This window comes from Lolium perenne, chromosome 7 (genome assembly GCF_019359855.2).
Source record: "Lolium perenne isolate Kyuss_39 chromosome 7, Kyuss_2.0, whole genome shotgun sequence".
NCBI lineage: Eukaryota > Viridiplantae > Streptophyta > Magnoliopsida > Poales > Poaceae > Lolium > Lolium perenne.
The window spans coordinates 186,639,338-186,711,426 of record NC_067250.2 but is presented as its reverse complement, the minus strand read 5'-3'; the positions used below and the strand labels follow the sequence as shown (position 1 = coordinate 186,711,426).

The following is a 72,089-nucleotide window of genomic DNA, read 5'->3' as shown; positions in this document are numbered from 1 at the left end:
CGGCCACTTCCTCCGCCTTCTGCTCTGCTTGATCTGCTCCGGAGGCTTTCTCCGGGTTAGCGGATGTTCCCTCGACGTTCTTGCCGGAATCCTTGGAAGGATCCAGCTGAACGGGGATGAAGGGTGGGGGGCGGAAGCAAGGGGTGTTGCCATGATCGGCTCAGATGTAGGGGGTGGAGTTGTAGAAGACATCTGAAGAAGAAAACATGGCGGAAAAGCTGGGTTAGTCGGATCCAATGTTGAAACCCTAAAACTCATCCCTACCAACTACGGCGCGAAGACGAAGCTCGAGGACTTACCGGAATGGTTTCCGCGGTGGTCGGAGTCTCCGGCGACGAGGTTTAGCCGCGGTGGCTCGCTGAATTTAAGAACACGAAGAACACTGCACGGCGGCGAAGCGACTCCGGCGAAATTCCGGCGAACTCCGGTACGGCGGAGGAAGAGCTCGGAGGCGGCGCTGCGCTGAAAGGTGAATAGGTGGCGAATGAGGTGATTAGGGTTAGACGGTGGATATTTATAGGCCAAGGGAAGAGATTCGTGCTCCACATCCTGTGGTCGGAACGCAAGCATCGCACCGTTGGATGAGCGACATGTGTCAAAAACCCTAAGCAGTAAAAACGGCTAAGGCTAATTTACCGCTCAAATCGCGCGAAAATGGCGCCAGGATTGGCGGAACCGTTTGAACCTTTTAAGGTTCCGGGTAGCAGCGTGAAGATAAGCAAACTCTTGTCCGCAAGCAGGGGAGTAACCCGGAGACATGTCGTATGCTGTCGATGGATGAAGTCCCGCAAGATGGGGGGATTTTCCGACCAAAAGTTGGGAAAGAAGAAAATGTGAAGTTGGAGTTCTTCAAGTTTCTCCGCGTTACCGAAATTGCCGGAAATCATGAAGCATTAGCAAGGCGGAAACAGGAGGGGTGAAACTCGAAGAACTCTGGGGGCTACTGTTGTGGGTATACTTCATGGGTGTACCATCGACAGTGCCTAGATCCGGCAAGCCCGGGTGGCCCATAGATGGTGGTGTGGCATGTGGCCCATCGGGCGGCCCAGTTGATGTTGATCCTGAAGGATGAAGTCCATCCCAGGATGGGGAAGCCGGATCCTAACCGACCTTCGGAGGAAGCTGGATCCGTGGAGGCCCATATGGAACCCGGATCCAGTACGACGTATAAGGGAAGGTGGATCCTTGACGTACACGGCAAGACATTGTACCGTAGTTAGGCAACCTGTTGACATAGGCATCCCTAATGGGCCTGCCGAAGATAGTACCCGGGGTTTACTGAAGGCCCACGACTCGAAGAATAAGAAGAATCGGAAGCCCAAATTGTTATTAAGGAAAGCTAGAGTTGTATTAGGAGATAATATTTGTAATCTTACGGGATGAGTTGGAAACCCTCCCGGACTCTGTAACTTGTACAATACGAATCCCTCGGCTCCACCTCCAATATAAGGGGGAGTCGAGGGACAAAGAAAGCATCGAATCACTGTCTCATAAACCCTAGTTTTCACATCGTCGAGTACTTTTCGGCTGAAACCTTTGAGATCTACTTGCCCTCTACTTCTAACTAAACCCTAGTCTACAACTCGTAGGCATTGACAAGTTAATCTCTTGTCAATTGGCGCCGTCTGTGGGAATTAGAGGCGTCAAGGATCTGATCTCGATGGCACGTTCAAGATCGTCGACTTCATCAACAGCAAGCAACGCGATGGATCGAGGTAAACAGATCGCAACTGGTCCTGTCGATTTTGTTCCTCACCCACCCTCCCGTTTGGATGCATATGCGTATCTGGAGGAGCCTATGGAGATGACGTTCGGAAGATTCCACTTTCGCGTCGAGAAAGAGGGAGCGTATCGTCTCGAAATTCCGATCTCGTCGGGATTATCGGTGGTCGATTCCGATTTTTCGAACTCAACATTGTCAATCAAGTCAGGCGAAGAGGAGACCTCATCGCCATGCTTCATCAACACCAGGGCAAGCGAAAAGCTCGCCAAGATCTTCAGCGACATGTCCTTCGAGTCATCCGCGGACTCCTATATAAGCGATGACTCGAGCAGTGTCGACAGCTTTAACTTCATCGACAAATCCACTACAGTGGGCAAGGTCTTCACCAATCTTTATGATGGTGTCACCAAACCCAGCAGAGATCTGAATACAAAATACCATCAGATTTATGCCATCGGAGAGCCAAGCCGCGATCAGGAGGAAACGTCTGAGGCTTTCGACGATTTGGGAAATCCATACGTTGATCCCTCTGATTTACGACGAGGCCTAGGCAACAAATATGTAGGACCTACACCTCGCGTTAGGGTTCAACTCCCACAAGCAGCATGGGATAGAGCCGCAAGAGCTATGGATGGCTCAGAACCAATGGCCACAACAGCCACGCCAGAAGAGTTGCAAGCATATCAATATAGGCTCGCGTGAGCTGCAAGGGAATTGGAAAAACAGACAGCTACTCTGAACAGAAGAAAGGAGGCAGCCTCCGCATCAAGCAGGCGAAGAGCGGAGTTAAGTCGACAATCTGGAACTTCGGGAGATAGCCACAGGGAAGCTCGGAACAGAGCAAGATCAAGGCTACAAAACATACCTGAAGGAGAAAGAGAGCACCTGGTTCAAAACCTCGACATGTCTTTTATGTCAATAGACACGAGAGGGAATATTATTCCCAAGACACCAGAAGCTGGGTATATGGCGACACAGGCCTTTATCCTTGCATCCAGGCCACCTCCAGGAGATCCAAGGGAGGCATTGTACAACATGGCAATGGCAGGAGTCGGAGCTATGGGAACGGCGTTTGCATCAACACCTCCCGAAGGAACATCAAGGCAAAATAGTCCACGACATGCGGCAGCAGCAGCGGTTCCCGAAGGAACAAGTGGAGCAAGAGACACGGCAGCGCAGGCAAGGGTGGACAGAGCACGGCAAAGTAGAAGGGAACATCGGCATTCCCCAGAACTAAACGACGAGGACATGTGCGGTTTGCCATGCTTCACGAGGAGAGTCCGAAAAACTCGAGTCCCTTCAGGGTTTAATCTGCCTGATAACTTCAAAAAATTCGACGGTCTGCAAGATCCAGAGGATTGGCTAGTTGATTACCTCGAGACGGTGAAGCTTACAGGAGGAATCAGAGCAACAGCTATGCAAAGCATCCAGGTGCATTTAAGTGGAGCCGCACGATCTTGGATAAAAAAGCTTCCCCCAGGATCTATCGACAGCTGGGATAGCTTCGAGGACGTGTTCGTCAAGAATTTACGGTCCACCTGCAAAAAACCTGCATCACTAGAAGAATTGAGGGCGTGTCGACAAAAGCCAGATGAATCAATGAGAAAATATATCCAAAGGTGGAATATCATTAAAAACTCGGCAGAGAATATATCTGCCGAGAGAGCGATAGATGCGTTTGTCGCAGGAATCAGGCGAGGAGATTTTGTTGAGGATTTGGGGAGAACCAATCCAAAGACAGTATCCGCATTAATGGAGATAGCAAACAGATGGGCAGATGGAGAAGATGATGTTCACAACAAACGGCATAGGTCACCAGAGGAGGACCGCGGCCGAAATTATCAAAATAGGCGACGATTTCCTCGGCAGTACTCGGGCTATGATGCTCCTGGGCAAATTTCGGCTGGCTTCCACGCAAGCGCAGGAGGAAACAATAGAGATGATTATCAGAGGAGCAACGAGCAGCGAGGCGACAATAGAGATGACTCTCGAAACAACAAGCAAAATACCGGGTCAAGGTTTCAGAGACCTTTCGTGTCTCCCGAGGAGATGATGAACGGGCCGTGTCAGATGCATTTTTATCTCGACAATAACGGAAAAAGACAGTCAGGTCACTTGCAAAAGGATTGCCGAAATTTCCAAGCAATGTTAAGGTGGGCAGGGCATGCCAATGCCCAGGCAGCACACAGAAATCCTCAAGGACCTAGGAGTGAGATTCACTTGCCACCTCCTCCCGCAATTACGGACGAAAATCGACATCAGCTCAGAATAGCGGCGGCACCTGCACCACCACCTTACGTTGATCCCAATTCCAACGGAGCGATCTCGATGATTCAGAAAGGCAGGCCATCCAATAGAGCTCAGAAAGTAATCTCGCGACAGGTGTTCATGGCAGAGAAGATGCCTCCTCCAACGGTTGAGTATCTTAACTGGTCAGGGCAAGACATTGGCTTCACAATAGCAGATCACCCACAGCAAGTCCCTCGACCAGGGAAATCAGCACTTATCTTACCAGCAGTAATCGCAGGATTCGACGTGTCTCGAGTGTTCATAGATGGCGGCAACAGTTTAAACCTTATGTATGCAGATACATTAAGGAAGATGAACATATCCCTAGCAAACCTGAAACCAACCGACACGCGATTCCACGGTATTACACCGGAGAAGCCAAGTTATCCGCTAGGAAAGATTAATCTCGACGTTCAGTTTGGGACCCGAGAAAACTACAGAATAGAGAGGCTGGAATTTGAAGTTGTCGATTTCCCATCACAATACCACGCTTTGTTGGGATGACCAGCATATGCCAGGTTTATGGCGGTACCACATTACACGTACCTGTTGTGGAGGATGCCTGGACCTAAGGGACCAATCACAGTCAAAGGAAGCTTTGCGCTAGCCGATAAATGTGATAAGGATTTTCATCGACTGTCAGAAACTTTCGGGATGCAAGCAGAGTACATGGCGTCAAGGCTCACAACTGACTATGATGTGTTGCCAGATGTAGGAAGGCCAAACAAAGAATCAACTTTCAACACTGAGAAAAATTCTAAGGAGGTGCAGATTCACCCGACAGACCCGAAAAAGACGACGTCCATCGCAAAAGACATGGACCCCGCATAGGAAAGCGCGCTCGTCGAGTTCCTCCGTGAGCACTGGAAAATCTTCGCATGGTGTCCAGCTGACATGCCAGGAGTACCCAGGGAACTTGCCGAGCACCACCTAAACTTGGATCCATTCGCGAGACCAATCAAACAACCTTTGCGGCGTTTTTCGGAGCCAAACCGCAAAGCTATGCTGTCAGAAATCGATCGATTAAGAGAAGCTGGTTTTATCAAAGAGCTGCATACAGAGGCCACATGGGTAGCAAATCCAGTGTTGGTGCCGAAGAAAAACACTAAAGTCCTTCGCATGTGCGTCGATTTTACGTGTCTCAATAAACATTGTCCAAAGGATCACTTTCCCCTCCCAACGATCGATCAAATTATCGACTCCACGGTAGGATGTGAACGTCTTTCCTTCCTGGATGCATATTCTGGTTATAACCAGATCCGATTGAAAGAAGAAGATGAGGTCAAAACAGCGTTCATCACACCTTATGGCGTGTTTTGCTATAGAACAATGCCTTTTGGTCTAAAAAACGCGGGAGCAACATACCAGAGGATAATGCAGAAGTGCTTAGCAACACAGATTGGGAAAAACGTACATGTGTACATCGACGATGTCGTCATAACATCAAAAAAGGGGATGACGCTAATCGAGGATCTGAAAGAAACCTTCGACAACCTCGACAAGTTCTGCCTCAAGTTGAACCCAACGAAGTGTTCCTTTGGTGTCCCCGCAGGAGAACTTCTTGGTTTTCTCGTTTCAGCAAGAGGGATTGAAGCAAATCCCGAAAAAATCCAAGCTATCGTAACAATGAGGAAGCCAACAAAGTTGAAAGAAATACAGCAGTTAACTGGGCGAGTCGCAGCTTTAAGCAGATTTGTCGCCAGACTGGGAGAAAAAGCGTTACCGTTCTATGCTTTAATCAAGCAAGGAGAGAAATTCCAGTGGAACGAAGAGGCCGATAGAGCCTTCGAGGATTTAAAATACACAATTTCGACACCACCAATCTTGATAGCGCCAAAAGAAAAGGAACCTCTCCTGTTATACATCGCAGCCACACCTCAGGTGGTTAGCACGGCGCTAGTCGTTGAAAGAGAGGAAGAAGGAAAACTCCACGGAGTGCAAAGGCCGGTATATTTCATCAGTGAAGTTTTATCGCCTTCCAAATAGCGGTACCCTCAGTACCAGAAGTTAGCATATGGAGTGTTCACAACAGCAAGAAAATTGCGCCATTATTTTTCGGCACACCCGATAATAGTGGTCAATGAAGCACCTCTATCAAATATACTGAACAATCCAGAAGCTACAGGACGTGTCTCCCTTTGGGGAATAGAACTTTCCCCTCGGGACATCACGTATGAAAAAAGAAAGGCAATCAAGTCGCAAATTCTGCCAGATTTCATTGCAGAGTGGATGGAGCTGCAAAACACAGGACCTCCAGATTTATCGAGAACTTGGACCATGAATTTCGACGGGTCCAAAAGGGTAGAAGGAGCTGGCGTAGGCGTGATACTTATATCACCTGAAGGCGATAAACTGAAGTATGTCCTACGGATGACATTCCCAAACGCATCTAACAATGAAGCAGAATACGAAGCTCTTATACACGGGATGAAGATGACGAAAGCTTGTGGCGCAACCCGATTAAAAATCTTTGGCGACTCACAATTGGTAGCCCAGCAGGTTATGAACCAATGTGATGCAGTCAATGACAGCATGGTGGCATACAAGGAAGTAGACAACGAGCTTGAGAAGCTGTTTGATGGATGCGAAGTAAATCACATCAGTAGGCTAATCAACGATGAAGCCAATATTCTCACAAACATCGGGTCGCAGTGCCTCGCAATTCCGCCAGGCGTATTTTGGTAAGAGATAGCTGAGAGATCCACAAAGCCAAAGAAGGTGCAGAAGAAGGAGAAGGAGGAGAAAACTTCGGCGCCTCTCAAAGAAGCTACAGACGAAGAAGAGGACCAGGAGCTGGTGATGATGGTGGAAGTCCCATGGATGCAAGCGTACATATCGTATATCCTAAAGAAAGAAATACCCGAAGATCCAGTCGAAGCAAGGCGAGTTATTCGACGATCCAAAGCATTTACAGTGGTCAAAGGGGAGTTATACAAGCGAAGTATTTCGGGCGTGTTGCAAAGGTGCGTCACACCCGAAGAAGGAAGGATAATCTTAAAGGACGTACACGAGGGCATATGTGGTCACCACGCGAGCAGTCGAGCTATTGCGGCCAAGGTTTTTCGGGCTGGATTTTACTGGTTGACAGCAATCGAGGATGCAAAAGAGATAGTAAGAACCTGCGACGCGTGCCAGAGATTCGCCGCAAAACCTCACTCTCCGGCAGCAGAGCTGATGCCAATACCATTTTCTTGGCCCTTTGCCCAATGGGGACTCGATATGGTGGGAAAATTACACAAGGCTTCGCCAGGAGGATACGAGTACATGTTGGTTGCTGTCAATAAATTCACCAAGTGGATAGAACCAAAGCCGATAAATTCACCAGATGCTGCATCAGCAATAAAATTCGTGAAGGGCATCGTTTTTCGATTCGGAATACCTCACAGCATCGTCACAGACAATGGTAGTAACTTTACGTCCAAGGAGTTCAAGGCATACTGCACAGAAGTAGGCATCAAATTGCACTTCGCGTCAGTTGGGCACCCGCAAACCAACGGCCAAGTCGAGAAAGCCAATTGTATCATCTGCAACGGTATTAAAAAGCGCCTGCTAGGACCGCTTGAAAAGGCTCGCCATACCTGGCCAGAAGAATTGCCAAGTGTCTTGTGGAGTATTCGAACAACACCAAACACGACGACACAAGAAACTCCGTTCTTCTTAGTCCATGGAGCTGAGGCAGTACTACCGATCGAAATAGAGCATGACTCCCCAAGAGTCACAGAGTATGATGAAGAAACCTCAAGAAGAGCTTTGGAGGATGATGTAGATGCACTCGACGAAGCTCGAGATGAAGTACTTTCACGAGTCACCAAGTACCAGCAAGACCTAAAAAACTACCACAGTCGGCGATTACGGCCAAGATCTTTTCAAGTCGGAGATTTAGTACTACGGCTCAATCAGCAAAGTACTGAAAAACTCGAGTCGCCATGGCTTGGCCCTTACATCGTCACAGAAGTAATTGAAGGAGGAGCATATAGGATCAAGGACAAGAACACAGGGGTTCCCGAGAAAAACCCCTGGAACGTGGCGCAACTCAGGCGGTTCTACGCTTAGAGCCAAAATATAGTCCTCCTTTGTAAAAATACAATGTACTGAAACGCCCGCGAGTTTTCAGACGCACTCTTTTCCTTTTCAGGGCACCGAGTGGGGCTGGAAAGGTTATTAATGGCGGGCTCGCGGTGCTGCAATATAATAAAAGATAGTGATGATATACATCTTTTTTCGTCGATGGGCTCGGGGGCTCATAACCCACGACAGCAAAATACATATATTCTCGCAAAACAGTAAATTCTTCGAGATGACAAAATACTATAAGCTCCAGCCAAAGGCTCGGGGGCTTCGCAATATAGATTACACTTTACAATATAGACAACTTCATCAATACAAAGAATTCGACAAAAAATATAGACATAACTTTTCGCAATATAGTACAGCTCAGTCAAGGCCTAATATACCATCTATGGATAAACCTTTGTTATTTGCAGCAGTTGTCTTGTGCTCAGCATAGCTCCCCTTGACGAAGAATTCAGAATCCATCCGAAGAAGTTCATCCATCATCGCTTCGGCCACAGGAGTCACCATGTCATTGATTTCATCGACGTTATTCTTTCGTCGCGATTTTTTGGCCAGGCAGTCAGAGACAATCTTCGTCAGATCTAATTTTGGATGGCAAATATGTATCATGATCATGGCGAATCTTGCTCCAGCAGTCAACTGAGCTCGTACAAAGTTATGAATACGAGGGGCATCTCGAAACTTTTCCATCAATCCAAGAAGAGTATCGGGAGCTTCATCTCGAGGGAACATAGTCTTGTAAACAAGGGTCAAGGTTCTCGTGCAGAAGTTAAGGAATTCGCGAACCTGACAGGCGCGGTCTTGGAACCTGACAATCTGTTGGGTCCGCTCGGGAGTGGCCCAGAACAGACAGCCGTGGTTAAGAGAAAGGTTAACGAGGAGGTTCGTTCTTAAATTCACCCTTTCATCTTCAGCAGCAGCATCGAGAACAGAACCTATTAATTAAGCGAAAGAACAAGAAATTCAAAAAAAAGGGGGTACAGCAAAAGACAGAAAAAGTTCGGGGTTGAAAAAGCATACCTAACATATCCACACTAGCTTCAGTCATTAGCTCGAGCATACTATTTTCTCGAGTAGTTGCTTTTTCAGCTTCCGAAATAGCAGCTTCCTTGGCAGTTATGGCTTCTTTAGCTTGTTGAAGGGCAATCTTCTCTCTTTCGGATGCCTTGCGAGATTGCTCCATCATCGCAAGAGTTTGCTTTTTCATGGACTGAAGTTGTTGGCGAAGTTCTTGCAAATCTTGCGAGGAGTGTTTAATTGAAGAACCTTCGATAAGGTCATCATCGACAAGTGTCTTCTTCGAGAAGGAGGAAGCAGGAAAAGTATCGGCAGGATGAGGATTTGCGGAGTAGTTATCAAATATCAACTGGAAAAGAAAATTTCAGTATCAATGATCACGCAAAATAGAATTCCATTGATCTTCAGGAAATTTACACAGATATTACAGAAGGAGTCTTCAAAAGAATTACTACGACAGTTGTCGCCAAAGCTACTGTGACGACAACATCAAAAGAAACAGCAAAAATAAAAACAGAAAAAGATAGGGCATTCTACTAGACCTCTGGCTTCGACTAGCTAGGAGCAGGAGTGGGCTTCCATCCAAGATAAGCAAGGATCTTCTTTGAGTTAGGCTTTGAAGCCCTGATCAGCGATTGCCACTTCGTGGTCTCCATCTCCTGCGTGTCGCCAACTTTGGTCCAGTCGATATTTTGCTGGCTGTCAGCAACCAGAGCAATAGTGCTTTCCACGGCGACCTTCATATTTTCTTGGCGAAGCTTAAGTCCAAGATCTTCTGGGGGATTGAAGCACTTGGCAAGAGCAAGGAAGGTCGCGGGTTCCTTTTTCTTCGGGTAGAAGTAAGGGTACAGCCGCGACAATCCTTCCCTAGCCACAGTAAGACCTTCGCGTGCTTCATCTCCGTGAAACTCCAGGAAAGCAAGTGCGTCAAGAAGAGGATCATTGTCGGGATCTTCATGTTCATATTCCTGAGATGTTTTCCCTGTCGAGGCAGAAATTTATTGATCAACAAACGAGTAAAGAATAGCAAGTCCAAAGAATGCAAAATAGTTCGGGTACTCACTGACAAAGCGACGGCTTTGCGACTCCAGGCGTTTAGTAATCGCGTCTTCACGAGCAGATTGTGCGGCTATATGCTCGCTCAAAGCAGTCTCAGCGTCGTGAAGCCTCTTCTGAAGTTCTTCGACACCAGCAGCGTCTGCCTTGGCTTTGTCAGCATCTGCCCTAGCTTTACTAGCATCTTATTCGGCCTTCTTACGAGCCTCTTCACTTTGCTCTAATTTTTGAGCAAGTGTGTCGGCACGTTTGTTGGCCTCCGCAAGTTTTTCTGCCAAAATAGTCAAATATAGTCAAAATCACGACAAGAAAAGAGCGAGAAGTCATGAGTAAAGAAAACTAGCAAGTTATCACCTTCAGCTTTGCTAGCATGCTCGCGGTACCCAACGAATTGGGCACCAAAGCGGATGAATTCCTTAATCAAAGGCTGTTAAAGAAAGATAGAGAAAGAAAAAGCGTCAGATGGAAAAAGTGCGACAGCACAAAATGAAAAGGAGCAAACAATGAAAACGTCGATAGCATTAGAAAGTATTCAAGGACTTACATCATCCAAAAGAGGAGTCGAGGAGCTACCCAATTGCAAGGTAGGCTCTGTGATTGATTCAACCCTCGCCCTTTTTGGTGAAGGGACGAGGGGGTGATACGTCTCCGACGTATCGATAATTTCTTATGTTCCATGCCACATTATTGATGATATCTACATGTTTTATGCATACTTTACATCATATTTATGCATTTTCTGGAACTAACCTATTAACAAGATGCCGAAGAGCGATTGTCACTGTTTTTGGTTTCAGAAATCCTAGTAAGGAAATATTCTTGGAATTGGACGAAATCAACGCCCAGGGGCCTATTTTCACACAAAGCTTCCAGAAGACCGAAGAGTCAACGAAGTGGGGCCACGAGGTGGCCAGGAGATAGGGCGGCGCGGCCCAAGCCCTGGCCGCGCCGGCCTGTCTCCTGGGCCCCTCGCGACGCCCCTTGACCTGCCCTTCCGCCTACAAATAGCCTTCGTCGTGAAACCCCCAGTACAGAGAGCCACGATACGGAAAACCTTCCAGAGACGCCGCCGCCGCCAATCCCATCTCGGGGGATTCAGGAGATCGCCTCCGGCACCCTGCCGGAGAGGGGATTCATCTCCCGGAGGACTCCACGCCGCCATGGTCGCCTCCGGAGTGATGAGTGAGTAGTCTACCCCTGGACTATGGGTCCATAGCAGTAGCTAGATGGTTGTCTTCTCCCCATTATGCTTCATTGTCGGATCTTGTGAGCTGCCTAACATGATCAAGATCATCTATCTGTAATGCTATATGTTGTGTTTGTTGGGATCCGATGAATAGAGAATACTATGTTATGTTGATTATCAATTTATATCTATGTGTTGTTTATGATCTTGCATGCTCTCTGTTATTAGTAGAGGCTCTGGCCAAGTTTTTGCTAGTAACTCCAAGAGGGGGTATTTATGCTCGATAGTGGATTCATGTCTCCGTGAATCTGGGGGAGTGACAGAAACCATTAAGGTTATGGATGTGTTGTTGCCACTAGGGATAAAACATTGATGCTATGTCCGAGGATGTAGTTATTGATTACATTATGCGCAATACTTAATGCAATTGTCTGTTGTTAGCAACTTAATGCTGGAAGGGGTTCGGATGATAACCTGAAGGTGGACTTTTTAGGCATAGATGCATGCTGGATAGCGGTCTATGTACTTTGTCGTAATGCCCAATTAAATCTCACAATACTCATCATAATATGTATGTGCATGGTCATGCCCTCTCTATTTGTCAATTGCCCAACTGTAATTTGTTCACCCAACATGCTATTTATCTTATGGGAGAGACACCTCTAGTGAACTGTGGACCCCGGTCCAATTCTCTATACTGAAATACAATCTACTGCAATTGTTCTATTGTTTTCTGCAAACAATCATCTTCCACACTATACATCTAATCCGTTGTTACAGCAAGCCAGTGAGATTGACAACCTCGCTGTTTCGTTGGGGCAAAGTACTTGGTTTGTGTTGTGCAGGTTCCACATTGGTGCCGGAATCCCTGGTGTTGCGCCGCACTACATCTCGCCACCATCAACCTTCACGTGCTTCTTGACTCCTACTGGTTCGATAAACCTTGGTTTCTTACTGAGGGAAACTTGCCGCTGTGCGCATCACACCTTCCTCTTGGGGTTCCCAACGGACGCGTGTCGAACGGAAAGACAACACGTCAACCACGCGCATCAAGCAAATTTCTGGCGCCGTTGCCGGGGAGATCAAGACACGCTGCAAGGGGAGTCTCCACATCGCAATCTCTTTACTTTGTTTTTGTCTTGCTTTATTTTATTTACTACTTTGTTTGCTGCACTAAAACAAAATACAAAAAAATTAGTTGCTAGTTTTACTTTATTTGCTATCTTGTTTGCTATATCAAAAACACAAAAAAATTAGTTACTTGCATTTACTTTATCTAGTTTGCTTTATTTACTATTGCTAAAATGAGTAATCCTGAAGTTGAAGTTCGTTCGTTTAAGTAACAAGGGGGAGAATGTTTAAGAGATGCTTGGTATAGAATTAGTGATGCCCATAATAGGTGCATTAAGAAACACTCCACCACTATCTTACTCAGGAATTTTTATGTTGGTATCTCTAGCTGGAATAGGTATGTTCTTGATTGTCTCGCAGGAGGTAACTTCCTAAGTACTCCTGCTTTAGAAGCTAGTTGCATTATTGAGAGTCTATTTGGAATACCACCTGTTAATGAAGTTAAAATTGAAACCTCTCTTGAAGATGTCATGAAAAAGTTGGAAACCATAGAGAAAAATTTTCCAAGTGTTGAAACTAAATTAGAAATGTTACTTGATAAAACTGATGAACTTGACAAATCCTTAGGAGGAATTGATGAAAGAATTAGTGTCCTAGGAACTTGTGTTATCCATGATGATCAAATCAATAGGATTGGTGAACTTGAAAAAGCTATGGGAACCTTGGGTTCAACTTTTTCTTCTCTTAAACATAAGGAGAAAGCTTATGTGGGTAAGGAGCAAAAATTTATGTATGTCTCTAAAGTGCCTAAACCAAAAAAATATTATTATAGGCCTAAAATTGACAAAGCCCTTAGTACCACTACAGATGGGGGAGCTTATGGTATCGATGCTTCATCTTTCGATAATACTTGATACACACTTTCTGCGCCTAGCTGAAAGGCGTTAAAGAAAAGCGCTTATGGGAGACAACCCATGTTTTTACTACAGTACTTTGTTTTTATTTTGTATCTTGAAGTTGTTTACTACTGTAGCAACCTCTCCTTATCTTAGTTTTGTGCATTGTTGTGCCAAGTAAAGTCGTTGATAGTAAGGTTCATACTAGATTTGGATTACTACGCAGAAACAGATTTCTTTGCTGTCACGAATCTGGGAAAAATTCTCTGTAGGTAACTCATAAAATTATGCCAATTTACGTGAGTGATCCTCAGATATGTACGCAACTTTCATTCAATTTGAAAATTTTCATTTGAGCAAGTCTGGTGCCTCAATAAAATTCATCTTTACGAATGTTTCTGTTTTGACAGATTCTGCCTTTTATTTCGCATTGCATGTTTTGATATGTTCGATGGATATTTCGATTCCATTGACTTTCAGTAGCTTTGTGCAATGTCCAGAAGTGTTAAGAATGATTATGTCACCTCTGAACATGTATATTTTGATTGTGCACTAACCCTCTAATGAGTTGTTTTGAGTTTGGTGTGGAGGAAGTTTTCAAGGATCAAGAGAGGGAGATGATACAACATGATCAAGGAGAGTGAAAGCTCTAAGCTTGGGGATGCCCCGGTGGTTCACCCCTGCATATATCAAGAAGACTCAAGCGTCTAAGCTTGGGGATGCCCAAGGCATCCCCTTCTTCATCGACAACATTATCAGGTTCCTCCCCTGAAACTATATTTTTATTCCGTCACATCTTATGTGCTTTGCTTGGAGCGTCGGTTTGTTTTTGTTTTTTGTTTTGTTTGAATAAAATGGATCCTAGCATTCTTTGTGTGGGAGAGAGACACGCTCCGCTGTTGCATATGGACAAGTATGTCCTTAGGCTTTACTCATAATATTCATGGCGAAGTTTCTTCTTCGTTAAATTGTTATATGGTTGGAATTGGAAAATGATACATGTAGTAATTGCTAAAATGTCTTGGATAATTTGATACTTGGCAAGTGTTGTGCTCATGTTTAAGCTCTTGCATCATATACTTTGCACCCATTAATGAAGAAATACATAGAGCATGCTAAAATTTGGTTTGCATATTTGGTCTCTCTAAAGTCTAGATAATTTCTAGTATTGAGTTTGAACAACAAGGAAGACGGTGTAGAGTCTTATAATGTTTACAATATGTCTTTTATGTGAGTTTTGCTGCACCGCTTCATCCTTGTGTTTGTTTCAAATAGCCTTGCTAGCCTAAACCTTGTATCGAGAGGGAATACTTCTCATGCATCCAAAATACTTGAGCCAATCACTATGCCATTTGTGTCCACCATACCTACCTACTTCATGGTATTTCTCCGCCATTCCAAAGTAAATTGCTTGAGTGCTACCTTTAAATTTCCATTCTCTACCTTTACAATATATAGCTCATGGGACAAATAGCCTAAAAACTATTGTGGTATTGAATATGTACTTATGCACTTTATCTCTTATTAAGTTGCTTGTTGTGCGATAACCATGTTCCTGGGGACGCCATCAACTACTCTTTGTTGATTATCATGTGAGTTGCTATGCATGTTCGTCTTTTCTGAAGTAAGGGCGATTTACCACCTAATGGTTAGAGCATGCATATTGTTAGAGAAGAACATTGGGCCGCTAACTAAAGCCATGATCCATGGTGGAAGTTTCAGTTTTGGACATATATCCTCAATCTCATATGAGAAAATTAATTGTTGCTACATGCTTATGCATTAAAGAGGAGTCCATTATCTGTTGTCTATGTTGTCCCGGTATGGATGTCTAAGTTGAGAATAATCAATAGCGAGAAATCCGATGCGAGCTTTCTCCTTAGACCTTTGTACAAAAGCATAGAGGTACCCCTTTGTGACACTTGGTTAAAACATGTGCATTGCGATAATCCCGGTAATCCAAGCTAATTAGGACAAGGTGCGGGCACTATTAGTATACTATGCATGAGGCTTGCAACTTGTAAGATATAATTTACATAACACATATGCTTTATTACTACCGGTGACAAAATTGTTTCTTGTTTTCAAAATCAAAGCTCTAGCACAAATATAGCAATCGAAGCTTTCCTCTTTGAAGGGTCTTTCTTTTACTTTTATTGTTGAGTCAGTTCACCTATCTCTCTCCACCTCAAGAAGCAAACACTTGTGTGAACTGTGCATTGATTCCTACATACTTGCATATTGCACTTGTTATATTACTCTATGTTGACAATATCCATGAGATATACATGTTATAAGTTGAAAGCAACCGCTGAAACTTCATCTTCCTTTGTGTTGCTTCAATACCTTTACTTTGAATTATTGCTTTATGAGTTAACTCTTATGCAAGACTTATTGATGCTTGTCTTGAAGTACTATTCATGAAAAGTCTTTGCTATATGATTCATTTGTTTACTCATATCATTTACATTGTTTTGATCACTGCATTCATTACATATGCTTTACAATAGTATGATCAAGGTTATGATGGCATGTCACTCCAGAAATTATCTTTTTTATCGTTTACCTGCTCGGGACGAGCAGAAACTAAGCTTGGGGATGCTGATACGTCTCCGACGTATCGATAATTTCTTATGTTCCATGCCACATTATTGATGATATCTACATGTTTTATGCATACTTTACATCATATTTATGCATTTTCTGGAACTAACCTATTAACAAGATGCCGAAGAGCCGATTCTTTGTTTTCTGCTGTTTTTGGTTTCAGAAATCCTAGTAAGGAAATATTCTCGGAATTGGACGAAATCAACGCCCAGGGGCCTATTTTCACACGAAGCTTCCAGAAGACCGAAGAGTCAACGAAGTGGGGCCACGAGGTGGCCAGGAGGTAGGGCGGCGCGGCCCAAGCCCTGGCCGCGCCGGCCTGTCTCCTGGGCCCCTCGCGACGCCCCTTGACCTGCCCTTCCGCCTACAAATAGCCTTCGTCGCGAAACCCCCAGTACCGAGAGCCACGATACGGAAAACCTTCCAGAGACGCCGCCGCCGCCAATCCCATCTCGGGGGATTCAGGAGATCACCTCCGGCACCCTGCCGGAGAGGGAATTCATCTCCCGGAGGACTCCACGCCGCCATGGTCGCCTCCGGAGTGATGAGTGAGTAGTCTACCCCTGGACTATGGGTCCATAGCAGTAGCTAGATGGTTGTCTTCTCCCCATTATGCTTCATTGTCGGATCTTGTGAGCTGCCTAACATGATCAAGATCATCTATCTGTAATGCTATATGTTGTGTTTGTTGGGATCCGATGAATAGAGAATACTACGTTATGTTGATTATCAATTTATATCTATGTGTTGTTTATGATCTTGCATGCTCTCCGTTATTAGTAGAGGCTCTGGCCAAGTTTTTGCTAGTAACTCCAAGAGGGGGTATTTATGCTCGATAGTGGGTTCATGTCTCCGTGAATCTGGGGGAGTGACAGAAACCTCTAAGGTTATGGATGTGCTGTTTCCACTAGGGATAAAACATTGATGCTATGTCGGAGGATGTAGTTATTGATTACATTACGCGCAATACTTAATGCAATTGTCTGTTGTTAGCAACTTAATACTGGAAGGGGTTCGGATGATAACCTGAAGGTGGACTTTTTAGGCATAGATGCATGCTGGATAGCGGTCTATGTACTTTGTCGTAATGCCCAATTAAATCTCACAATACTCATCATAATATGTATGTGCATGGTCATGCCCTCTCTATTTGTCAATTGCCCAACTGTAATTTGTTCACCCAACATGCTATTTATCTTATGGGAGAGACACCTCTAGTGAACTGTGGACCCCGGTCCAATTCTCTATACTGAAATACAATCTACTGCAATTGTTCTACTGTTTTCTGCAAACAATCATCTTCCACACTATACATCTAATCCTTTGTTACAGCAAGCCAGTGAGATAGACAACCTCGCTGTTTCGTTGGGGCAAAGTACTTGGTTTGTGTTGTGCAGGTTCCACGTTGGCGCCGGAATCCCTGGTGTTGCACCGCACTACATATCGTCGCCATCAACCTTCACGTGCTTCTTGACTCCTACTGGTTCGATAAACCTTGGTTTCTTACTAAGGGAAACTTGCCGCTGTGCGCATCACACCTTCCTCTTGGGGTTCCCAACGGACGCGTGTCGAACGGAAAGACAACACGTCAACCACGCGAATCAGGGGGCTTGCAGGAGGAGTAGGTGCGTCGGTGTTTTGTTGAGGAGGCGAAGATTCTTCTCCTTCAACTTGCATTTCAGAAACAACTAAAGTATGCGACGTACTCATTCGAGCAGTCGCATCAATAGCTGGCATTTCTTCCTCATCACCACTACGATTAAATGGCGACAGTATAAGAAGCAAGATAGACAAAAATCTTCAAGAGGCAAAACAGTAAGAAACAAGGGGTGACTTACGAACTGACGAGGGCGTCAAGGTATGGATCGAAAGCTGCCTTCCGATTTGAAGGAGCAGCTTCTTCGGCTTTGGAGGTGCCGGAATCTTCGACGTCTGTCCTCTTCCTCTTGTTCTTTGGAGAAACAGCAGGAGGAGGAGAGTGTGCCGATGTGGTAGCCTCGGAGTCAGCTTCCTTTTCAGAGGATCCCGCAGATTTTCGGGAACCTGCGGGTTCACTCTCAGGGCAAGGAGCACCCTGGTTGTCATTAGTGACAACGGCTCGTTCTTCGACTTCTCCACCTTCAGGAAGGGGATGAAGAGAGACAAGATCTGGATGGTTCTATAAAAAACAAAGGGGCATGTCAATAAAAGAGTTATGCAAAGGATGGCAAAAAAAAAATGAGCAAGTCGACAAAGGTTACCTTGGGAAGTGCATTGGTGGCGCTATATGGTTTTACGCGACAAGAAGAGGGGACAGCATCTTTCTTGCTGAGGGAGGAGATTTTCCGGACAAGTTTTTCTAAATCCTTGACCGATAAATCCACCGACAGCCGATCCACATCATTGTCGCCAGCATACTTCCAGAGGGGGATTTTGCGAGCCTGCAGAGGCTGCACTCTGATTCTAAGGAAATATGCTGTGATTTGGATACCCGACAGTTCTTTGCTGCGGGTGCTTTGAAGCTCGTGGATGCGGGTCATCAGTGCCTCTATCGCCGTTTTTTCTTCGTTGGTAGCCTCTGCATCCCAGGAGCGGCGGCGATAGATTTTCTCAGCACCATCAAAAGGAGGGATGTTGTCTTCAGCACACCCATGATTCTCCTCGTGGATATACAGCCATTTTTTGCGCCACCCTTGAACTGAGTCAGGGAATTTGACGTCGAAGTATTCGACATCAGGGCAAACGCAGATACAAACACCGCCTATGTTATAGGCGACATTGGCAGAGCCATTACGGCGACACAAAAAGATGCGTTTCCATAACGCCCAGTTAGGCTGGACGCCGAGGAAGGATTCGCAAAGAGTGATGAAGATGGAAATGTGGAGGATAGAGTTGGGTGTGAGGTGATGAAGTTGTAATCCGTAAACGAAAACCAACCCACGAAGAAAATTGTGAATGGGGGCAGAAAGGCCGCGGATGAGATGATCAACGAAACTAACCCGATACTCCATTGGAGGGGTTGGGTAGCTCTCTTCGCTGGGGAAGCACAGCGCCTTAGGCTTCTTGCTGATCCCCAGTTTCTTCAGCAGGTTGATGTCCTGGGTAGAGATTTTGGATCTCTCCCACTCAGCGCTCCCCAGATCTGCGGAAGCCATCTTTGATTCCGGAGTGCTGTTGTAACGGCCCCGGGTAGCATCCCTATTAGATTTGTTTGTTCTTTTTCTTTTATGCATCATCATGCATCATGCATCATATCATCCATGTTTTTATTAAATAAAATTATTTTATAAACCCTCTCTTGTCTTTTATTTTTAAATAAAAAAACCATAATCTCTCCCTCTCATATTTCTTATTTTATAATTAAGTTTTTCCAACAAATATAATTTTGAATCTAAAGTGTTTTGTTTTGGTTAATAATAAAGTAATACTTGAAAAACTAATTTTGGATCTCCCTCTCACCTTTTGTTCCAAATTCAAAACAGAAAAGAGTTTGTTTTCAAATGGTTTAAATAAAAACATAAAAAGGAAAACCCCTCCCCTCTTCCAGGCCCCCTCTCTCTTTGGCCCATCTCCCCTCTTCCTTTCCCTTTTCTTTTCCCGGCGGCCCAAGCCAGCACCGCAGCGGCCCATCCTTTCTGGCCCAGCCCATCTCCTGTGGCCCGTACCTCTTCGCTCCGCTCCTTTTTCCCCGTTGTCGTCTTCTCTCTCACGGAGAGCACGCAGGTCGCGTGTGCGCCGTGGTCCTCCCCTACACCGAACGCCCACCTCAACCACTCCCTCCTCTCTTCCTTAAATTCCCCAGCGATGCACCCAGAAACCCTAACCCTATCTTCCCCCTCCCTCGCGCCGCCAGCAACTCCTCTCTCTTCCTCTTTTTCTTCTCTGCAAGCCCCGAGAGCGCCGCCGCAGCAAGCACCTTGTCCCCATCGTCTCCGGCAACCCCGAGCCGTTCCGTGGGCACCGGCGGGTGCGCCTCGACCTCCTCTTGCTCCTGGCAGAAGGAATTGATCCCGGGTGCTCCCAGACGCCGCCACATCGCGTTTCCCTTCTCCGACTCCGGCGTTCGTTTTCCTCGATTCCGGCCACTGTGGACTCCCTCCGCCCGTTCTGAGTCCACGTCGAGCTTCAGGGTAATCCCGCACACACACTGGACACCCTCGTTCTCCTCTTTGTTTCCTGTTTCTTCCTTCCCTCTTTGATGCCGGCCGCCTCCTCTGCAGAACATCGCCGCCGGCGACGCTCCGATGATCTCCGGGTGATGGCGCCACCGCCATCTGGTCCGCGCCGCCAAGGCACACCCGGCGCCCTATTCCTCGCTTCCTGGGAGCCCCTACAACGCCGCTCGCATCCATGCCGACCCGCAGTGGTCACCGTCGCTCACCGCCGCGCGTGCACATGGTTGCCACGTTGCCGCCAGCTCGGCATCCTCGTCACCTTCTGGGCCCCATCCGTCAGCGTCTGCGGCTAGCCCAGCCCCGGTGAGAAAAACCTTCCAGATCTGGATCTGGGTCTTTTTCATCTAAGCCCCTGCCGTTTTATAAAAGCTAACCGCGGTCCTCTCCCCCGTCAGCAGATTCCGCCCAGTCAGCAGCGCCGGACCCGCGCAACAGCCTCTGCAGCTAGCTCTCCTCTCGGTGAGAGAAGTTCTAGACCTTTTTCTGTTTTTCTGAAAATCCCAGAATATGTGCATATCTTGTTAAAATCATATCTCCTAAACTATAACTCGAAATAAAATGTGTTCTATATGAAAATTGTTCAGAAAAATGCAAGGAACATGAATATGACATTCATACATCTGTTTGCATCTCACATCATGTCAGGCCGTGCTAGTTTGTGCATTTCACCTCACATAAACGCGGAGTATTTTGGAATTACCGGATAAGAATTCCCCGCTCCGTTTAATATTGAAGTAGCTCACTCTTGCCATGCTATGCCATGCTAATCAACACTTAAAATTTGCCGGTAGATATGCAACTTCAACCTAATTTTGTTTGTCCGGGGTTCCGATCCCGCTTAATTTGGATAATTGCATTGCACCATCTTTGCCATGCCATGCATACCATCTCGAACATGTTGGATCTTCTTTATCCGTAGTAGTAAGACTTGCATGCGTTGTGTGTTCCAGCATTTGCTTCTTCCCGGATAGGATCACGAAGTGTTGATGTGAGATACGACGAGTTCTCCGGCAAGTTCTTCTGCAGCTTTTCACAGGCGAGCCCACCCCTTCACCTATTTTACTTTTACATGCTCTTTTGATCTATTGCTATCCTTATGTTGCGATTCTGTTGTGTCACGTGTCCTATCCACCTGTTACCTATATGTCCGAGATACACCTCCTCGCCCTACCTATTGTTTGTTGTTTGCCAGCTTTGCGAGTCGTAGGCGAGTTTAGGGTCTTGTTGATATCTCGAGATGTTCGGGATATCTTGTTGGGAGGTTTTCACATGCTTTATCAGTTGTTGGAGATACACATGCTTTACTTAATTGTTAACAACTAAAATTGTAAGCAGAGGCATCTGTGAGCCCCTTTGCGAAAGCATCGGAACTTTGACTCGCTAATGTCCCCTAGGATCCGAGTTCTTGTTATCTGTTCCGAGATTGAGCGCTCTACCCGTACGTGGGGGAGTGGGACCCCCATCACCCACTACCTTTCCTCGAGTCTGTTTATTGGGAGCCACAACCTTGGTTTTATTTGCTCATATGCACGATGCACGATTTACTTCTGTTGCCTTCGGGTGTTTATATTCTGTACTGTACTCATCTCGTGGAACGATTAGCGACAGCAGGTTGTTCACACTTAGCTTAGCCGTTGGCACAAACCTCTGGGTCCGTATCGGAGTACGGCCGAACTTCGTCACGGGTAGCTTAGTGGGGTGGCTCCCCTTAAACTTTCTCTTGCATTGGGAACGGTCTTGATGTGAGACTCCACCTGTAGTAAGTGGGTTCGAGCATGCGTATGGTTACATTTGGGCAACCCCTGCAGGGTGTACATCTTATCGATAAGCCGTGTCCGCGGTTATGGACGACTTGGAATTGTATGGCTTGATCATAGAACAACTTACACCTTATACTTGTTGTTAATAATCTGATAATAACTTGTGTAGTAATATAGCATTACCACAACCGATACCTAATAAAATTTGTCCACCGTTGAGTGCCTTTTACATTGCCTCTTCGCTTTGTTGAAGGGGATATGTGTAATCGGCTGGGTTATGTTTGTGTAGTATTTATCTGTTACCTTGTGCGCTCTCTTATCTTCTCTGAGTAGACGGATGTTGTAGCGTGTCTCTATTGGATAGTAGCTTTGCTGCCGCTAAACCCCACATATAGCCGGGTGAAGTTTATACCGCCCACCAGCGAGCATAGCTGGTCTTGTCTCGCAAGTACGTGCCAATGGTACTTACCCTCGCCTTCCTTTCTTTTTGTCTCCTCCCCCTTTTGTCGGCAACCGATGGCCCGACTTTGACAGGTACGAGATGACGACGTTAGCAAGGTTACCCTTCCGGCTTGGCCTGGGCAGGGTTATGGACGCCACTGGTTATCTTCAGGACTCTTAGTCCAATTTGTATCTTGTCCGTACTCGGACACATTCGATCTTTTGTATGATTTGGATCTTTGTATTGTATATTTGTATCTTGACTCGTTGGAGTCGTTGTTGTAATATATGTATCTTGTGGGCTCTATTGTAAATCTGTTGTAATGTTACTACTCGTGGTAATTCCTCTGGCATCACGTGTGTGATTCTTCGCGCACGTCGTGTCGGAGGGCGTCTCTGAATCGATATCATGTGGATTTTGGCGGGACCGCTGGAATCCTCATGGTACCGGTTCCGGGGCGTCACAAGTTGGTATCAGAGCTCAGGTTGACGGTACCCCACTAGTCCAGCCTGTAGGATAATCTTGCCAACGGACGTTGTTGTGTCTAGTGTCAAAACCTATTTTCTGAAAATTCGTTGCATCTGACTAGCTCTATTTTTCTCCTTACCTCTATTCTTTCTCTTCTTACCTATGCGAGTTTTGAGTCTTCTCTCTTATCTGAGTTCTCCGAGTCTTAGGTTCCGACGTGGGTTGGACGATCTCTGCCTTATCCTAATATGACCGATCTCTGAAGACCGTCCAACAGAAGAACATCACCGACGGCTAATCTTTGTCTTCTCCATTTGACCTCATCTTTGTTTCTGTGATCTTCCTTCCATTCCTTGTGCTTTGTTCCAATCGACTCTTCGCTGACAACGCTTATAAAGATCGCCAATCTGAATTCCATGAGTTGGTTACACAATTCTCCTATTCATGTGCGGAGTAGTACTTCGAGTATGGGATGGACTGATCACCCTAACGATACTCTTATTATTCACTCTTGTCACATTGAATTGGTGGATCCGTGTGACTGATATTCCTTCCTTTGTTTCTCCGGAGTCATCATCGTCATCGGATCAACGACTTCTTGTTGGTGGTGTCGCCAATCAAGCTGGAGCAAGACTTCTTGTTAGTGGTGTCGAGGAGATCGACACATCGCCTGAAGATCCGATAGTTCACCTCTCTCCCCCGTACCGTGGCGTGGAACCTCGGGGCGAGGTTCCTTGTTAGTGGTGTCGATTGTAACGGCCCCGGGTAGCATCCCTATTAGATTTGTTTGTTCTTTTTCTTTTATGCATCATCATGCATCATGCATCATATCATCCATGTTTTTATTAAATAAAATTATTTTATAAACCCTCTCTTGTCTTTTATTTTTAAATAAAAAAACCATAATCTCTCCCTCTCATATTTCTTATTTTATAATTAAGTTTTTCCAACAAATATAATTTTGAATCTAAAGTGTTTTGTTTTGGTTAATAATAAAGTAATACTTGAAAAACTAATTTTGGATCTCCCTCTCACCTTTTGTTCCAAATTCAAAACAGAAAAGAGTTTGTTTTCAAATGGTTTAAATAAAAACATAAAAAGGAAAACCCCTCCCCTCTTCCAGGCCCCCTCTCTCTTTGGCCCATCTCCCCTCTTCCTTTCCCTTTTCTTTTCCCGGCGGCCCAAGCCAGCACCGCAGCGGCCCATCCTTTCTGGCCCAGCCCATCTCCTGTGGCCCGTACCTCTTCGCTCCGCTCCTTTTTCCCCGTTGTCGTCTTCTCTCTCACGGAGAGCACGCAGGTCGCGTGTGCGCCGTGGTCCTCCCCTACACCGAACGCCCACCTCAACCACTCCCTCCTCTCTTCCTTAAATTCCCCAGCGATGCACCCAGAAACCCTAACCCTATCTTCCCCCTCCCTCGCGCCGCCAGCAACTCCTCTCTCTTCCTCTTTTTCTTCTCTGCAAGCCCCGAGAGCGCCGCCGCAGCAAGCACCTTGTCCCCATCGTCTCCGGCAACCCCGAGCCGTTCCGTGGGCACCGGCGGGTGCGCCTCGACCTCCTCTTGCTCCTGGCAGAAGGAATTGATCCCGGGTGCTCCCAGACGCCGCCACATCGCGTTTCCCTTCTCCGACTCCGGCGTTCGTTTTCCTCGATTCCGGCCACTGTGGACTCCCTCCGCCCGTTCTGAGTCCACGTCGAGCTTCAGGGTAATCCCGCACACACACTGGACACCCTCGTTCTCCTCTTTGTTTCCTGTTTCTTCCTTCCCTCTTTGATGCCGGCCGCCTCCTCTGCAGAACATCGCCGCCGGCGACGCTCCGATGATCTCCGGGTGATGGCGCCACCGCCATCTGGTCCGCGCCGCCAAGGCACACCCGGCGCCCTATTCCTCGCTTCCTGGGAGCCCCTACAACGCCGCTCGCATCCATGCCGACCCGCAGTGGTCACCGTCGCTCACCGCCGCGCGTGCACATGGTTGCCACGTTGCCGCCAGCTCGGCATCCTCGTCACCTTCTGGGCCCCATCCGTCAGCGTCTGCGGCTAGCCCAGCCCCGGTGAGAAAAACCTTCCAGATCTGGATCTGGGTCTTTTTCATCTAAGCCCCTGCCGTTTTATAAAAGCTAACCGCGGTCCTCTCCCCCGTCAGCAGATTCCGCCCAGTCAGCAGCGCCGGACCCGCGCAACAGCCTCTGCAGCTAGCTCTCCTCTCGGTGAGAGAAGTTCTAGACCTTTTTCTGTTTTTCTGAAAATCCCAGAATATGTGCATATCTTGTTAAAATCATATCTCCTAAACTATAACTCGAAATAAAATGTGTTCTATATGAAAATTGTTCAGAAAAATGCAAGGAACATGAATATGACATTCATACATCTGTTTGCATCTCACATCATGTCAGGCCGTGCTAGTTTGTGCATTTCACCTCACATAAACGCGGAGTATTTTGGAATTACCGGATAAGAATTCCCCGCTCCGTTTAATATTGAAGTAGCTCACTCTTGCCATGCTATGCCATGCTAATCAACACTTAAAATTTGCCGGTAGATATGCAACTTCAACCTAATTTTGTTTGTCCGGGGTTCCGATCCCGCTTAATTTGGATAATTGCATTGCACCATCTTTGCCATGCCATGCATACCATCTCGAACATGTTGGATCTTCTTTATCCGTAGTAGTAAGACTTGCATGCGTTGTGTGTTCCAGCATTTGCTTCTTCCCGGATAGGATCACGAAGTGTTGATGTGAGATACGACGAGTTCTCCGGCAAGTTCTTCTGCAGCTTTTCACAGGCGAGCCCACCCCTTCACCTATTTTACTTTTACATGCTCTTTTGATCTATTGCTATCCTTATGTTGCGATTCTGTTGTGTCACGTGTCCTATCCACCTGTTACCTATATGTCCGAGATACACCTCCTCGCCCTACCTATTGTTTGTTGTTTGCCAGCTTTGCGAGTCGTAGGCGAGTTTAGGGTCTTGTTGATATCTCGAGATGTTCGGGATATCTTGTTGGGAGGTTTTCACATGCTTTATCAGTTGTTGGAGATACACATGCTTTACTTAATTGTTAACAACTAAAATTGTAAGCAGAGGCATCTGTGAGCCCCTTTGCGAAAGCATCGGAACTTTGACTCGCTAATGTCCCCTAGGATCCGAGTTCTTGTTATCTGTTCCGAGATTGAGCGCTCTACCCGTACGTGGGGGAGTGGGACCCCCATCACCCACTACCTTTCCTCGAGTCTGTTTATTGGGAGCCACAACCTTGGTTTTATTTGCTCATATGCACGATGCACGATTTACATTTGCCTTCGGGTGTTTATATTACATCTTGTACTCATCTCGTGGAACGATTAGCGACAGCAGGTTGTTCACACTTAGCTTAGCCGTTGGCACAAACCTCTGGGTCCGTATCGGAGTACGGCCGAACTTCGTCACGGGTAGCTTAGTGGGGTGGCTCCCCTTAAACTTTCTCTTGCATTGGGAACGGTCTTGATGTGAGACTCCACCTGTAGTAAGTGGGTTCGAGCATGCGTATGGTTACATTTGGGCAACCCCTGCAGGGTGTACATCTTATCGATAAGCCGTGTCCGCGGTTATGGACGACTTGGAATTGTATGGCTTGATCATAGAACAACTTACACCTTATACTTGTTGTTAATAATCTGATAATAACTTGTGTAGTAATATAGCATTACCACAACCGATACCTAATAAAATTTGTCCACCGTTGAGTGCCTTTTACATTGCCTCTTCGCTTTGTTGAAGGGGATATGTGTAATCGGCTGGGTTATGTTTGTGTAGTATTTATCTGTTACCTTGTGCGCTCTCTTATCTTCTCTGAGTAGACGGATGTTGTAGCGTGTCTCTATTGGATAGTAGCTTTGCTGCCGCTAAACCCCACATATAGCCGGGTGAAGTTTATACCGCCCACCAGCGAGCATAGCTGGTCTTGTCTCGCAAGTACGTGCCAATGGTACTTACCCTCGCCTTCCTTTCTTTTTGTCTCCTCCCCCTTTTGTCGGCAACCGATGGCCCGACTTTGACAGGTACGAGATGACGACGTTAGCAAGGTTACCCTTCCGGCTTGGCCTGGGCAGGGTTATGGACGCCACTGGTTATCTTCAGGACTCTTAGTCCAATTTGTATCTTGTCCGTACTCGGACACATTCGATCTTTTGTATGATTTGGATCTTTGTATTGTATATTTGTATCTTGACTCGTTGGAGTCGTTGTTGTAATATATGTATCTTGTGGGCTCTATTGTAAATCTGTTGTAATGTTACTACTCGTGGTAATTCCTCTGGCATCACGTGTGTGATTCTTCGCGCACGTCGTGTCGGAGGGCGTCTCTGAATCGATATCATGTGGATTTTGGCGGGACCGCTGGAATCCTCATGGTACCGGTTCCGGGGCGTCACAGCTGTGCCTGATCAATCTGCGCGGTGGCATCAACAATGGCGCAGGAGTACAGTGCGGAAGTAGTTGGGCTCGAGGAACTAACGGACGCAAGAGGAGATTTTTGCAAGAGGAGAGCAGAGGAGCGGCGCAAGCGAAAGTGCGGAAGGAAGAAGATGAAGCCCTTAAATAGAGGTGCGGCGAATCGGTGCACCGTTAGATGGAAAAAGTGTGAGGCAGATGGTGTACACGTGGAGCAAGGGTAAAAAAGTAATTTCGCCCTACAGGCGTTACAGTGCGTGCGCCAGAAAAAGCGGAGGACGTGTGTCCCCCACTTGCACGACGTGTCAATACGATGCGTAACTTGGGCCCGCAAGGCAGCGAGAGAGAACTTCTCGAGATTTCCAGGAACAGCGGTCGTGGCTATCGTCAGCAATGATGTCACCTTAGTAAGAGAAAATTTCGACTTAACAGTTTCATAAAAAAGGCGACAGCAAAAGGTATTGGAGAGCCTTTGATCAAATACAAGTTTTTGATCAAATGCTCGGGGGCTACTTTGGAAAAATGAAAATTCGAGAAAGACAAAATAGAAATGGTGTGAGCCTATGATCAAATACAAATATTTGCTCATAGCCTCGGGGGCTACTCCCATTGGGAGCGCTGTTCGCGCACCCGAGAGTTTTGAAAATTTCGAGAGGGAAAGAAAATATAGCGACATAAGGCGTGGAGCCTACACCCAAGCACAAGTCCTTGGCTGTAGCCTCGGGGGCTACTCCCATCGGGAACGCTGTTCGCGTGCCCGATGAAATTATAAAAAAGAAAGATAGAAGAATAAGAGAGTATATTTCGAGTTATAAGTAACTCTACATGCATATACTCCCATCGGGAGAGCAATATAAGTTATCCGTTGACTCAATAAAATGTGCCATTCCAACAGCCGAATAAGCACTCGATAATATATTCTCAGAACGCCAAAGTTGCGAACAGTTTCTGAATGCCGCAAAACTTTGTGAAGGTAAGACCCCAGATCCGTTCTGTGTGGCGTGGCGCCGTCTCTGACGTCGGTTTGCTACTTTTATCCGTATCAACAGATACGAAGAAAAATCCTAACGGACGCGTTAGGTACCCGATAAATATGACTGGGACTCGACAGAATGGTAAGACCTTAAGCGGCACCTGTCGAAGTTTACACCAGTATCCCGAGATCATGTCCAGGGACGTGATCTTGAAGTAGGTTTTTGCGGATTGCCACTAGAGCAGTTAACTAGTACCTGATCCGTCAGATGAACTAGCCCCAACTACCATTATCCCTGTACAATATAGAAATTCATATGCAAAGAAATATGGAGAAGTTCAGAGCTATCGAGTAAATATAAACAGTGAAGATTTTCCCTGACTCTACGATTCAAGCAAAATCTCGGGGGCTACTGACATAGGCATCCCTAATGGGCCTGCCGAAGATAGTACCCGGGGTTTACTGAAGGCCCACGACTCGAAGAATAAGAAGAATCGGAAGCCCAATTTGTTATTAAGGAAAGCTTGAGTTGTATTAGGAGATAATATTTGTAATCTTGCGGGATGAGTTGGAAACCCTCCCGGACTCTGTAACTTGTACAATACGAATCCCTCGGCTCCACCTCCAATATAAGGGGGAGTCGAGGGACAAATTAAGCATCGAATCATTGTCTCATAAACCCTAGTTTTCACATCGTCGAGTACTTTTCGGCTGAAACCTTCGAGATCTACTTGCCCTCTACTTCTAACTAAACCCTAGTCTACAACCCGTAGGCATTGACAAGTTAATCCCTTGTCACCTGTAATCCGGCTAGGACTCTCCGTGTAAACCCTAGATCCGTGCGCCTTTATAAGCCGGAACCCGGGAGCCCTAGAGGCACAACCACAACTCATTGTAACAACGCGAAACCGCCCAGATAATTCCAGACAAGCAGCAGTAGGCCCTGTCATCGTGCAGGTGTTCCGAAGCTGGATAAATCGCGTACCACCGTCCCGTGTGCACTCCGTCCTATGGCCCCTACTTCTTCTCCCCCTCGTGAGGATCCCTCCTCCGAGGCACCGTCGAATAGGCAACGACAGTGGCAGGGCGCAGCTGGGCCGGATCTGGGCCCTGCGGGCCGGCTACGGGCGCAGGTGGCCTAGGCATCGCAGTGGTGCAGCGGTTGGCCAGCACGGGGGGCCCTGGCCGTGGTGATGCTGCAATGGTGCAGCGGCTAGGTGCTGGTGGGGTCCGAGGAGGTGGCCTCGGGCAGCGGCGGGGTGTTGGTGGGCAAGGTGGAAGAAGGTGGTCCGGTCATGGGCAAAAGCGGGATGGCGCGACAAGTCCTGGGGCTAACGCCTTGTCTCGGTTGCTGGCCAGCCGGCGATGGCGACGGCTTCGGGCATCGCTCCCTACTTGAAGGCATCGCCGAGGTGACGTCGTGGCTTCCTGTCTGGGTATGCTCCGGGGAAATCCCTAGATCCACCGTGATCGGTCGATGGAGGCGCTCTTGTGTCGTCTTCCCTCTTGAGGGCATCGATTTGGAGCTGCTTAGGTCGGAGGGACCCGTGGAAAATGGATGGTGTTGGCGTTGTGTGCTACGTGGCGACGATGACAATGGTGATCGGATCGGAGTTGCGCATGTCCTTCGTCACCCTTGCCGTGATGGTGAAGTCGGAGCTGCAAGGCGACTTGTGGCAACAATGCCACTTGATTGGTGCTTGCGTCGGTGCAAGGCGTGCAACTTTCTCCTATGAAAGTCACGGTTGAAGTACGAGCTGTCTCCTCCTCGACGTGCTTGGGGGTTGACTGTTTGGCATAGGCTCACTTGGGTTTCAATGTCGTTTGCGGCGAGGGTCTCGGTAGCGGTTGTCTAAGGTGGAGTCTAAATTGGACACTTTCTTCTTAATTAATGGAATGATGCAAAGCTTTTGTTTGCGTTTAAAAAAAAAATCTGTCACAAAGCTCCGTGAATAGGTCGAGGTAGTCAAAAACCTGATGTACCTCACGGACGTGCAGCACTTCTATACCTAATAATAAAAGCAAAAGGGTTTCTCCCTCGGTCGTTGTCCAACTTAAAACTGCCCTCAAAGTTGATACAAATTACCCACCACTGCCACCGGTAAGTGGAAAAAACGTTTCTGTTTTTTTTCCGTCTTGTCCGTGTGGTTCACGCAGGTTCAAATCGGTACCGTCCGTAGTGACCTTGAAATCTGCCGCTCTCTACCATCCAAATCAACCACGGCATGCGTCCCCATCCTGGTAATCCCTCGCCTCCAAGAGCTTGGTCTGATAAGAATCGGTGATGCATGTACAAACCAATTGATTGGCCGGAGGGGCCGCGTCCATCATCAGCCCCCAACGCCTCCAAATTCCTGATCCTACTCGCACTGCCTCTCACCGAGCAAGGTGTGATCGGTCTCGATGGAGAGGGGCTATTGTAGCTCTTCCTCCACCGCGCAGCGCCCTGCGCCAGCTCCCTCCGGTGAGCGCGAGGTCGGCATCGTACACCTCGCGTGCAGTCTACGATAACAGGACGCGGCCGCCCCTAAGCCTGTACGAGTACACTGCAACGTGGAGGAATTGTGCACTGGTGCAAGAGGTTGGTACATATTAGGAGAGTTTCGGATGGCTGCCTGCTGCTATGGTCGTGTGAGGGATTGACCCATTGAGAATTGAGGCTTGCTAGCACCTCGAGTCTGACAGAGAGGCACTACTCTTTTTGTTGGTACAGTCGCGATAATTTTTAATTGGCTAACCACACACGATATGTGACATCAGAGATCATGGTACGTGGCTGAGGAGATGTCTGGGCCATGCGCTGGCAGAGATGCGGCAGGGAGGAAGAGACCAGGGATGAGGGCAGGCGCTAAGAAGAGATTGAGGGCCTGTTTGTTTGGGTCATTTGTTTGTTTGTACGAGGAAAGCTTGTGTAATAAAAATTTGTCTGGAAAGCATTTTAAGTTTCACTGTTTGGCAATCTGGCTGGCTGTCTGGCTGTAAATAGATGAATTATCCGAAATACCCTTCAAGAACGTGAGAACATATTTTAGTCTATATTTTGCGTAAACATGCGATAAATATTTAGCGCCGAATGGAGTATTATCATATGAATCACACTGCAGAGGAGAAAAAAAGTATCACGGATCTGTTTTCTTTCTATTGATTTTTGGAATGTTTGTATTCGATCCATATGTTGCATGAAAATTTACTTTTAAATGTGCACGGCAGATTGTCTTGTCTCTCTCATACATGCCATGCATGGCCTACTCAAGTTCACTATTATACGTACTAGTACCAGTATTTTCCGCGACTGAGATAAATTACAAACCTTTGTTGGCAGCGTTAATCAAGAACTAGTAGGAGCTGCATGCACTGAGCCAGCATAGTAATTACCTATTGCGTTAATCAAGAACTAGTAGGAGTAGTATACTCTTTCCTAATTGCACGGAAGGAAATAGCCGTGCTCGGGTCAGCACGTCAGCTTGCAGCGGTCCGGTGGCACATACACGTAAATATTACAAACGCCAAGGGCAAAAGGATATACCGTTTCACTTGTTAAGTGAGGAAGCTGCGGCAAGCCGGAGAAAGCACCTCCGGAGGTGCTTTTCGTTTCGTGTGTATCGCGCTCGGTGGCTTTGGAAAAGCCTAGCCAACGCAGTCCGTTTGTTTCATTTCATCTGCTTATTTTAGTGGAAAGCTAAAATAAGCCCAAACAAACAGGCCCTGGCTGCCGGCTGCTTGTTTGCTTCTGCTCATTAGCTGTTTTGCAGCGACAGCAGTTGCTTTGCTCAAGAAGTGTCGTCAATATTTAATCTGCTACTGTCCTATTTTGCTCATGTGAATTTAGTCCATAACTTAAATCGTAAACAATAAGTTTGCATAATTGCAAACCCTGTCTGAGAGAGAGAACAGTAGGAAAAAGTGAACGTTTGGTCTATAAGAATTGACAACCGAAGGATTAGATAATATCATAGGCGTGCCGAGAGTGACCCCCTCGCGTCGTCTCCTCTGGGCGACCGGGGGAGGCGAACCCTAACCCCCGCCGCCGCCGCCTCTTCCCCACCTCCCCTCCCTCCCCTCGCCGTCCCTCGAGGCTGCCGCCGTGAAAGCCCGCAGAGCCGGCGGTGAAGGGGCGGCGGGGATCTGTGCGCGGGCTCCCCTGCCGCGGTGGCACGGAGGCTGGCTGCCGTGTGAGTGGGGCATGGCCTCCACCGCTGGCTGCTCGGCAGCCCTCCTTCCCCCCGTCCTCCTCTTCGGCTCGGCCTCGCCGGTGCTGGACGTTGGTGGCCGGCGGCTAGGGTGCTCCCCGTCGCGGCTTTGGCTGGGGCCATGGATCTGGGCGGCGGCCCATCTGGCGTGGCGACGACGTGCTCGCGGCAGGCGGCGTCGCGGGTGGCTCTGGCCGTCGGCCTCGTCCTCTTGGGAGGTACGACCGCGGCGGGCGGCGGCTGCGGCTTGGAGGTCCTCCTCCTTGTCATATCTGGTGCGTGTCTCTGTCTCCCCGTCCGGATCTCTCTCCTCCACCGGTTTGATTGAGGGCGGCGGTTGCTCCCTGTCCTCGAACATGGTGGGTGTTGGTAGTTTGCTTGGGACCAGGGGAAACCCTAGGTCGGCTGGCTCGGCCCAGCGGCGGCGACGCCTTTGGGCGCCGTTCTTCCTCCTTGGAGGCGTGGCTGAGGTCCCCTGTTTACACCCCGACCTACCTCCCGGGCGAAAGCCCAAAATCCTGCGGATTGGGCGACGTCGACGTGCTGCACGCCGTGTCCTTGTTGGAGGCGTCGCCTGGGGAGTGTGATGCTCGGTGAGAAGAGTTGAAGGCGGGAGCTTTGACATGTGCAGCTGCTTCCGGTGGCTTTCCTGCCTCTCTCGGGTTCTCCAAGGTCGGCAACGGTTTGGCGGATGTGGTGTGCTCCCTTACTTCGGTGGTCGTGGTTTGGGGCTGTCCCGGGGCTCGAGTCCAACTCCTCTCCAGCTCTCGGGTGAGCTAATCTCATGTCCGATGGTTCGACGCCTTCGAGCCTAGGCGAGAGGGTAGGGACCCTCTTCGGCGTGAGAACAGGAGGGTGTCTGATGCTTGCAGACCAGGGTGTCTTCCTCGACCACAATCTCCACCCTGCTTCATGGCAGTGCCTCGTCGTGCCTTCCGTTCTTGATGTCTTGGTGCCGGAGCGTGGTAGTCTTCACCTTGCAAGCTCCTTCGGTGCTTGCGTGTAGTGTTGAGTTGTAAGCTGTTCAGGGTGCTCCCTTGTATCGTTCGGCCGTTGTGGTGTGTGGTGTGTGGTGTTGTGTTGTGGGTGGGTGGCCTTGTGTAATCCCTGGCCGGTTGATGGCTTTGTTAATTCAAAGTCGGGCTCCTCTGAGCCTACTGTTTAAAAAAGATTAGATAATAAATACCACCTAGCAGTTTTCAACATGAAGATGATCACCTGAAGGCTATTTCCTTGCTCAACATGAGCTAGCATATTTCGACATGAATACGAATGGATCACTTGAAGAGAACCAACATGGGGTTGGATGGTTAGGAGGGCAGTGGCACCCCTAGCTCACCAGAGTTTAAATTCTAGATTTGATACTCTGGTGTCTCATAAAGATGGAATATTCTTCAGTGCGAGGAGATGTTTCCGTCGACCGGAGATGCTCATAGCATAGGGGTAGGGTGTGCGTGTGTGTGTTAATAGGGGTGGATGTATGTGCGTATATGTGAGTGTCAGTGTTCAGGTCAAAGAAAACATGATCAAAAGGGGAGAAGATGATGGGCATCCGGGTTTTTGTTACCACGTGTGGTTGAAGCGGGTCGAATTTGACAGGGAAATTAGTGAGTCTTATATGAACTTTTTCCCTAAATTGGCCTCTTTTGTGGCACGCTGCAAGACCGTGTACTTCTAGCTGTGGCCCATCGTCGACTTGTGGTCCACCGCTGCCCCAAGTGGTATCCGCCGTCCTCACTCGTGAAGTTTCAGAATCCAAGCTATGTGTAGATCTGCGCTCATGGATTAAGCCCGGAAGGTGTTACTTGTATGCTGCTCAAATATTTGATGTCGTGGTCTACTCGAGGGATATGAGACATGAGAGCGAAATGAGGCAATGCTCTCCGTAATTCTGAAATATAGGTATCTACAAGATTTCTTTCTATGCAATTCTTTGCTAAGTCTGTACGGGAGAGGTGGTCAAGTTAACTTGGCTAAGAATTTATTATTTTCACAATAAGGTGAGATAAAAAATTATTGACATGCGAGTCAAAATGCGCAGAATTTTTTTTTATTGTTAGTTACAACATCATCATGTTGGCTTGTTCTGTCATCCCATTTTTGCTATTTTGTTTCTCTTCTAAATGTGGATAGGGTGTGAGCGTCTAGAGTTGCGTCGCGTAACAATTGTGAATCGGTATGTCCCACTGCTGCCTCCCAACACCGTCACCGATTGCATCAATCTGTTCTAAAGCGTTCGATCACCACGGCATGGCACTGGCATCACGAGATAAGTTATCTAGAGTAGATATGTTCTCCATCGAATTAAGTCTATTTGAAAATTTACCCGGTGCAACGCACGGGCACTTTTGCTAGTCTATACCTAATAATAAATGAGCTAAGGTTTCTGCCAAAATTTTCGTCCAACTTTTTATTGGACCATTTTGCCCTCCCACCAAATCACATAATACACATAATTACCCCAGTACCGGTTCAGTTTATAACTTTTCCGGAGAGGAATCCGTCGGTCCAGGCGTCATGGAAGCGCACATCTGCAGGCACTCGTCGCTCGCGAGGGATCCAAACTGTCCGCTCGCATCTGGGCCATGAGCCTGCGTTGGTAGGCCTTGTTCCTAATAAGTGGGCTTCCTAGAATCAGCGAAAACAGGTACAAATTCGTTATTATGAAGTCCGTCCCGTCCAAAACCTACATGATAAGCTGGATATTTTGTGACCAAAATAATACCACCTCGCTTAATTAAGCCGAGACGAGCTGATTTATATACGAAAAGATTGGTGGAATCATTAAGTTGTCTCTGAGAAAAACAACCCGCAAAGCTTGGTACAAGATGTGTAATTGTCAGGAAGGAAGGAAATCAGAGACCATAGTGCCGCTCCTCCGTGAAGCACGGGGAGAACGGACCAAGATTAGAGGCTCGCCGGCGGCGGCAGGCAGAAGAGGAAGGGGCTGAGTGGCATGCGAAGAGGGAGAGGGGGCGGCCATGACATGGAAATCGAGCGACAGTTCATAGCTCGGCGGAGACTGCCGACATGCGGGCTGGAGCCGGCGGCGGATCGCGCGAGCTCGAGGTAAGGCGCCGCCGTGGTGAGGGAGGGTAGCCAGCCAGGCTGAGGAGATGGCGGTTGAGCGGGAGCTGGAAGAAATCGGGAGGCATCGAGATCCCCTTTCCTGTGCGTTTCAACGAAGAAGGAGCCTTATCCTTTTTTCTCTGTAAAAAAATAACGCACAGCTTTTTTTGGAGCTTCTGTAATAACGCACAATTGGTGCCCATGGGTTTGTTGTACATTAGCACCACACGAGTATTTTTTTTTTCATTTTCCATCACACGTATGGGACCTGCTTCTTGTTCTTTACACATTCCATCGCAGTAGAGCAATTCCACCAAATACATGTACACGTTTGGGACCTGCTTCTTGTTCTTCCTCATTTTCTCATTTTCAGTTAAGCATTTTCCAAAAAAACACAAAGTGGAGTCCCTTTGGGGACATCCGATAGAAAAACACAAAATTGAAAAATCACTTTCAGTACCATGCAAAAGTACGTATTTTAATTTTCATCGAACAATCTGACGGGCGCCCGCACGATGGAGGAACCACCTCGGAGGCAACTCGGTGCAGGATTCATGGGAGGGCAGTACAATAAACATTGGTGGTGGGGAGCGAGGCGAGAAGTAATGGATCGGGCGAGAGCTAGCTAGGAGATTAGACGATCGTAGATAGAGTTCTTGGAGGGCGAGTCGAGAGGGTTTTCTTCGGATGGTAAAGAGTTTGTTCAATAATTGTGCATGCGAGATATGCCACTTTAGTTAACCATTTAAATAAGTAGTGCGTCATAAAATAAATTTATCTCGTGGCAACGCACGGTTATGTTTCCTAGTAATATAATAAAGCAGGGTATGTTGTGCTGCCGCTTTCCGTTGCCCGCCGACCATCTCCCATGCCCGTGCACGCCAGACGGCATCTATGGCTGTTTGGTACTGAGAGAAAAACACGATCGCACGCACTGCACACGACAGCTTGCCAGTCGGTCGCCGCGCCAACACCAATGGAGAGGTGAATCCCAAAAAATATGGCACGGGGAGGACATGAGCTATCAGCGGATTCTGAAAACTAAAAGAACATCAGCATCAGCAAACAAATCTAGAAATAAAAGACCAGGAGCGGAGGGACATCATGGGCGGGCCCAGAACTTTGTAAATGGGTATTCAAAATAAATAAAAAATACAAAGAAAATTGGAAAAAATGGTGAGGACACCAGGATTCGAGCACAGGACTAGGGGATGGCAACGGGTCTACTCCCCACCGGGGAGTGTCATCTCATCCCCATCCCCATTTAGTAATCGGGGAGACTTTTTTCCCATCCCCATCCCCACCGGGTTCGGGGCGGGGATCGGGTTCCCCATTAAGAAGCCAAATTCAAATGATCTTCTCGTAATTTTATGATCTTATATATTTGCACATAGAAATATGCAACTTTGTAATGTGTACGAAACAAAAATGACAACATATTAGTATGATATGTTTAATAATATTAAAATATACTACACGAGACACAATATTACAACATATTTCATATAAAAATATATCATTTTACGTGTATATACAATTATAACGGAGGATAGTGGGGAGCGGGGATGGGGAGACCTTTTACTCCCCATCCCCATTTTAGCTTACGGGGTTGAAAGTTGCCCATAGCCGTCCCCTAATAGATGAATTCCCCACGGGTTTGCGGGGAACGGGGCCCCATTGACATCACGTGCATAAACAAACCAACTACCTCTATCCAGCAGAACAACATACTATTCCTGTCAATACGTGGACTGGATCCTATACAATGTAATGATAATTTATAGCTATATCATATGATTTGAATTTTTTGGCAAATATTTTAGGTATTCACCTGCATACCCATGAATACACATAGGCCCGCCAATGAGGGACATCAGCTATCAGCGGATTCTGAAAACTAAAAGAACATCTGCATCACGCCGGGAACGCGGACAAGATGGACTGCTTCGGGAAATCGGAATTTTTTGTTGCTGGTGTTGCATGATGATTCCCGGCAGTGTGTTGGAGACTGGAGCGTAGTGGGGTTTGGAGATTAACACTCAAATGGATCACCCAAGGGGATCTAGCATCACACCACTTTTAACATTGTGGTTGGCTTTGTGCTCTTTTAGGAAAAATAATTTCCTCTCCTTGAAAAACAAATACTAAGATTTAATACCTACTAGGGTTTCCATCTATTTCCTTTGAAAGTAATTTCCTCTCATTTGAACATTACTAAGATTTAATTTCCTCAAATAATAAAGTATGAGATCAGGTTGACCAAAGTCACCACTTCATATTTATCCATTTGGGAAAATGATTTAAATGAGATACTACATCTCATACAATTTAAATACTACTTTGGAAAAGATTTAATATTCTCAAGTAATAAAATATGGGGTCATGAAGACTAATGTCATAACCTCATATTGAATTACTTAGAAAAGTGATTTAAAAGGGAGGCTATACCTCATAGGTTTGAAATACTAGTTTTGAAATAATTGAAATGAGCTAGAAATGGCCACATAGCCACTATTTGAATCTAGTCCATGATCATATGAAACAACTATGTCCTATTTTTGCATAATCAAATAGAGTTTTTTAAATGTGAATTATGAGAATTGGAATCACCTCAAAATTCATTATGGTTGATTTTTTTATAATTGTTTGAATTTTGAAAAGGTACTGCCTTGCTATTTTTATTGCGAGTGTTCTATACTGAATCAAGGGTTGAGACCAATGGGGTTGGCTAGATCTTTTCATCTACTTTCACACAAAATTGGAATCACCCAAATTGGATTTGTAGATTTGATTTTATTCAATTTCAAACATAGCATCAGTATTCAAAATTTGATTTAAACGAAAAAACATAATTCAAATTGTGGGCTTCGGCGGGAAACGAAAACGGGCCAGAGAGGAAAAAGAAACGGGCCGGCCCAGCAGCGCATCTCGCACGCGCGGGCGGCCTGACAGCGGGTCCCACTCGTCAGCAACTAATCAAACCCGAATCGGTATGTTTTAACGATGGCCGTAGGATTAGAAAGAGGATCGATGGCCAAGGCTCGTCATCCTCGACGGCGAGATCGAACCCTGGCCGCGGTGAACCTAGGGGGTCGGAGGCTTACCAGCGCTCCGGCGATGCTCGGCGAGGTGCGCAGTTGGCGTGGAAGACGACGGCGAGTCCAACGAGGGTTGGGGGAGTGGCGGAGGTGGTCGGAATCATCGCCTCCTTCTGCCTACTGCCGCGGCGAACTCCGGTGAAATTCCAGCGAGGGAGAGGGTAATGTGGCAGGGCGAGTGTGTTAGAGTTCTCAGGGAGGAGAGGGGAGTCGAGTGGTGTGCTGAAGAAAGGTCGAGGCGTGCTCCTTTTATAGCGAGCGAGAGGGGGCAGCGCGGCACGGGCAGGTCGTCGGCGCCGATGGTCCTACAACGGCGAAGGGACGTGAGCGAGGGGCGAGGACGATGTTGCGTCATATGGTGGTCCTTGTGAGCATCATGGCGCAGCAGGAGGGGGACGGGAGCGTGCGGGCGACGTTAGTGTCTGTCACGGGTCCGGCGGAGGTCGTCGACAGTGACGGCAGCTACAGGGCGCTCTGGTCCAAGTGGTCGTGTCTAGAAGCTTCCTGGTGTCTTGGTGAGCATGTGGGAGAGAGGATAGGGCGAGGGCAGGTCGGAGGTGACGGGGCGATGTCGTGCACTGTCGTGCCCGTGGGCATGGCCGTGCACGCTCTGGCGTGCCTGGGCTGGCATGGGCACGGTCTGGTCCGGGCAATGCAAGGTCTCTCTTGGCCAGGGGCGTGCACTGGCAGGTTTGTGGGAGTTAGGGGAAGCTATTTGACAAGGTGAGAGGGACCAGAGAGGGAGAGTGACATGGGGAGCATGGTGAGTGGCATGAAGGGGTTGGCATGGCCATGTCATGGTCAAATGAGCAAAGGCACGGGGTTGGCAAGGACATGGTGAGGTCAAGGGAGGACAGAGGACACTGTGGGTGATAATTGGGGCTAGGGTTTTGGCAAAAATCCATTAGATATTGTGATGTATGCTCAAAGTCAAATGATGCACACCAAGTGTTTGATGAAATGGCCGAAAGAGATTTGAATTTGAATTTTGCCAAACTCTTTTATGGGTGTGAATCAAATAAAGTTTGGCACCTCTTGATGTCCTTGGTTTGAAAATTGGAGTTGGTTTGGTCAAAATCAAATTTGGGTTGATCTATAATCTGTTTCAAAGTTGCCACTTTGGCTTCTTTTTAAACTCATTTGAATTTGAATCAGCAAGGTTGGTCAACACCAAGTTGTTCACTTTTATGTGTACTATAGATCTGCGCAAAAATATGAGAAGGTTTGGTTTAGAAAATAATAACCACAGGGGTTCAAAGCGGGCATCATGTTAAAATTGTCACAAGTGACCATTATCACATGTGCTAGGGTTTTTCATTTTGTTTTGTTTTGTTTTGATTTTCTTTGACCAAATGCCATTGTTTTGGGTTACTTGAGTGTTAGGTTAGGTTTGTTAAGGGTTTCAACCATTTAGGTAAAGAAAATATGGCATAGGCCATTATTTGCAAAGATGGTCATAAGCTCACATATGCTTCACCTCTTATTTTATTTTTGTTTTGGTTGTTCCTCTTTGATTTTACAAATGGGTAGGGTTTAGGGTTTAAAACATGTTTAACACTTTAAACAAACAATCATGGTAAAGATAACCACATACATGCATGAATTACTATGTACACAAAGCAATTCAATTCAAGTTTTTTTTGGGGCAATGGGGACATCATTGCTTCTAGTCCTTGGGGCAGTGTTGGTGTTACTGTTACTATTATGGTTGTTGTTGTTGTTGTGGTTGATGTTGTTGTTGTTGGGGTTGTTGCCTCCGGGCTTCGGGTGTCCTCCATTGTGGTTGATGAAGTTTGGACGGAACGTCGGAACAGGTGGCTTGTTGAGTCTTGAGGCAAATCCTCCAATTGAGTGGGGGCGATACCTTGGTGTATTGCTGGGTCCACTCTGGTGCATCATACGGCGCTTGCGGTTCTCATTAGCCTGGTGGAGCTTTCCTTCCATCTGGATGGAAGAATCCACTAGGGCTTCCAGGTCAGCAAACAGAATGTTCACTAACATTGTCTGCATCTCATCATGCAGTCCATTCAGAAATCTTTCATTCTTCTTTTCATTGGTGTTGGTCTCATCCGGGGCATACCTAGACAGAGTAAGGAACCTGTCATGGTATTCCACCACGGACATCCTTCCTTGCTTGAGCTCTCTGAACTCATCTCTCATCTTCTTGATCAGACCCGATGGCACATGGTATCTGCTGAACTTGAGCTTGAAGTCCTCCCAAGTCATCATCTGTCTGGCATTAATTGCACGGGTACTGTTCCACCAGGCTCTGGCAGGTCCTGACAGATAGTGGGTGGCAAACAACACCTTCTCAGCAGCTTCAACTCCTGCAACTTCCAGGTTGTTCTCCATTGATTGGAGCCAGTCATCTGCATCCAAGGGCTCTTCCGTCTTGCTAAATATTGGAGGATTTGTATTCTGGAAGTTCTTCAACTTAGATCCAGCATGATCATGAGGTCCATGTCCTTGGTTGTTCTGGGCTAGCTGTTGCAGTACGACAAGGTTGGCTTGTCGCTCAGCTCTTTCGACTTCTCTATCTGCCACTAACATTTGCAGAATCTGCAGCATTGCATCTTGGTTGTTGCTGCGGGTTGGAGGGGCCATCTGAACATTGAGGTAGATCATAAGATAAGAGGGAATTCTCTATGGTTTGTTTGGTTTAAGTTTTAAAAGTTTAAAACTTGAGTAGTGCTGAGGTGGTAAAAACCAACAACACTTTTTCATTCACTTCGAACAACATATATTACAAACTACTCAAACAGATGGTTTTAAGAATCATTTCCTCGTTCTACGATACATAGGGGACTGATACAAACTCACACCTACGGCAGTGCTCTAGTGATACTACTCTTCCTCCGGAATGGTGGGTTCTTCATCTTCATGGGTAATGTGCTTGGCGAAAGGCGCGAGCTTTGTCCAACTCCTTGCGGGTCTTGTACAACATGAAGTCCAGGTATGCCACATAGTGGTTCATCTCCGGGTGCGGTGGCATGGTTATTGGCCTTCCCATGGGGCCATGTCTTGGGTAGTAAAAGAAGCGAGTGTTCTTGATCTTGTTCACATTCTATCCACACAGACGGGCAAGTGCTTCTTGCATGGCTTTGGCTATTCCATCCTTCCAGTTGTTCCCCCTTACAGAAAACCATATGGTTTCCCAAATTGGGGCTCCCAGCTTTCCTCTCAGATCTGCAGTAACTTCCCACTAAGGTTGTCCTCCTGACTGATTATTGAGTGGTACTCCAAAGAACTCGGGATACGGGCGTCCTAGATATTCAACTAGCTGCTCCAAATCCTTCTCGAACATTAGGTCTCCTCCATGGCCAAGCTGATAGAACTCATAGTTGTACTCCATATGTGAACCATTTAGGATGAGTAAGTTAGTGAAGTGGGCAAGTGTGCCAAATTTTATGTAGAATTTCAAGGAAAAGTAGAGCATGGATTTCTCTTTTTGAAAAGATCTCAAGGATAAGAGTGAGAATAAGTTTTCATAAATATTCACTTCATTTGTTTTGAAACTAAGTTTTTCAGACGTCCATTCTAACAAGGGTCTCCTAAGGTCAAGCAATGGCTCTGATACCAACTTGTCAACACCCGCATTTTTAATTCCAGATGCCTATTATGCCGTAAATCGCAATCCCAGGAAGATTATTTTTGCGAGACATAATAAGTTCATATCACAGCACATCATTCATTACAAACCATAATTGTCTTACATCAAAGGATCACATGATCCAGTCTTAACACAACAATTGATCTAAAGATCAAATACATAATACATAGCGGAAGAAACGTAGTAGCGGTCCATCTGTTCCACAGGAAACGCTTGACGTCAGGAGGTAGTCCTAGTTATCGTAGACATCCTGCTGTCCACCATCCTGGTACTGGTTCTCCTCTTCATAGTCTGGCCATTCGAATAGCCAGGGACAAAGCCATGAGTACTTTAAAGTACTTGCAAACTATACTAACATGAGTACTAACAACTCTAAGTATGGTTCTAAGCTCTAGGTTCATTTGCACAAAGCCAATTTTATTTCATAAGCACTTACTAGTCAAGACACTTTATTTACCTAGACATACTCAAGTGGAAACATTAGTGTCATTCCCACAACTCTGTTGTGATCAGTCAAGTTCACCTTTCAAGTCAACATTCATTTTTAGAAAACATCTGACAACGGAACAGTATGGCCATCCAACTGTCCATGACCGCGGACGCGGCTATTAGAATAGTTTAACACTCTGTAGAGGTCGTACTCTTGTGCCACAACTTTTGATTACATCCGTCAGGGATAGCCCTGAATCATCATAACTCAGTATGTGGATCATCAACCATTAACCTTTCACTTACATACTCTAGTATAGGCACCTCCCCTATGAGCTTGGCCTCCTAGGGATGTCAAACTGCCATCCTAGGAACTGCATAGGGCTTGGGTAGGACATTCAACTCTTTTCACGTCATTTCACTTTCAACGGAGGCAGCATCAGCATTACCTCTATGACGCTTGTTCAGAGGGAACCCATACTAAGATATATAAATTTCTAGCTAAAGCCTTACCCATAATCAGGTATTGTGGGGGTACTCTAAAATTGGAATGGTATCGCATCTGAACCCAACCATCAGTTTTTATCAAATTCACCATGTCTTTCAAAAGTCATATCACCTTCAACACTTTCAATAGAATGACTCATCATTCCAAGGTTTTCAAAGTCATTTGATTCACAAGTTCCCATCTAGAGTAGTCAATTTTAGTTTTAGCACTAGCAACTAATCATGAGGGGTGCTAACTACATTTTAGCTCTCTAGGCTAAGTTTGAAGCTCATGTGGTACTCTACACTTAGACACAAATTAACTATAACAAGTAAACCTTGGTAACCAAAGTAAAATCTTGCAAGATAAAAAAACTTGGACTTGGAAGAATAAAATTTAAAAAACAATACTAGTGCCATGGTATCTTGCACTAGTATCTTGGCATTAGTAGAGCTTGCTAATGGTAATATCTTGTATTGGTAATAGCTTTCCTTGAGTGGTATAGTGGTCAAAGTGTTCCTCCTCTTCTTCGTAGAACACCTCCTCCTCCTCGTAGCCTTCAGTACTAGCATCTATAAACGGATACGAGGTAACAATCACCAAACAATACTTAAGTACTAGACTTAACACTCAAATGTTTCACCCAAGAGGATCTAGCATCACACCACTTTTAACATTGTGGTTGGCTTTGTGCTCTTTTAGGAAAAATAATTTCCTCTCATTGAAAAACAAATAGTAAGATTTAATACCTACTAAGGTTTCCATCTATTTCCTTTGAAAGTAATTTCCTCTCATTTGAACATTACTAAGATTTAATTTCCTCAAATAATAAAGTATGAGATCAGGTTGACCAAAGTCACCACTTCATATTTATCCATTTGGGAAAATGATTTAAATGAGATACTACATCTCATACAATTTAAATACTACTTTGGAAAAGATTTAATATTCTCAAGTAATAACATATGGGGTCATGAAGACTAATGTCATCACCTCATATTGAATTACTTAGAAAAGTGATTTAAAAGGGAGGCTATACCTCATAGGTTTGAAATACTAGTTTCGAAATAATTGAAATGAGCTAGAAATGGCTGATACGTCTCCAACGTATCTATAATTTCTGATGTTACATGCTTGTTTTATGACAATACCTACATGTTTTATTCACACTTTATATCGTTTTGATGCATTTTCCGGAACTAACCTATTAACGAGATGCCGAAGTGCCAGTTCCTGTTTTCTGCTGTTTTTGGTTTCAGAAATCCTACAAAGGAAATATTCTCGGAATTGGACGAAATCAACGCCCAGTATCTTATTTTTCCCGGAAGCTTCCAGAGCACCGAAGAGGGGCTAGAGGGGAGCCAGGGGGCCCCACCCCACAAGGTGGCGCGGCCAAGGGGGGCGTGCCCCTACTGTGTGGGCCCCCCAGGACCCTTCCGACTCCGCCTCTTCGCCTATTTAAGCCCTGGTGACCTAAAACTTCGATACAAATAAGCCAAGATACGAGAAAAGTTCCAGAGCCGCCGCCATCGCGAAGCCAAGATTCGGGGGACAGAAGTCTCTGTTTCGGCACGCCGCTGGGACGGGGAATTGCCCCCGTAAGGCATCTCCATCGACACCACCGCCATCTTCATCACCGCTGCTATCTCCTATGATGAGGAGGGAGTAGTTCTCCCTCAGGCTAAGGGCTGTACCGGTAGCTATGTGGTTCATCTCTCTCTCCCATGTACTTCAATACAATGATCTCATGAGCTGCCTTACATGATTGAGATTCATATGATGAGCTTTGTATCACTATTAATCTATGTGCTACGCTAGTGATGTTATTAAAGTACTCTATTCCTCCTCCTTGATGTAATGTTGATAGTGTGTGCATCATGTAGTACTTGACATAGGTTATGATTGTAATCTCTTGTAGAATATGGAGTTAACTATTACTATGATAGTATTGATGCGATCTATTCCCCCTTTCATAGCCTGATGGTGACAGTGTGCATGCTATGTTAGTACTCGGTATAATTGCAATGATCTATTATGCACTCTAGAGGTTACTTAAATATGAACTCCGAATGTTGTGGCGCTTGTTTACTCCGGCTTGAGGGAGCTCTTGTAGCCCTACACAATGAATGGTGTTTGTTATCCAACAGGAGAGTGTAGAGAAAGTAGCATTTATCTATTCAGTTATGTGATCAATGTTGAGAGTGTCCACTAGTGAAAGTATGATCCCTAGGCCTTGTTTCTAAGCATTGAAACACCGTTTCCAACAAGTTTTGTTACATGTTTGCTTGCTGCCATCTTTATCTCAGATTGCTATTACCACTCATATTCATCCATATCACTTGTATTTCACTATCTCTTCGCCGAACTAGTGCACCTATACATCTGACAAGTGTATTAGGTGTGTTGGGGACACAAGAGACTTCTTGTATCATGATTGCGGGGTTGCTTGAGAGGGATATCTTTGACCTCTAGCTCCCTGAGTTCGATAAACCTTGGGTGATTCACTTAAGGGAAACTTGCTGCTGTTCTACAAACCTCTGCTGTTGGAGGCCCAACACTGTCTACAGGAATAGAAGCGTGCATAGACATCAAGCTATTTTCTGGCGCCGTTGCCGGGGAGGTAAGGTAAAAGGTATTCACATCCTCCGACTACTAAGCTATTTCCTAGCACTGTTGCCGGTGTGTGAGTGCTTGAAGCTATTTCCTTTAGATCCTGCAATGGCATCTTTTTGTTTCTTGTTTTTCACTAGTTAGGCATAATGGAAAATAACAGTGAGATTTTTAATCTATTTCCTGAGTTAAGACATGGATTGTTTGATGCGAAAATTAAAAATCCGATTGAACCTTATTTTCATGCTAGTAGCAATGATATTAGTATGAACTCTTTGAATACCATTGTTGCTAATGCTATGGAAAGTTCTAAGCTTGGGGAAGCTGGTTTTGATGAGCATGATATTTTTAGTCCCCCAAGCATGGAGGAGAAAATTTACTTTGATGATTCTTTACCTCCTATATATGATGATTGCAATGATGACTATCATATTTTCATTCCACCTACTATTGAGGAGAAAATTAATTATGATGACAATATGCCTCCTATATATGATGATTATGGTGATGAGAATAACAATGATAGCTATTTTATTGAATTTTCTCCCACTACAATTAATAGTAATGACTATGCTTATGTGGAGAGTAATAATTTTATGCATGTAGCCCATGATAAGAATGCTTTATGTGATAGTTATATTGTTGAGTTTGTTCATGATGCTACTGAAAATTATTATGAGAGAGGAAAATATGGTTGTAGAAATTTTCATGTTACTAAAACACCTCTCTATATGCTGAAAATTTTGAAGTTACTTGTGTTTTATCTTCCTATGCTTGTCACTTTGTTCTTCATGAATTTGTTTATTTACAAGATTCATTTTCATAGGAAGCGGGTTAGGCTTAAATTTGTTTCATATTTGCTTTTTGATGCTCTCTTTGCTTCAACTCTCATCCTTACGAGTGCATCATTAAAATTGTTGAGCCCATCTTAATGGCTATAAAGAAAGCACTTCTTGGGAGATAACCCATATTTTTATTTTGCTACTGTTTTGTTGTGTCTTGGAAGTTGTTACTACTGTATCAACCTCTCCTTATCTTTATTTTATTGCATTGTTGTGCCAAGTAAAGTCTTTGATAGCAAGGTTGATACTAGATTTGGATTATTGCGCAGAAACAGATTTCTTGCTATCACGAATTTGGGCAGGCTTCTCTGTAGGTAACTCAGAAAAATCAGCCAATTTACGTGCGTGATCCTCAGATATGTACGCAACTTTCATTCAATTTGAGAATTTTCATCTGAGCAAGTTAAGTGCCCCAGAAAAATTCGTCTTTACGGGCTGTTCTGTTTTGATAGATTCTGCCTTTTATTTCGCATTGCCTCTTTTGCTATGTTGAATGGATTTCTTTGTTCCATTAACTTCCAGTAGCTTTGTGCAATGTCCAGAAGTGTTAAGAATGATTGTGTCACCTCTGAACATGTGAATTTTTGATTATGCACTAACCCTCTAATGAGTTTGTTTTGAGTTTGGTGTGGAGGAAGTTTTCAAGGGTCAAGAGAGCAGGATGATACAATATGATCAAGAAGAGTGAAAAGTCTAAGCTTGGGGATGCCCCCGTGGTTCATCCCTGCATATTTCAAGAAGACTCAAGCATCTAAGCTTGGGGATGCTCAAGGCATCCCCTTCTTCATCAACAACTTATCAGGTCACCTCTAGTGAAACTATATTTTTATTCCCTCACATCTTATGTGCTTTACTTGGAGCATCTGTATGTTTTTGTTTTTGTTTTGTGTTTGAATAAAATCTGATCCTATCATGCTTGTGTGGGAGAGAGACACGCTCCGCTCGTTCATATGAACACTGGTGTTCTTAGCTTTACTTTTAATGTTCATGGCAAAGGTTGAAACTGCTTCGTTCATTGTTATTTGGTTGGTTCAGAAAATGTTGCATGTGGTAGTGGTATAATGAAATACTTGTATAATCTTGTAGATCATTGAGCTTTGATAACCTGATTCTTTGCAAGCGTTTTGAGGTATTTAGATGGTAAAGCTTGCTGGATAAATAAGTTAAAATTAGTAGTGGATTGTTGTCTTTAAGCTTGTGCCGTACTACAAACTCTACTTAAATGGTTGATGGTGTAGTTGGACTTGATAGCTTTCCATGTCTAAGAGTTCATCGTAATAACTAAGTTGTGCTGAAGGTCGACGGAGCTAGCGGGGTACTTGTGCCACCTTGAACGGCCCTCCTTGGAGTGAATTTTAATCATGCTCTTAATGATGAGCCTGCTAGTTGTTTGCAATAAGCTTGTGAGTTCTTTTTGACTAATGTTAAGCTACGGTTTTTGGCACTTCCACCATCCAAATTTGCTAGCCTCTTCGGTACTGTGCATTGCCTTTTGCTCACATTGACAATTGTGCATACTTCGCCAGTACATCCAAACCCGTGGGAGGACTTTCTCTTGTTCTCCTACACATAAGTCCATACATCATCCTCAAAACAGCCACCATACCTACCTACCACAGCATTTCTATAGCTGTTCCGAGATATATTTCCATGCAACTTCCATTTTACATTACATGACTTGTTGTCATTCATTATTTATATATTGCTTTGCATGATTCTATACAGCTGATGTGTGGTTACCCATGTTACGCTAGATCATTGCACATCCTGCTACACTGGCAGAGGCATACAGTTTTATACATCATGTTTTATTCATTATGAGTTATTTGTACCAAAAAGTGTGTTGTCATATTAGGATGTTGCCCCTAAAAGTGAAAAGAGCCATGGAGGCCATCAAAAAGAGAAACATAAAAAGAAAAAAATAGAAAAAAGAAAAATAAAAAAAGGGAAAGAAGAAAGAAAGAAAAATGGGGCAACATCACTATCTTTTATCCACACTTGTGCTCATGTTTTAGCACCTGCAGTATTCATAGTCATCATTTGTGCTCATTTTTAGCACCTACACTCCATATGAGAGAGTTTTCATGTTTTACTAGTATAACTATGTGGGGAATTTACACTATAGAACTTGGGTTGTATATTCCAGTGATGAGCTTCCTCAAAAGTGCTCTAGGTCTTCGTGAGCAACCAAGTTGGATGCACCCCCACTAGTTCCATTGGAGAGCTTTCATACACATATAGCTCTATGTGCATCCGTTGCATGGCAATCACTACTCCTTGCATATCTTCGATCATAAGACTTCCTCTTGTCTAATGATCAATTATAGCTTTGTAAGATTTTCTTCCATTTGGCCTTCCAAACCCCCATTAACGTTCTTTATGCCATAACATCCTGGTGCCAATGCCAAATGCTTGCGCTCACCGGTTGAGTAGACTTCAAAACAGTTGATTCATGACGTTCATGTTTATGTTTACTTGACTGAATCCTTCTTATGTTGTGAAAATTTACTTGATGCTTGGAATGAAGGATAGAACTTCTACGCTGAATACTTAACACATCTTTAATGAACTTTGTACGGTTTCATGTCTTTGAAGCAATAGTTCATGAAAACTTCTAGCTTGTTTAACTCTTGCATCATCATCTCTTATATCAATATAGACATTTGCTTTGAGTGATTTGATCTCAGTTCATATGCTTTACATCATTATTGGATCAAGATTATGTTGGTAGCATGTCACTTCAGAAATTATCCTTGTTATCGTTTACCTACTCGAGGGCGAGTAGGAACTAAGCTTGGGGATGCTGATACGTCTCCAACGTATCTATAATTTCTGATGTTACATGCTTGTTTTATGACAATACCTACATGTTTTATTCACACTTTATATCGTTTTGATGCATTTTCCGGAACTAACCTATTAACGAGATGCCGAAGTGTCAGTTCCTGTATTCTGCTATTTTTGGTTTCAGAAATCCTACAAAGGAAATATTCTCGGAATTGGACGAAATCAACGCCCAGTATCTTATTTTTCCCGGAAGCTTCCAGAGCACCGAAGAGGGGCCAGAGGGGAGCCAGGGGGCCCCCACCCCACAAGGCGGCGCGGCCAAGGGGGGGCGCGCCCCCTACTGTGTGGGCCCCCCAGGACCCTTCCGACTCCGCCTCTTCGCCTATTTAAGCCCTGGTGACCTAAAACTTTGATACCAATAAGCCACGATATGAGAAAAGTTCCAGAGCCGCCGCCATCGCGAAGCCAAGATTCGGGGGGCAGAAGTCTCTGTTCCGGCACGCCGCCGGGACGGGGAATTGCCCCCGGAAGGCATCTCCATCGACACCACCGCCATCTTCATCACCGTTGTTGTCTCCTATGATGAGGAGGGAGTAGTTCTCCCTCGAGGCTAAGGGCTATACCGGTAGCTATGTGGTTCATCTCTCTCCCATGTACTTCAATACAATGATCTCATGAGCTGCCTTACATGATTGAGATTCATATGATGAGCTTTGTATCACTATTAATCTATGTGCTACTCTAGTGATGTTATTAAAGTACTCTATTCCTCCTCCATGATGTAATGTTGACAGTGTGTGCATCATGTAGTACTTGGCATAGGTTATGATTGTAATCTCTTGTAGATTGTGGAGTTAACTATTACTATGATAGTATTGATGCGATCTATTCCCCCTTTCATAGCCTGATGGTGACAGTGTGCATGCTATGTTAGTACTCGGTATAATTGCAATGATCTATTATGCACTCTAGAGGTTACTTAAATATGAACTCCGAATGTTGTGGCGCTTGTTTACTCCGGCTTGAGGGAGCTCTTGTAGCCCTACACAATGAATGGTGTTTGTTATCCAACAAGAGAGTGTAGAGAAAGTAGCATTTATCTATTCAGTTATGTGATCAATGTTGAGAGTGTCCACTAGTGAAAGTATGATCCCTAGGCCTTGTTTCTAAGCATTGAAACACCGTTTCCAACAAGTTCTGTTACATGTTTGCTTGCTGCCATATTTATCTCGGATTGCTATTACCACTCATATTCATCCATATCACTTGTATTTCACTATCTCTTCGCCGAACTAGTGCACCTATACATCTGACAAGTGTATTAGGTGTGTTGGGGACACAAGAGACTTCTTGTATCGTGATTGCAGGGTTGCTTGAGAGGGATATCTTTGACCTCTACCTCCCTGAATTTGATAAACCTTGGGTGATTCACTTAAGGGAAACTTGCTGCTGTTCTACAAACCTCTGCTCTTGGAGGTCCAACACTATCTACAGGAATAGAAGCGTGTGTAGACATCAATGGCCACATAGCCACTATTTGAATCTAGCCCATGATCATATGAAACAACTATGTCCTATTTTTGCATAATCAAATAGAGTTTTTTAAATGTGAATTATGAGAATTGGAATCACCTCAAAATTCATTATGGTTGAGTTTTAATAATTCATTGAATTTTGAAAAGGTACTACCTTGCTATTTTTATTGCGAGTGTTCTATAGTGAATCAAGGGTTGAGACCAATAGGGTTGGCTAGATCTTTTCATCTACTTTCACACAAATTGGAATCACCCAAATTGGATTTGTAGATTTGATTTTATTCAATTTCAAACATAGCATCAGTATTCAAAATTTGATTTAAACGAAAAAACAGAATTCAAACTGTGGGCTTCGGCGGGAAACAAAAACGGGTCAGAGAGGAAAAAGAAACGGGCTAGCCCAGCAGTGCATCTCGCACGCGCGGGCGGGCAGCCTGATAGCGGGCCCCCTCATCAGCGACTAATCAAACCCGAATCGGTATGTTTTAACGATGGCCGTAGGATTAGAAAGAGGATCGACGGCCGAGGCTCGTCATCCTCGACGACGAGATCGAACCCTGGCCGCGGTGAACCTAGGGGGTCGGAGGCTTACCGGCGCTCCGGCGTGGCTCGGCGAGGTGGGCAGTTGGCGTGGAAGACGACGGCGAGTCCAGCGAGGGTCAAGGGAGCGGCGGAGGTGGTCGGAATCGTCGCCTCCTTCTGGCTACTGTCGCGGCAAACTTCAGTGAAATTCTGGTGAGGGAGAGGGTAATGTGGCGGGGCGAGTGTGCTAGAGTGCTGAGGGAGGAGAGGGGAGTTAAGTGGTGTGCTCAAGAAAGGTCGGGGCGTGCTCCTTTTATAGCGAGCGAGAGGGGGCAACGCGTCACGGGCAGGTCGTCGGCGTCGACGGTGCTACAACGGCGGAGGGATGTGAGCGAGGGGCGAGGACGATGTTGCGTCATCTGGCAGTCCTTGTGAGCATCATGGCGCAGCAGGAGGGGGACGGGAGCGTGCGGGCGATGTCAGTGTCTATCACGGGTCCGGCGGAGGTCGTCGATAGTGACGGGAGCTACAGGGCGCTCTGGTGCAAGTAGTCATGTCTAGGAGCTTCCTGGTGTCCTAGTGAGCGTGTGGGAGAGAGGAGAGGGCGAGGGCAGGTCGGAGGCGACGGGGCGATGTCGTGCACTGTCGTGCCCGTGTGCATGGCCGTGCACGCTCTGGCGTGCCTGGGCTAGCATGGGCACCGTCTGGTCTGGGCAATGCAGGGTCTCTCTTGGCCAGGGGCGTGCACTGACAGGTTTTTGGGAGTGAGGGGAAGCTATTTGACAAGGTGAGAGGGACCAGAGAGGGAGAGTGACATGGGGAGCATGGTGAGTGGCAAGAAGGGGTTGGCATGGCCATGTCATGGTCAAATGAGCAAAGGCACAGGGTTGGCAAAGACATGGTGAGATCAAGGGAGGACATAGGACACTGTGGGTGATAATTGGGGCTAGGGTTTAGGAAAAAATCCATTGGATATTGTGATGTATGCTCAAAGTCAAATGTTGCACACCAAGTGTTTAATGAAATGGCCGAAAGAGATTTGAATTTGAATTTTTGCCAAACTCTTTTATGGGTGTGAATCAAATAAAGTTTGGCAGCTCTTGATGTCCTTGGTTTGAAAATTAGAGTTGGTTTGGTCAAATCAAATTTGGGTTGATCTATAATCTGTTTCAAAGTTGCCACTTTGGCTGTTTTTTAAATTCATTTGAATTTCAATCAGTAAGGTTGGTTAACACCAAGTTGTTCACTTTTATGTGTACTATAGATCTGTGCAAAAAGATGAGAAGGTTTGGTTTAGAAAATAATAACCACAAGGGTTCAAAGTGGGCATCATGTTAAAATTGTCACAAGTGACCATTATCACATGTCCTAGGGTTTTTCATTTTCTTTTGTTTTGTTATGATTTTCTTTGACCAAATGCCATTGTTTTGGGTTAGTTGAGTGTTATGTTAGGTTTGTTAAGGGTTTCAACCATTTAGGTAAAGCAATTATGGCATAGGCCATTATTTGCAAAGATGGCCATAAGCTCACATATGCTTCACCTCTTATTTTATTTTTCTTTTGCTTGTCCCCCTTTGATTTTACAAAGGGGTAGGGTTTAGGGTTTAAAACATGTTTAACACTTTAAACAAATAATCATGGTAAAGATCACCACATACATGCATGAATTACTATGTACACAAAGCAATTCAATTCAAGTTTTTTTTGTTGGCTCCAAATTTTGGGAAAGGGGAATTGATTCTTCTTTGTTTTGAAATTTTGGGGTGTTACAAACGCCTTGAGTGCATGCGTGCAAGGTTCGCCACGGTGGCAGCCAGCGTGGCCATCGGGCCCATCTGTCAGCGCCTTCGGGCTAGCACCCACTCGGTGAGAAAAAGTCCCAACCGCATCTGGATCTAATCTTTTGCATCCAGCCCCCTTACCTTTTCCTGTATCAATCGGGAGTCCCTGCCTGTGATCCTTTGCATGAAACCCCCTGTAACTTCTGTAAACAAACCCGGGGTCTTTCCCTGGCCTGAAATTGTTTTCGGGTCCTTTTCTATTTAAAATACAATCTTTTTCTATTTTAAATAATAAAAAATGTTATGTTAATAACTTTTAATTGTCAATTCAAAATAAAAAGTGTTATATATGAATTTTGATAAAATGCACTGAACATGAATATGCCATCCATATTCTTGTTTGCATCTTGCATCATGTCATGGCGTGATAGTTTGTGCAATTCACCTCACATATATGCGGAGTATTTCGGATTTCCAACTAGGGTTTTCCCCGCTCCATTTAATATTGATGTATCTCATCCCTTCCATATTGTGCCATGCTAATCCACCCTTAAATTTGGCGGTAGAAATGCAACTCCAACCTAATTTGCTTGTCCGGGGTTCCGACTCTGGTTAATATTGATAAGTTGCATTGCACCATCGCTGCCATGCCATGCATACCATCTTCATCATGCCGGTTCTTTATCCGTAGTAGTAAGAATTGCATACGTTGTGTGTTCCAGCATTTGCTTCTTCCCGGATAGGATCGTGAAGTGGTGTTGCGAGATAGACGAGTTCTCCGGATGTTCCTCAGCAAGCTCTAACAGCAAGCATTTCTTAAACTCATGTCTCTGCAGGAGTCGCTCACCTATTTTATTTTGCCTTCTCCCTTATGCTATCCTTGAGTTGAGTTTTCCTCACGTGTCCCTTCCACTTGTTACCTCAAGCAATCTATATTGCCTCCACCAACCTCCTACAGCTGTTGTTTGGTTATCGGGTCTGCCTTGCGAGTCGTAGTGCATGCTAGTGCTGTTTTATCTCGTTACTGTTATCGTTATCTTATCAGGTTATCTGTTGGGGAATCATGACACATGGTTTATGGATATATCTGTTGAGGGTATCATGGCTACTTGTTAATAGTTGTTAGCGGAGGCATCTGTGAGTTAGCTGATCGGTTTATGATGGCTCACTTGTGTTTCTTTAAAACCTACGACCCCAAGTTCTTGTTATCTGTTCTGAGACTGGGCGATCTAACCACAAGTGGGTATGCCTATGGGTCTCCCATCGACCACTGCCGGAATCTACAGCTTTTTCCAGTGGCCACAACTAGTTTATATGTTTTGCTTTGGTTATTGTGTGCATGCCATCTTGTTACTTATTTACTTTGGGAAACCCCTGGGTGCCTTGTATCCCTTGTTTTTGGTATGCATGTATAGGATGAGGTACGTTCGTTCATCGATGTTGAAGCGGGTCATTCGCCCCAGTGTGTGTTCTGACCCTCGGAAGCCGCAGGCGCAAATAGCTAAGTCCGTTTCGGAGATTCGGTCGGACTTCGACGCGGGTCAACTTAGTTAGATGGCTTCATGGATATTGTTGTAGTGAAGAAGAGTGTGAGTCGTAATATCCACCTGTCGTAAGTGGGTCGAGTGTGCGTGTGGGCACATTTGGGCACCTCTGCAGGGTTACAATCTTATCGATAAGCCATGTCCGCGGTTATGGACGACTTGGAGCTGTATGACTCGACCGTAGACAACTTACACCTGTTGTTTCAATACTAATAACTTGCATAGTAGGATAGAACAACTTAAATAATAACTGGTTAAAACTTGTCAACCATGTGAGTGCCCTTGTAAGTACTTCCTTGCGAGGGGGGAACACATCAGTTGTGTTATATTTGTAGTGTATAGAATTGTTAGTTTATGTGCTCTCTCACCTTCTTTGATAGACGACTGTTGTAGAGTGTCTCTATAGGTTTTTAGTGCATGCGCGCTGCCGCTTAACCCCACCATATTGCCTATGATATTCCTTTTGCGTCCTCTAAGTCCCTTGCATGCCTCAAGTACAAAGGACAACTGGTTGACGAATGCTTATACGTCTTGAAGTCTTGTTAAGTACGAACCCATACTTATTGCTGCTTTGGGACATAACCGGGCAGGTTTGAAGACATGTTCGATGAAGATGACGTTAATGAGGTTACCCTTCCGGCTTGGCCTGGGCAGGGTTATGGACGCCGCTGGTTATCTTCAGGACTCTTAGTACAATTTGTATCTGGCCCGTACTCGGACGTATTCGATCTTCTGTATGATTTGGATCTTTGTATTGTATATTTGTATCTTAACTCGTTGGAGTCATTGTTGTAATATATCTATTTCTTGTGGGCTCTATTGTAATCCTATTGTAATGTTACCGCTCGTGTTAATTCCTCCGGCATCACGTGTGTGATCCATCGCGCACGTCGTGTCGGAGGGCGTCTCAGAATCTATATCATGCAGATTTTGGTGGATTCGATGGGATCCTCATGGTACCGGTTTCGGGGCGTCACATTGAAGAAGTGTTATGGCTCCATATACTGGTTTATGATCCATTTGATCATCATCAACGCCATTATTTTTATTCCGTTGAGTTCAACATGTTGTTTGTAGAGAAATAGTGTGCTTCTTGTGGATAACCTGCTCCTCCTAGCTGCTTCACCTGCTAGTGCTAAGTAACAATTTTGGCTTGTGGTTGGTCTGATGATGTTTAGAATATATTCCCTAGATTCAGATGTTTGTTCTTGTGTTCTTGAGTAATTCAAGAATGTTTTCTGGTTTCTTTGCTGACAAAATATAGATGGAATGTGTCTTGGTTTGTTTCAGCTGTCGGCTGCCTCTATTTGTAGTCCTTTGACTCATGTCCTGGGCTTCACACCTTAATGCTTGAATGTAATGACTCGGCTGCTTCCATGTGGGCCCCTATTGTGTTCAAGTTTCAATCTTAACTTGTTCATCATCCCTTCAAGATGAGCTCGGCTGTTAACTTGGCTTGCACTCTTGGATGGTTTGTTTTATTCAAGATATTTATTTTTGTTACCGTGGTCAATTCCATGGTCACAATTTACTTTATTGAAGCGTGTAGCTTCTTTGATGGTTACTGATACTTCACTTGTCCATTGCTGATTTATTAGTTTATGATTTGGTAATGATCTTGCCTGATAGTGTCAAGATCCTTTCCATTGCTATGTTTGCCCTTTGTTGAATTCCATATGAGCTTGGCATCTTTTCCTTCATCCTGTTTACTCTCATGGTGTTCCTGGTGCTGTCAGGTTTCTCTACCTATCTTTATGGTTCAATATTATTGGATGCTAAATAGTGTTACTCTTACTGTTGTTGGTCATGTGTCACTTGATCATTTACTTGGTTAACGTGGTTCCTTGTATTTCTTTCTGATTTGGTTTACTTTTTTCCAAACATAGATTCTATTATTCCTAGAGTCTAATTGTCAAGCTCATACATTAAAATTTCTCACCATTATGGTGTTGGCAACATTTTAACATTAACAATTCTTTTTGAAGACTTGAGAATGAGGACTCTTTAGTCTAAGTTTAATTAGTTTAGATTTACTATTCATTGTATTCAAATTTGTAATCTTCTTTTGATTCATTTTATGTGTAAAGACAAAGTAATGTCTTGGTTATCAATAAAATATGTATTTACTTTATTGTACAAGTTCATTACTTTAATATTTGAGTTATAGGATAATTTGAATTCAAATTTGAATATAAGATTCAAATTCTAGTTTTTGCATTCAAATGACCCTAATGTTCTTCTCCATGTTTTTCCTTTTATCGAGATGATAACCCTAATTCATCAAGACTCATATCAGGTTCTCGATCACTTTGATTTTTCAACCTCAAGAAAAAAATCCCCACTTTTTAAGATGAATACACAGATCCTAAATCAACCCTCGCGTATCCTAGAAACCTAGGGTGTTAAAGTTAGGGATCATGTTGAAACGCTACGGAGAGAGCTTTGTAGCGGTAGCCAATGGTAGAGGGGTGGAGGGGGAGGAGGCGGCAGTTGATGGGACGTGAGAGAGAGGGGTTCGGTGAATGGAAGTGGAGTGTGTGCATGGGAGTAATTGAGGCATTTCCCGCGCTTCTCCACACATGCAACGATTGCACGAGCGTGTGCACTTTTCCACGACAACGGGCCATCCATCTGGGTAGACTTGTGGATGCTTTAAAACCCGTGCTAGCCACAACGCGGGGTGAGCCCAAGAATCTGAACTATCAAATTTTATGCCCCGGTGCGAACTAAATGGGCCACGAGCTAAGGGCACGTACAATAAGGTGACGTTAGCCTTCCCTTCCCTTACGCCTGCCACGTATGATTGTTGCTTAGACGGAGGAGAAAGAAGGAAGAAAGAGAGAGTTATCTTCCCTTAGCTAAGGGATGATCTCTTATGAAATAAGAGAAGACTATTTTTCCCATTGTACGATTTGCCTTCACTTAGCCACATAATTCTCATTTATTGCAAGGAATGACAATAAAAGATACTACTTCCGTCTCAAAGAATAAGACGCACGCGTATTCCAAGACGAACTTTGACCATAAAATTGAGCAACAAAATCTTGGTTATATTATATGTAATTAATATCGTTGGATTCGTATTGAAAAATACTTTCTAATGATGTTAATTTCAAACAAACAATCTTTATAGATGTGAAGTAATTTTTAGTCAAATGAAAAGCACGTAAAACGAGGGTGTCTTATTACTTGAATTGGAGGTAGTAATGCATGTATCCTGAGTATTTATTGTCTTAGCTAGATGACCGTGAACTACTAAGAGAGGCATGTCTTCCCTACCAACAAACGATTCCCTAGTGACTGAAGAAATATGCAGGTTTATCTCCGCCCCGCGGTCTGGCGATAAGCCACGAGCCCACGAGTGACACCAGGGAGCATGAGAAGTGGGATCTGCGAGATCGTTGAGCGAGTCTGACGGCCGCGCACACCGCGGACAGTGGATAACTCAAATTCCTTGACGGATAAGATCAAACTAAACATTCGGATCACGGAAGAAAAAACCGAGCTACACCAACAGAAAGAGATAAATAGCAGAGTAAATCTGCCGCTCGAATCTTGCTGCCCTCGTTAATTCTTGTTTCGCTGCCTGTTGAATCGCTGGACTCAGGGACTGATCGGCCTTGTCGGTGCTGGCCTTCGATCAGGAGAGAAGACAGGTACGTTCCGTTCAGAGTTTCAGACTTCTCACTTGTTTTATTTTACTCGGTGTTCTAGTTTTCATACCACATTGATCCACTTCACTCCATGTCATTCGCGCTAGTCCCGCATCTGCAATCCATGATCATGATGAGAGGGGTATATTCTTTGGGAGATCCCGTATCGGTTTCGTCCTGTTTTCTGCAAATTAGATAGGTTAGACTAACTTAAATAGGCAAGATCTTCTCCTTAATTATTGTATCAGGCCGGTGATCTTCGAAAGGGAAAAATTGGCATACCAAATCTCTCTCACGATACTATTGAGAATGGAGGACCATGTTAGTACTGAAATCCTAGGCGTTGAAAGCATGCATTGACCACTACTAGATATCAGTTTTGAGGGGGGTTTCACGTGGATTTCGTAGGAGGCGACCACGATCACTGTCGACGCGGACACCCCTCGAAGAATAGACGAACAGATAAGATCAGCATTGACGAAATAAGGGTATTGCCACGCAGGCACTCAGCAGACTGAATCACTACTCATTTCATTTGTCTTAGCGGGATGATTGAGCTGCAAAACACTGCAAGTGTACAACGACTGTTGACGTAGCTGTTGCTCCCTGTCTCAGTCTTCCATAGATGACAAGAGTCAAACATCAGTGCCGCGCTAACCAACAGGATACTAGCAAACAAAATGAAGATTTAAAAACTGTCAAGCTAGCACATCGATCTTCATTCCAATGCTCATGCACGTTCCGAGTAGAAAAACCTACACATTTTTTGATCCGTTGGCTGTAGGGATTGTCATATGGTGCCAACATGTATTACAAAATCGTTGGTTTGCTAATCCATTTCGTTCTCATCTGAATACAATAGGGCAAATAAAAAGAAGTAGGAAAACAAGGCAGCCTGCTTTGACATTGGTACACGGGTGTGGACAGCCACTGTGCTACGGCCGACGAGCTTGAGAGTACAAGTATATCACGATCGAGTGAGCTGTCACACTCGCTGGATGTATGCATTGCACATAGCAAATACAGACTAGTTTTTTCTTTCTTTCGAGAAAAAATGTTATGAATCTATGACTCTTCTTCGAAAGGGAAACATGGCAAGCTCTCTAGTTTGAACTATATATGTTGTTCCCTAAAGAGAAATATTTGTGTCCTGCACACGGGACGTCCCGGGCATGTTTGTGCCGTTGGATTCAGCTAATATATATCATGCTTTTAGTTCCGCTTCGTCGAGTTTCGGGAATCTCAAGCGAATTCGCACACAAATGAAACTGAATGATCCCGTGCACGGAGCAAACGCGCTCTCTTCCGATGAAGGAGAGCCTGTACTTGTTGGAGTTCAATTTTGAAGTCTCTAACTCTATGACACTATTCATGTTGCATTTCATTATCAAGATAGTGGAGGTGTGTGCTAGCTTGCAACTGCCACTATCGGAGTCCTGAAACAAACCTGCACCGTTCCATGGAAGTAGAATGAAAAAGAGACACGAACACCAAACACATTGTTGTAGCTGTTTCGTTCACTCTTTTGTGTGCGACCTAGCTACAGTAGCCAGTAGTGTGCGCATGCGTGCTCCCTTAGGTCAAGTGTGAATGACCTGCCCACTGGCACTCACGCACAAAGTGGCTGCCTGCCTATAAGAGGGAGCAGCTGCCAGTTTTAAGTTCCTGACTAAACTAACAAGCTTGCTTGTAGTTTTGCTGAAGAGAAGCAAGCAAGCAATGGGAGAGGAGGAGCCGAGGAAGAATGGGAGTGAGAGGACGAACAAGTATGCAGTGGCCTGCTCCATCATTGGCTCCATCATCTCCATCCTCATGGGATACGGTAATTAGAATCATGCATGTCTATATATCCTCTCCAATTGATCAACAGCCAGGCCAGCCAAGTGTGATGTGTGATACTGTGAATGCAGACACCGGCGTGATGAGCGGCGCCATGCTGTTCATCAAGGAGGACCTCAAGACCAACGACACGCAGGTGCAGGTCCTGGCGGGCATCCTCAACGTCTGCGCGCTCGTCGGCTCCCTCACCGCTGGCCGTGTTTCCGACTGGATCGGCCGTCGCCGCACCATCTCGCTGGCCGCCTGCATCTTCCTCGCCGGCTCGATCCTCATGGGCCTGTCGCCCAACTTCGTCACGCTACTTACAGGGCGCTGCGTCGCCGGCGTCGGCGTGGGATACGCCCTCATGATCGCGCCCGTCTACGCCGCCGAGATCGCGTCGGCCGAGATCCGCGGCTCGCTCACCTCGCTCCCCGAGATCTGCATCAGCTTCGGCATCCTCATCGGCTACGTCGCCAACTACTTCCTCGCCAAGCTGCCGCTGGTCTACGGCTGGCGCACCATGCTGGGGCTCGGCGCGCTCCCCAGTGCCGTGCTCGCCATCGGCGTCCTGGCCATGCCGGAGTCACCCCGCTGGCTAGTCATGCAGGGCCGCCCGGAGGAGGCGCTTCTCGTTCTCCGGAAGGTCTGCAACACGGCCGCTGAGGCAGACGTCCGGCTCGCGGACATCGAGAACGCCGCTGGGTACGCCGACGGCAACGCCCCGGCGCCCGGCAGCGGCGGCAGAGGCGTGTTCAAGGAGATGTTCCTGCATCCAACGCCGACCGTGCGTCGCATCCTCGTGGCCGCCTTCGGCATCCACTTCTTCCAGCACCTGTCGGGTATCGAGGCCGTGGTGCTCTACAGCCCGCGGATATTCAAGGCCGCCGGCATAGCCACCCGCAACGAGATCCTCGCGGCCACCATCGGCGTGGGCGTCACCAAGACGGTCTTCATCATGACGGCCATCCTGCTCGTCGACCGCGTCGGCCGACGCCCGCTCTACCTCTCCAGCCTGGCCGGCATCGTCGCCTCGCTCTCCTGCCTCGGCCTGGGCCTCACCGTCATCGAGCGCTCGGCGCCGCATCACGCCGCGCGCTGGGCCGTCGCGCTCGCCATCACCACGGTCTTCACCTTCGTCGCCTCCTTCTCCATCGGCGTGGGGCCCATCACCTGGGCCTACAGCTCTGAGGTTTACCCGCTGCGGCTGCGCGCGCAGGGCGCAAGCGTCGGCGTCGCCATCAACCGCATAATGAACGCCGGCATTTCCATGACTTTCGTCACGCTCTACAAGGCCATCACCATCGGCGGCGCCTTCTTCCTCTTCGCGGGGCTGGCCGTCGTCGCCGCCGTCTTCTTCTACTTCTGCTGCCCGGAGACGCAAGGCAGGCCCCTCGAGGAGATCGAGGAGGTGTTCAGCCAAGGTTGGAGCTCGCGACGGCGGCAGCACCCGCCGCCATCGTCCGTGGAGCTGCCCGAGCCCGACAGCAAAGTTCGGCCGTGATTGGCGCCGGCCGTATGATCGGCCTATCTTCAGACCAGTATTTCGTGCGTATGTACATAGCACTAGTAGCTTGGATGGTCCTGTGCGCCACCTTCGTATGATCATGCACTCTTTTTTATCAAGTGATTTCAAAAGCAAAACATTCAGTTCAATAGATCAACTATACGCCCCTATCCAGACTCTGGATTTTTTTTTTTGTGAAACAGACTCTGGATATACAATCCTTCTGGATCTTTGTATTTGTTAGGGGGGTACCACTTAACTTGATACGACATCATTGGCCATGTTATTTGGATGTTGTCAACTCGTGCTTTAAATATTTGTGGAGATATGTGATCATAGTATCTCTAGCTTACAACAAAGATTTTTCCAAGAAGACGTACGTATTGGTTTGATAGAAGAAGGGTCAAGAGGCTAACTTCAACAAGGATCAAATTAACGTTTTGTGTGTTTTGAGTAGCAATAGCAATTGTCCCACACTTATAATGATCACATGTACAAAGCTTCCTTCGACGATACCACTGAGTTTCACATTAAGAACAATGTGTGCATTTGGTTATACATCGTCATTTTTTCCTTTGAAAGTGTTAAATTGAGCATCCAAATCAAGATCATTGGATTTTTGAGAAAACTATCAGGACTCTTCCTTCACAAAAGCCACAGTGCATAACCACTAAGGGCCTATGTGGATTGGAGGAATTTCATATAAATTTTAGAAGATTTCGATCCATAGGAATTTTTCCTATGGAAGCCCTTTGGATCATAGGATTTGGGCCACCAAATTCCAAATTTGATCCATAGGAATTTTTCCTATGCTCTTCATTTCATAGGAATCTCAATATGAGTTAATTAAACATTTAAACCTCATTTTATGTTTTTTGTTTAAGAAGTCCAATGCACTTACACTCTACCTCTCTCTTCTCTCTCTCTCCTTAATCATGTCACTCTGGATAACTGCTCTCAATCGTTTGTGTTTATTAGGGGGTGCCACTTAAGTTGATATACATCGTTGGTCATTTGGATGTTATCCACTTGTGCTTTAATATTAGTGGAGATATCAAACTTACGACAAGATGAAGTTTTATTTTTGAGAAGGGAAGCAAAGCTCGACGTTTGCATCAAAGCGATGCGCACGACCTAATTTACTGCAACGTTCATATGGTCAAGGTTTATATGTTCAAGGATAAAAAAAAGAGTGACTACAAACAACAGCAAAACGCTTATGTATTTTTAGTACGTAGAAGTGGGATAAGTGGGACAATCAAATCTGGATTTATTAAGAATAAAAAACTGAGTGTAGAGAATCTAAAATGAAAGTCAACACACTTGTCCCACTTTTACATCCTTGTGCATCTTGTATCCAAGTAAGAAGCTGCCAACGACACTGGATAGCACAGCCCACCATCAACAAGGATCAATTTAACCTTTTGTAGTTTTCAGTAGCAATAGCAATTGTTCTACACTTTATAATCATCGCATATACAATGCTTCCTTCAGCAACCACAGAGGGTGTATTTGGTAGCTCGGGTCACCTCAGATATTCCAACCTCATACAAATTTGGGTGTTTGGTAGCCCGTGTTTCTCCACTGGGCAGTGCCCACCTTGCCCCGAAAAGACCTCTCGGCTAGGATGAGGATGATCTGGCTATGATTTTATACGGTATGCAATGAGTATTTGGTCAAGTTTTTATCTTCTATGTTGTTGATGGTTTTATCCAAACATCGACTGCATATTACATCACCTATATGGGCTCATAGGGCTACACTTTGATGGCGTGTACTCGATGTATGCGGACACGCTGTTGGGGAACCCCAAGAGGAAGGTGTGATGAGCATAGCAGCAAGATTTCCCTCAGTATGAAACCAAGGTTTAATCGACCAGTGGGAGAAAGGCGTGACTTCTAAAGGTGTTGCTGGTTGACTAGTGGCAGGGCGCACTACCGGCGTGTGATATTTTCATGGTTGGTTGTGGATCAACAAACAAGCAACAAAGCTTCTCATAATGTGCACTTCCTTGGACCCCAAAACTCAGTAAGTTTATTTGACATTGATAGCTATACTCTAAATTGTATCCCACTGATTTTTAACAGCAAGAAAGTGAGATTCGGAGATGCCAAGTGCAGCATTATGAGCATGATATACTTACATACCCGAAGTTTTAGAAATTTGACAACTATATCAGAGCTATGTCAACAACTTGCAGAAACCGGAGAAAATGATGGTTACCACTTGATTGATAGGTATATATTGTTCTTTGCTACTATACGAGTTGATTTAATCTTTGCTAAAATTACTAACTCATTTTTCATGAACAGATTTAATTATTCGGCTTGTTGTTAGTTTACTGATCTCAACCGCAACCACTGAACGTGCTTTTTCTGCAATGAAACTTGTGAAAAGAAGGCTTCAGAATAAAATGGAAGATGGATTGCTAAGTGATTGTTTTGTAACATACATTGAAAAGGAGATATTTTTGGAATATCGACGGATGCAATTATAGATGTGTTTGATGAATCACCGCATCAAGTGGACTTTTTAATCGAGAAGTGTTAGTTGCTCTTTCTCCTTTTATGTAGATTCTTCTTTCCACTAATATATGCAATTGTACATAATTTATTTGTCATTGACAATTATTCAGCGCATGGTGGCATAATCAATGAAAAAATATTTTTCTATCACTTCTTCCCACTTTTTTGGCCATCTGTGAGTTGTCTTCTTTGATCCCCACCCCCCTCCCCTCCCCTGCCCCAACAAATTTCTTGCATCCGTTGTTGATGTATCTACAATGTAGATGAGATGTATTGGGATTGGGATTGGTGAACAAACTGTGCACATGCGAGGGGTATAAGTAGAGGGAGGCAAGGAATGTGATCAAATTTATCGAGCTGGGATGATGAGCACTGAGAGCATCCCCATACGTGGCGTTGCGTGCAATTTTTCATTTATTCTATAAAGGGTGTTTTATTACTCTAGATTTTAAGCTCTATACCTGGCCTTTGCATATAACCAATATGCACACAGACGCACAACATCCAACGTACGGATACAGAAACGGAAAAACGGCTCGATCAATACATGAAATCAAATATGAAACTGTATCGATGCCTAAGTTGGTGGAGACGCAATCCTTAGATTACGCTGCCACCTATGTTGGGTAATAAAGTCCCTCATCGTGTCCTCCAACCGTGTAGGCACCTCCGTAAAGAGGTCATAGTGCTCCATACCCGTAAGAGACGACCAAAAACGAAGCAAATTGGTGCAACGGTAGATAACCTGCATGAGTAACATTTTTACCATTAAAACCCTTATCATTTCTATAGACAAGGCGACCAAATGAAGGCAAGTGGTCCCACTCTAATAAGTATTTTGAACCTATGATCCACCCCATTTAGCCAATTTCTGAAAACAGTCGCAACTTTGCATAGTGGATATAAGGTAGAACTTATTTGGATGATTAACCATATAGATCTAGCAAACTGACATTGGAAGAATAAGTGTCTTATTGTCCCATCGTGATGACACACATTTTTTGCTTCCTGTCAATTGTGTTTTGCAAGGTTGTCTTTATTGAGAAAACCCCCTTATGAAGGTACTGCGCAAAAACCTTAGTCTTTAGTGGCATATGATGGGATTCGTACCATAGAAAACAAAAACTTTCCTACCGCAAGAACGAATAACAAGCCAAGATTCAATCTAGAAGATGGTAGCAACAAGAAGATCATGAGACTAACCCTCGAAGATTTCCATAGCCTACGAGATTAGATCTCGTTGTTGCTGTAGTCGATCACTTCCCGCTTTCAAAAGCGCGTAGAAGATCTTGACGGTGCCACAGTCGGGCAGCACCTCCGTACTCGGTCACACGTTCAGTGTTGATGACGACGTCCTTCTCCCCGTTCCAGCGGGCAGCGGATGTAGTAGATCCTCCTCGGAATCCCGCCAGCATGACGGCGTGGTGACGGTGGTGGTGGAGATCTCCGGCAGGGCTTCGCCGTAAGCGCTGCGGGAGAAGAAGGAGGAGGGGAGAGGCTAGGGTTTGGGAGAGGGAGCTTGGGCTGCGACTTGTGGTGCTCTTGGGTCTCCCCTTGCCCTCCTTTTATAGGTGGAAAAGGTCCTTGGGTCGTCCAAGACCTGCCCCCAAAGTTTGGGAGAGTTCCGGTAGGTTTCTGTCAGCCGAAACCTACTAGAACTAGGACTCTTTTGCCAAATCCGAATCTGCCTTAGGGGAAACTTCTTAACCCTTAAGGAAAACGTGGATACACCAATTATGGAACCCTCCGGACTTCCTTAGACAGCCCGGGTCATCCCGGACACTTCCGGAACCTTCCACAATATTCCGGACTATTCCGATCCTTCTAAACCTTCTAGGATCTCCGGTCAAAACACCGGACTTTTTCCGAACCCCGGAAAATGACTTCCCATATATGAATCTTATTCTCCGGACCATTCTGAACCTCCTCGTGATGTCCTGGATCTCATCCGAGACTCCGAACATAACTTCGAACTCCATTTCATATTCCATATCTACTTAAAACGACATCAAACCTTAAGTGTGTCACCCTACGGTTCGTGAACTATGCAGACATGGTTGAGACCCTTCTCCGACCAATAACCAATAGCAGGATCTGGAGATCCATAATGGCTCCCACATATTCAATGATAACTTAGTGATCGATTGAACCATTTACATACGATACCGATTCCCTTTGTCACGCGATATTTTACTTGTCCGAGGTTTGATCATCGGTATCTCCATACCTTGTTCAACCTCGTCTCCGACAAGTACTCTTTACTCGTACCGTGGTATGTCATCTCTTATGAACCATTCACATGCTTGCAAGCTAATCAGACGACATTCCACCGAGAGGGCCCAAAGTATATCTATCCGTCATCGGGATGGACAAATCTCACTCTTGATCCATATGCCTCAACTCATACTTTCCGAATACTTAATCCCACATTTATAACCACCCATTTACGCAGTGGCGTTTGATGTAATCAAAGTACCCTTCCGGTATAAGTGATCTACATGATCTCATGGTCGAAGGACTAGATAACTATGTATCGAAAGCTTATAGCAAACTGAACTTAATGACGTGATCTTATGCTACGCTTATTTGGGTGTGTGTCCATTATATCATTCATCTAATGACATAACCTTGTTATTAATAACATCCAATGTTCATGATCACGAAACTATGATCATCTATTAATCAACAAGCTAGTTATACAAGAGGCTTACTAGGGACTCCTTGTTGTTTACATAACACACATGTATCAATGTTTCGGTTAATACAATTATAGCATGGTATGCAAACATTTATCATAAACACAAAGATATATTATAATAACCATTTTATTATTGCCTCTTGGGCATATCTCCAACAGTATATTCATTTTCCAAAGCAACTTATTATTAATGACCGGCTCAATAGGTTGCATGAGCGTTCTATACATGGAATCCACTGAGAATATTTGAGTTCCAGCGAACCTCGTCATTCCCTTGCACAAGTGGACAAAAAATAGATGTTAAAGCAGTGCATTCCATGATCCAAGCTGGTTCCCAATAAGATTTCTTCTAAACGTAACATTCACTGCGGAAGATTCCATCACCTTAACAATATTTTCACTCCTGTGATGCACAATAGTTTACAAAGCTGGATATTCATCTCAAAGGTGTGGTATTTCCTAACCATTTATAATCCTAGAACCTTATCTGAAATCCATCCGCGATATAGAAAGAACCATATGGGAAGAAGTATTTCTTCATCGCCATAAGACCAGCCTAGAAATAAAAATCCCCAGGTTACCAATAAGCTTGAGATAGCGCATGTGATCCTACATACTTTATCCTTAGCATTGTTTGTTGCACCTCATCTTCAGTAAGTAGCTTCTTGTATAGAATTTAACCATAAGATATATATTCTTAACCTCAATGTTGTAAACATCTAGCCCTCCTTGATATTTTGGGTGCCAAACAACTTCATTTAGTAAGCCGGTATTTCTTCTTCTCACTATCTCCTTGCCAAAATAATATTGTTCGGAAATGACCCAATCGAGTGCAAGACTTCTTTGGGTAACTAGGAGAAGGAAATCATATACGACACCATATTTGTAAGTATTGAACCAATGAGAACCAATTTTCCACCCTGAGATAGTAGTTTTCCTTTCCATCTACTAATCCATTTTTGAAGTCTTTCCTCTGCGTGTTTCCATTCAGCCATTGTACGCCTTCAAAAATGAATCGAAATGCCTAAATAGCTAATTGGAAATTGACCAAGTCCACAACCAAAAATCTTGGCATAGAGATCAGCCTCATCTTGGGCTTTATTAAAGCAAAACAACTTACTTTTATGGAAGTTAATTTTCAGACAAGATAATTGCTCGAATGCTCACGGTATTAATTTTAGGTTTCTCGCTTTTGCAAGGTCATGTTCCATAAAGAGAATCGTGTCATCGGCGTACTGATGAATAGATATACCACCATAAAAAAGGTGAGGGACTACCCCTTCAATTTGTCCATCGGTTTTTGCACGCTCAATGATTATTGCTAACATATCAACCACTATATAATAGTATAGGTGATAATGGATCGCCTTGTCGTAAAGTTTTTTTCATCTGGACCAATGTCAGCGTTGACTTTGATAGCTACACTTACTCTAAAAATAAAGCTATATTGCGCTACTCATCAGAAAAACATTTCATTCTAGGCACTTGTTGAAGGAAATACCACTTTACTTTATCATAGGCTTTTCCAAAATCGATCTTTAAGATTACATCATTCATCTTTTTTCGATATAACTCGTGGACTGTGTCGTGCGAGGTTACCACTCCATCTAGAATATATCTTCCTTGCATGAATGGAACTAAGTTGGGAGAACCACATGATCAGCCACCGAATCAAGCCTAGTAGTAGCAGCTTTCGTAAATATCTAAATGCAAATATTAAGTCTATATTGTTGAATCCTTTATGCTTCATTAACCCTTTGTAATAAAATAATGTCACCAAAATTTAGGCAAAAAAGCTCAAGTTGTCCCACATGTAGAGCACCAAAAAGCTCCATTAGTCTCCCTTGGTAATCTTCTAGAAATTCTGATAGAACTCATCTGAAAAAACATCCGGAAATGACGCTTTATTGTGTTCCATCTGGAAGGTTGTTTTATTTACTTTCTCCTCAGAATACGAAGCAGTAATGATATCATTTTTCTCATAGGAAACTTAACGGATGTCATCTACTCGGGTTTCATCCATCAAGAATTTACTATCCTCTAGATTCCCAAACAAACATTTATAATAATTGGTTATATAATATTTGAGTTGCTCATCTCCTTCCATTGCACCCTCGTCTTGTACAAGATAATGAATTAATTTCTTCATGTGGCTACCATTTGCAACACTATGAAAGTATCTCGTATTCAAATGTCCTTCTAAAATAAACTAAGCGTTTGATTGTTGGTACCACTTGAGTTCCTCTTCGCGCAAGAGTCCATCTATCTGAGCATTGGATTGACTTTTATATTTAATATCTTGCTTCGTTAGCGGTCTCACTTATGCGATCGCCTCAATATCATCAATAGTCGATGAGAAGCGGAGCTTGTCATTTTTCTAGCAACTCAGTCATGTGTCTAGCCCATCCAACAAGGTATCTACGCGTAATGCGTAATTTATTATTCCACCTTAGGATTGGGTTATGACCAATAATAGGATTCTCCCATACCTTTTTTACCAGATCATAAAAGCCATCATGATGCAGCCATCCAAGTTTGAATATGAACGGATGATTGCACGGCGGTCTAGGATTTCCGGTGGTGAATAATATAGGAGTTTGGTCCAACAAAGTCTCTATACGTGGTAGGGCTCGTACGTGACCATTGGGAATTTAGAGTCCCGATCTAATACCATTAGTATGCGGTTCAATTTCTTATATGTCGGTTCCGATAGACAGTTCACCCAAGTAAATTGTCTCCTGACCATTGCAACTTCTTTTAAATCTAAACTGTCAATTACAACATTGAATAAAAAAATACCAATGATTGTTGAATTTGCATTTACTGTTCTTATGAGGAAATCTTAGCAAATTAGAATCACCTCCTATAAAAATAGGATATGGATTATCTTTTGCCAGATTGACCAACTCTTGAAAAAAGTAGGCTTAAACTTATCCTTAACTGCTCCATACACAACGACCAAACTCCATGTGAAACTGTGAGCCCTATTACGGATACGGGGTTTTATATGTAACTCACCAACCGAATAAGACAACACATCCATGGTGTTTGTTCTGACGTTGAGTAGTAAACCACCAGAACAGTTGCACGACAGATAGAAAACCCAAGTAAAGCTAGCCCCACTTGAAAGGCAGTTAAGGAGACTTGTCGAGTAATCTTGTCTACCCGTTTTCAGAAGAGCAAAAAAATCCAAACCATGTTCCCAAATACAATCAGCAATATGCAAGTGTTTAGCTAAGTCCCGAAGACCTCTGCTATTCGCAAATATGGCATTCATTTGGAAACAATTGTGGGGATTTTGACAACTTATATCATTCTTATTAGGACTACAAATTTTCTTTGTGAAGGAAGACTTAGATTTCATGTTCGATGCTTTGAGGTCACAAACTGAACCAAACATCGCCTCATCTAAGCCAACCTTAGATACCTCACCTACCAAATGTGAAAGGAGTTGACCATTAGTATTAGCATGCAGCTCATTAGTATTAGCATGCAACTCGTCATCAACTTATGTAAGGGTGGTATCCGACTTACTCAAAACTTCAGGAGTGATTTTTAAACGATCAAACTCCATATATCTCGGTGCATTAGTTGACACAACTATATGTTTCTCCAAACTACCCAAAGAACACCTACACTATTTAACTTTGCAGAAATATGTGGTGTAGAGAAAGACAAAAGAAGATTTATAAGATTTATTTATACCTGAAGAGTTAGGGTTGGCTAATGGCTTTACAATGCATAGCCTTGGCCATGGCGTCATCATCCGCCGCAGAGGCCCCAACATTCCCGACCACATGTCGAGAGTTGTGCCGTGACGGTGTCACGGAGCACGGCTGTTGCATGGGTGTGACGACACGGGAGGGTGATGCCGGAGTAGATACCCGGATGTGTCGCGGGCATTGAAGGAGAGAGGGGCTAGGCTGCATGTTGCATGTACCTAGACGAAGCAGAGGCTGATGAGTGAGTGAGACATGGAAAATTATGATAGTTTTCGTGTGTGCAATTTTATCATAGGGCTGACCTCTAGCTTTCTTCGTGTTCGTCTTTTAATTAAGTCCTACCATATAACTCTACCGGCATTTGCCCCGGTTTTCTCTTAATGAAACGAAGCAGTGCCGCTATCTTTCCTCAAGAAAAATTGATGGTAGTTGGCTCAACCCATCAACCGCACAATGTCACACTTGGTTTTTTTCGATAAAACACGCTATATTACTTAAGAGGTTTAAGTATTACACCCGGTCTCTACATAACATGGATGCACACAACCACACACACATAAAACCAAGCAACTACAAAGGATTATGACAAGTCTGAAAGAAAAAAACACAGATGGACGAACTCTAAAGTGGTGTAAACCCAATCCTCAAATTACGCTCTCATCTATGTTGAGAAAAATATCCCTTACCATATCCACCAATCATGTAAATACCTTCATAAATAGGTGATGTGGCATAGTTCTAGTTCGCTGCTAGACAAAGCGAGAACACGCAATTGTGATGCCAACTCCTCCGCTCCCAAAGTTGTAGATATTGGGCCAATGCTTGGGTAGAGGTATGATCCATTGCAGGTGTACACAAGGCGTGGACAAAAAGTTCACATAAGGATTGGTCTAATTCTACCATATCTGTATGCTAAGTAGCAAACCATTCCTCCAGAACAGAATAAGACCTAGCAGAGGATCACCTCCTCGTTCTTCATAAGATTCCTCCAAGTTCTAGATAAACCACTAGACAAAATATACAACTGCCTGCCTACTGCCTGGGGATACATTCACAAAATTGGGTAGAGGTATGATCCATTGCAGGTGTACACAAGGCGTGGACAAAAAGTTCACATAAGGATTGGTCTGATGCTACCATGTCTGTATGCTAAGTAGCAAACCATTCCTCCAGAACAGAATAAGACTTAGCAGAGGATCACCTCCTCGTTCTTCATAAGATTCCTCCAAGTTCTAGATAAACCACTAGACAAAATATACAACTGCCTGCCTGCTGCCTGGGGATACATTCACAAAATTGGATGGGTACATATGACACACCCATTCCATCCCCAATCACAAAGGTCGTCATCTTCCCCCGTAGATACTACTACTACTACTACTACCAAGTCTGGGACGCAAAACTAAGAATGATCTACTATACATTATCTTGAGGATAAGTTATTGGCGCAGCTCATTTGAAGAGCATCTTGAGCTGCTCGATGCGAGAGCTGCGAACCTCCTCGTCCGTCAGC

At 45.1% G+C, this 72,089-nt stretch overlaps 2 protein-coding genes and 2 long non-coding RNA genes across 5 annotated transcripts in view; 3 read left to right on the top strand and 1 right to left on the bottom strand.

Moving 5' to 3' along the window:
* Window positions 1-19,260: 19,260 nt before the first annotated feature.
* LOC139833331 (uncharacterized) lies at window positions 19,261-22,588 on the top strand. Its single transcript, XR_011748877.1, has 4 exons — window positions 19,261-20,028; window positions 20,119-20,376; window positions 20,472-20,532; window positions 21,024-22,588. It is a non-coding gene; the product is annotated as an uncharacterized lncRNA (long non-coding RNA).
* Window positions 22,589-23,680: 1,092 nt separating this feature from the next.
* On the top strand, window positions 23,681-27,006 carry LOC127314685 (uncharacterized). Its single transcript, XR_007859810.2, has 5 exons — window positions 23,681-24,449; window positions 24,540-24,797; window positions 24,893-24,953; window positions 25,445-25,530; window positions 26,786-27,006. It is a non-coding gene; the product is annotated as an uncharacterized lncRNA (long non-coding RNA).
* A 31,147-nt stretch (window positions 27,007-58,153) lies between these two features.
* On the top strand, window positions 58,154-61,805 carry LOC127314686 (probable polyol transporter 6). Of its 2 annotated transcripts, XM_051345198.2 has the most exons (3): window positions 58,154-58,309; window positions 60,000-60,128; window positions 60,217-61,805. In XM_051345198.2, the coding sequence occupies exons 2-3, from the start codon at window positions 60,026-60,028 to the stop codon at window positions 61,626-61,628; spliced, it is 1,515 nt and encodes a 504-aa protein (XP_051201158.1). In that variant the 5' UTR covers window positions 58,154-58,309; window positions 60,000-60,025; the 3' UTR covers window positions 61,629-61,805. The 2 variants fall into 2 exon arrangements, with proteins under 2 accessions (XP_051201158.1, XP_051201157.1); XM_051345197.2 differs by lacking the exon at window positions 58,154-58,309 and having other exon boundaries at window positions 59,779-60,128.
* Window positions 61,806-71,675: 9,870 nt separating this feature from the next.
* The window catches only part of LOC127314687 (DNA repair protein RAD5B), a 6,230-nt gene continuing 5,816 nt past the window's right edge, over window positions 71,676-72,089 (bottom strand). The window contains exon 18 of the mRNA XM_051345199.2: window positions 71,676-72,089. This exon is cut by the window's right edge and continues 62 nt beyond it. Within this exon, the coding sequence (XP_051201159.1) occupies window positions 72,029-72,089 (61 nt within the window). The 3' untranslated portion in view covers window positions 71,676-72,028.

Coding starts and splice junctions, on each gene's coding strand:
- LOC127314686 (XM_051345198.2), top strand. CDS start 60,026: ATGGGAGAGGAGGAGCCGAGGAAGAATGGGAGTGAGAGGACGAACAAG. Junction 60,129..60,216: donor CTCCATCCTCATGGGATACG/GTAATTAGAATC, acceptor CTGTGAATGCAG/ACACCGGCGTGATGAGCGGC.